The 72,089-nt window shown below is 44.5% G+C and overlaps 1 protein-coding gene across 2 annotated transcripts; it reads right to left on the reverse strand.

Moving 5' to 3' along the window:
- Positions 1-4,381: 4,381 nt before the first annotated feature.
- Positions 4,382-51,156, reverse strand: Dsp (desmoplakin). 2 transcript variants are annotated; one of them, XM_052729154.1, is made up of 24 exons: positions 50,916-51,156; positions 37,568-37,670; positions 34,869-35,017; positions 33,791-33,965; positions 29,330-29,458; positions 28,313-28,363; positions 26,860-27,021; positions 25,595-25,699; positions 25,285-25,380; positions 24,110-24,235; positions 23,485-23,637; positions 21,484-21,638; positions 20,638-20,764; positions 19,647-19,848; positions 18,788-19,014; positions 17,594-17,760; positions 17,120-17,258; positions 15,989-16,182; positions 14,968-15,130; positions 14,319-14,402; positions 13,141-13,248; positions 12,491-12,589; positions 9,332-11,626; positions 4,382-8,271 (listed from the first exon to the last, which is right to left on the reverse strand). In XM_052729154.1, the coding sequence occupies exons 1-24, from the start codon at positions 51,113-51,115 to the stop codon at positions 5,038-5,040; spliced, it is 8,643 nt and encodes a 2,880-aa protein (XP_052585114.1). In that variant the 5' UTR covers positions 51,116-51,156; the 3' UTR covers positions 4,382-5,037. The 2 variants fall into 2 exon arrangements, with proteins under 2 accessions (XP_052585114.1, XP_052585115.1); XM_052729155.1 differs by having other exon boundaries at positions 11,129-11,626; positions 50,916-51,130.
- Positions 51,157-72,089: the final 20,933 nt, after the last annotated feature.

Genomic DNA, 72,089 nt, shown 5'->3' on the forward strand with positions numbered 1-72,089 from the left:
TTGCTCATTGACAGTTGAACAGTTTTTAAAGTGTCCTGTACATTCATAATGGTGTTGGTAACATATAGTACTGCAGTATTCAGATAATATTCATACATACTGCTTTGAATATTTTTAATTTAAAAATGTATTTTTAATTTTTTATGTGTATGGGTGTTTTGCTTGTATATATGTCTGTGTACCACATATAAGCCTGGTGCCTTTGGAGGCCAGAGGAGGGTGTCAGATCTACTGGAACTGGAGTTACAGATGGTTCTGAGCCACAAAGTGGGTACTGGGAAGTGAACTTTGGTTCTCTGGAAGGGCAGCAAATACTCCTAATCTCTGAGCCTTCTCTCCAGTCCTTGTTTTGCAAATTTATTCACTAATAATGTGGCGAGAAATTTTATTTAATGAGATTTAGTATTTTCATAGTGACAAAGAAATCATTTTTATAGAATGAGGGCTCCTCCCTCTTGCTTCTTTTGTAGTCCATATAATGTAACTTGAACATGATCATCCAGTTATAGCTTTTTATCAGGGATAAAATCAATGATTTGATAAAGTATTAGTCTTTGAGATTTAAAAGAAAATAGGACTTCCCATCACCTACAATATGACGTTACGTGGTTGGTCTCAGGACATGTTTGTGTTAGGTTTTTAATTTTCTTAATATACCCATGGGTGTACTTCAATCCAACCTGTTATATCCTTTTATTTCAGCACCTTAATTTTAAAATCTGCTTGCAGTGGAAGTTAAGACTAGAGTAGCAGTTATGCCGTCATTTTCTAAAACGGAATTTGATATAAGTAAGCTCAATTCCATAAAAACAAAATGTAAACATTTTTATTTATAATTCAATTATCAGAAGCAAGTTTATGAGCCATCCTGGAGCTCACCATGTGATTGGGTCAAGTAACCAATTTAATAGCAGGTGTGTCAGCAGGGAGACCTTATGGATGGTTGGGGCATGTTTATCTAAGGAAAGGCCATTGTTAATAAGGATGCATGCTACATGTTCATAATAAAAATTACATGAAAAAATACTATCCCTCACAGAGGGATACATGCTCAGAGGCTCATCTTAGGTGATTCTAGATTTTGTCAGCTTCACAGGTAACACCAACCACCCTAGCATTCTGTCCACATCTCTATTTTGTTATTTATTTCACCATGGAATTGGGGGAGGGGTGAATTTAGGTTTTAAAATTCAGTATTATTATTTCATTATCATTATAATCCTTGTTAATATCCAAATTATTGTCGATTTGGCCAGTGGGAATCCTCTTCCTTCCTCCTCCATGTCTTTGACCCAGCTCTGTTAGTGTTATGGGGTTAGCTTTATACACCAGTGAATCTCTTGTTTTGTAAAAGTCAGCCTTTAGTCTTCCTGTCTTGTCTTGATCCCCAGAACTGAATCTCTCTTAAATTCGTAAGCCTGATTAGCAGATCTGTGTTCCCCTCCCTCTTCCTTTACCACCAGTGGAAGAACTATGAGGGAAATTTTGGTGGCCAATTGTTTCCAAAGGCAAATAGCATAGTTCCCACTTTTTTAAATAAAAAAAAGTAAATTCATTCACGAAACAATAAAAAATGAGTGTTGAGGAAAACATGGCACCAGTTAAGAGCAAAGTGGGCCAGCAGCTTCAAGCAGATGGGGAGTTAGGGCTGAGTTCTAGAGTTAGTATTCACGCTCCACCCACAGTGTCTTGGCCTTTTATTTTATTTTCATAGCCAAGTGGTAGATGTTAGATCACAGACCCAGCAGCTGTGCCCCCTTCTTTCCCTCCCTCCGCCCCCCCTTCTCTCCCAGAATTCAGGCTGCAGCTGACAAATCCCTGCTGTGGAGGCTGGAGCACACAGATGAGGTGGGCTAGGAGGCAAGCCCACCCATCCCACTCACACCCCCATAGCTGCGAGATAAACTTATGGTTCTACCCAGTACCTGGCTCCTTCGCATGTAGGCTATGTCAGATTAAATACTATGCTGTGGAACTTGATGCCAACTCTCCCAAACTAAAAGTCAGAGTCTCCTTTGTTTGGGGGGATTTCTCTGAAGGTTTATGCTCTCTCTCTCTCTCCACTCCAGTTCTCCCTGTCCATGCTGTCCATGAGGGAGACCTCTTCTACTCTTCCACTTTGAGCTTTTCTTTCTAAAGCTGTGTCTCCCGAAAGCCTGATCATGGACCACACTGCTTGTGAGGTTTTTCTCTCCAATAAAGCTCATTATGAAGAGAAATGGGTCTTGGTTTCCTTATTCATCAAACCCATAGCTTCTTTCCCTTTTCTCTTTGTGGTACCAATAGGGAAAACATAAGAACAATTTTGAAGATGACGTGATGACTCTTGTTGAATTTCTGTTTCTATGGATGCCCAGTGTGTGTGAAAGAAGTCACAACTCCACCCAGGTCAAGTATGTGCTGTTTCTAGGACTGTCCCATATTTTAAAAAATACTTTAAAATTTCTTATCAATGCATGCTGGTTAGTGTTTGTCAATTCGACAGAAACTTGAGTTACCTGACAAGAGGGAATCTCAATTGAGAAATTGTTTCTATCAGGTTGGCTTGTGGGCATGTCTGTGAGGCATTTCCTTGATTAATGACTGAGGTGGGCAGGGCCACTCCTGGGCAGCTAGTCCCAGATCATTAACAGCAAGCAGGTTGAGCAAGCCATGGAAAGCAAGCTAGTAAGTAGCATCCCTTCACGGTTTCTACTCAAGTTCGTTCCTTGGACCATAACCTATAAGATGAAAACTAAACCCTTTCCTCCCCAAGTTGGTTTTGGTCAGTACCAAAGCATGTGTGTGGAGGTCAGAGGACAGCTTTGTGGATCCAGTTCTCTTCCCGTCTTTTTGTGGCTTCCGGGATCAAACTTCAAGCTTGCACAGCAAGGATTTTTATGCACCGAGTCATCTTGCCAGCCTAAAAGTCCCATCTACCTCAGAGTTTAGTGACAACTTTTGCAGAAACCTAGAGGACACAGGGAAAATTTGCCGGCTGACCCTATTTCTCTGGTTAGTTTTAACCTGAGGAACTACTCTACAGTGATGCTGTTAATCTCTGTTTAAGCATCACCTCCATTTTGTTGCTTATTTCACTGTGAATTGGGTTTAATTAAACAAATGTAAAGTTTTCTTCTTCCTCTTAGACTAACAAGGGCTATTTTCATACTGTTTTTCTAACCAAAGACCTATGGCATGGCATACAGAACTCAGTGGATGCAATTAACTTCAAGTCCTCAAAATTAGGAGATGGGAGCAAAGAGATGGACTGTGTGTGTGTGTGTGTGTGTGTGTGTGTGTGTGTGTGTGTGTGTGTGTGTGTTTGTGAAGAGTACTATGAAGGAAAAATACCATGTTCAATGAAAATAAAGTAACTTTCAACTTTCAGTTGGTACCAAAAGTCCCCAATAGCATATCTGATCTTAATGATTTTCTTGTTCTGCTTGTTCAGCATTTTATTTGCTATTCTATATTCTGTCTATACAAAACTTGTTTGTGTATATCGTGTTGGTGGATGGAAGTTGTCCCACTGATTTATGTGTCCCATCCCCACCTAAACTGCAAATGCCTTACAGTCAGTGGACTTGTAAATTCTATTGAATTCTTGCACTACCTTGCCTAATACCAGACACCATACGTGTTTGAAATGTCTTCCACAGGCCTGTTGTGGAAGGGTTGGTAGCTCCCCAAATGCTAGAGCTACTTAGAGATGTTGGAAATTTTAGGGGGCAGAGCCTAGATAGAGGAAGTAGGTCACTGGAGGCATGTCCCTTCCGTTTGCCCTCCCCTTCCTGCCCACCCTGAAGTATCCTCTACCATATATCCTCCCTGCCATGAAGTTCTGCCTCACTATGCTCCCAGAAGCAATGGAGCCAAGGATTATGGATAGAAGCCATGAGGCGGAATAAATCATTCCTTACACATAAGCTCATATTTCATTATTTTTCAATGTAAAGTCAAGAACTCTTCAGGGACCATTCCCATAGATTCAAGAACAATTTCTTTTTCCTTTTGGAGGATATAACACAACATTACTTATTTTGAGGCTATCCAGAAAGGAATCTCAGCTATTGTATTTTTCCCCAGTATTATGATTTTTTTGCTGAACTTATCCCGAATAAACCAGAATGGGGCTTTGGTCTCTAGAATGATCTACTTCCATGAGCTTCTTTCCAAGGAGACAAATTGAAAGAACTAAATTCAGAAGACCATCTCTTCTAAAAAAAAAAAAACAAACAAAAAAACCCCCCAAAAAACACCAAACTAATATTTTGAGGGGTTTTCTTCTTAAGTTAGTAAACAAAAGGTTTAGACCTATTTTATGATACATAAAAACCAGCCACTAAATGTCTTTGTAAGTATAAGGCATTATTAAATCAACACACAAAAATTTCCAAAGTCTAAAAGTTTATTGCCAGAACAGCAAACTTCATGAAGACACCTTTTTAAAGTACAGAGAAGATGACAAGCCAAATAAACAGAAAACCTTGACTAGCAAAAAGCAAAGTCGTCTGCTATTGAGGACACAGGCAGAGTAATACCAAACCACACAAGTGCATTGAAGAGTATATGGGTAATACAATCTATGTTCTCAAACTAAAGGAAACTGGGGCAAAATGCTTGACTGGGGAGGGGGCAGTTTTCTCCTACTACAGAAAGTATAGCTACTTAGGAACTGAGAAACAGCAAACTGAGGACTAAAACCCCAGCAATCAGTCTAATTTCTAACTCCAAGCACAGAAATTGGGCCTTATAGGCCAAGAAAAGTTACAGAAAATTGATCCAAACACAGCAGAGAAGAAATAAATTCTAAACTCAATTTGTGCTATCCTTACATGTGATTACCACTTCACACTCACTACATGGAAGGGTACTACCTTAGTTGAGCCAAAAGCTGGAACCAAACGAGCCTTTACTACTGGAATTTTATCACAGCTACGTTTTAAGCACAGAACGGTCTACCGCTATACTGCAAGCACCAGGTTTACTTGGTTATTTGAGATAAAGTAGAAATTCATACAAATGATCCTAAAGTATGGCGACCATTTCTGGCCACTAGTGCCCAATGGAGCTACTGCTGAATGTGTAGGAGTAGGAGTAGGAGGAATTCCCCGTAGCATCGAAGCTTCCTCTCCGAGACCCGCTGCGGGAACCAGAGCGGGAGCCTGAGCGAGATCCGGACCTCGAACCAGAGCGGGAACCTGGGGCAGACATGTTGTAAGGACTAGGCAAGCCCTTGGAGGACACGGAGGCAGCTTCCAGGAGGCGCAACCCAGTGATATCTTCCACCATGGAGCGATTCATGGCATCCTTGTAGGAGATTTTTAATTTGGTTTTGGGGCAGGTGAGGATTTTGGCATAGCTGCTGATGTCCTGCAACCTCTGAGCTGCACGGCCATCGATGAAACCTTTTCGAATGGCTTCTTCTGTGCTGATCCTCCCATGCACTTCCGGGTCAACAAGGCCTCCAGTGAGGAACTGGAACTCCAGGAAGCGCTGGCCTGCCTCATAGGGGAGCCATTTTTCTTTCACGGCCTCTGCTGCAGACATCTTCTTCTTTCCCTTCACACCTTCAAAGCCAATGAAGGCCTTCTGGGCAGGCTTCAGCCTGGTGGCCATATCTTGGTCAATGAGACCCTGGGAGACCGCATCTTGAAGTGACAGCTTCTGACCCGTGGTAGGGTGGATGATGCCACCAGTGCAGGCCTGAGCCTCCAGAAGCCTCTGACCAGTGATGCTATCCACAATGCCCCTCTCTATACCTTCTGTAATAGAGATTTTCTCCAGGTTTTCTGTGTCAAAGATGGCTGCAATGGGGCTTGACTCCTCCAGGGGGTCAGACAGAGAGCTGCTTCTGATGGTTAGATTTCTAACGCTGGATATGGTGGAAATCTTACTTACTGATTCGTGTCGGGAGCTGCTAAAAACATCATCGTTGACACTACTGCTCAAGCCGCCGTTATTGGCGACCCCGTTTTTCAAGGAGATCATATCAGCAAACTGCGTGAGGCTCAGGCTGCCGGATCGGTACTGATCAAAAAACTTCCTGTCAACCAAGCCTTTGTCAATAGCATCTTGAATGTCATACTGACTGCCGGTCTTCCTGTCCACCAGGACCACCCTGGTAGAGCCATCGGATCCTGTGATGGTTATTTCTTCCCACTCACACTCCTGCTCACATAGCTCTTTGAAGGTTTCGTAATCAATAAGGCCTTTCTTGTAGGCCTCCTGAACAGACATCTCCTTATCGGTTTCTGGGTCAACTATGACCACGCGCCGCTTCCTGAGGGTATTCTTTTGTGACGTCTGCACCTGCTTCTTCTTTTCTTTCAGCGGCAGGAGACAGAGCCCCGTCTCCTCATCCTTGATACATCTTTCCTTCAGCTGCAGATAAGTAAGATTTTCTTCAGTGTTTGGATCAAAAAAGCCTTTGGTGTCATCACTTGGGTCTGAGAGGATCTCGCTAAGCTCCTCGTTAAAATATCCCCTCTTATACGCCATGTCAACCGGCAAACGATGGCTCTCCTTTGGATCGATGATACCACCAGTTGCAATCTGTGCTTCCAGCAGGCGAATGCCATGGCCCTTCTCAATGAGTTCCTTGTTCATTGCTTGGAACAAAGAGATGATGTTTCCGGTTTCAGGATCATTATACCCGGTGACGGCTCGCTCGGCGGACAGAAGCTTCTCTTTGAACTCAATGCCCACCAGACCTCTCTTGTAGGCTTCCTCCACAGGTAACCTCAAATTGCTGACCGGATCCACTATAAAACCAGTAGCTGCCTGGGCTTCCAGCAGCTCCAGAGCGGTCCCAGGTCGAACTAAGCCAATCTTCATAGCCTCATAAATGCCAAGCTTCTGCTTCGTGGTCTCATTGTATATACCTGCTATGCAGCTGGAACCCTGGAGGAAGTCCTTAATTCTCTCACCAACCTCGTCATAAGAAATCTGACCCGATTCCAGTTCATTTACAGTGGATGGTCTCAATATGCCAGAATCAACCAGTTCCGTGACGGTCACAGGTTGTCTGATTCCTTGGAAGGACATGCTTCTCTTCTGTACTGACAGCAGGAGCAGACCCGTGTGCGGTTCGATTCTGCACCGATCTCTCAGCTGCATGTAGCTGACCTTCTTCTTGGTGATTGGATCCACGAAGTTTTTCTGACTATCGCGGGGATCATTCAGGGAGCGATACAAATCTCTATCAATCAGCCCACGGGCCAAGGCGACATCTTTTGGCAAAAAGACACTGTTGACGGGGTCTACTACACCCCCTGAAGCAAGCTGGGCTTCCAGCAGGCGCATTCCGGTTTCTCTGTCAATCAAATTCTTCTTGATGGCTTCTGACACAGATACTGTCTTGCCTGAAAATGGGTCATCAAAGCCAGTGATGGCTTTCTCCGCTGTGTAGATCTGCTGGCGGTCATCGAAGTCAATGAGATCGCGAGCTATGGCATTGTCCACGGTGAGCTTCTCATTCCGATGGGGGTCGATGATACCACCCGTGGCTGCCTGGGCCTCTAGAAGCATGACCGTGGATTCTGGGGTGATGAATTTCTTTCTCTTGGCCTCCACCAAAGAGTATTTTTCCTTGGGAGAAGCGGAAGCACCAGCAATGGCCCCTGCGCCGCGGAGGAAAGGCTGGATCTCAGAAGCCACCTCCTCCACTGACTTCTTCCCCTTCAACAGCTTGTCCAGCGTTGTCTTGTCGATCAGCTGGCACTCATAGAGCTGCATGGCCGTCACCTTCTTCCTCAGCCCATCAAACACCAGCTTAGAGGAGTCAACAGTCCACTCATACTCCGTCTGGGTCTCCCGATGGGACCCATACGGGCGCTGCTTGAGTTTGTCGATCTCCCTCTGAAGCCGGCAGCGTTCCGTTTCCAGCTGGGACTGAGTCTCCCTGGTGGAATCCTCCAGCTTCCGCCTGCACCTCTCTTCGATCCTCTTGATCTCCGCCTGGAGTCTCTCAATCTCACTCCTAAGGCTGTTCTTCTCTCTCTCGCTCTTCTCTCTTTCCGACTCGATCTTCCTAATGGCCTCCTCCTTGCGGGAGTACTGAGTTTTCCACTGGTTCAGGTCGTTCTGGATCTGCTGTTTCTCACACTCCAAACGCTGTTTGACCCGGCTTTCGGCCTCCAGCGTTGCTTTGGCACGGTTCAATTCATCCTCCAGCCTCTGCAGCCTTGCCTTGTCCTGCTCCAGGACTTTAATTTTCACCAGCAGGCTCTCTCTCTCCTGAACCACTTGGGTACACTGACTCTTTGACTCCTGGATCCTATTAGATGCCTAGAATTTAAAAAGAAAGAAATGGGAAAAAATATTGTTTATCTAGATAGTAACATCTGGTCATTGCAATTTAACCTCTTTTCCTATAAATTTTAAACATAGTCTCATTTTTCCCTGTCTGTATTTTCCCTACATATACTGTTAATTTGTTACCTTACACAACCCTGGACAAAATTATGAAAATGCAGATTGCCACTTTGGTAAATGGCTTCATACTTACTGTTCTGTGTTTGTTTTCCATAGACAGAACTAGAAGTTGTAGACCTGCCTTACTTTTAACAGTCATTATAGTTTGGAAAAATAAAAGGGTAATTTTCTTCCAAGTTAGCATCCCTGCTGTACCTACACCTCACCGGGTATATTATACTGACACATTTAATAAAGCAATACAAACTTACAAATACCCACACACCTCCCCACCCCACACAAATATTGTCTATAGAAGTCAAATATATTAGAAGTTATTTTAAAATTAGGGCTTGTTAGAAGAAGAAAAGTCAAACAAAGAAATATTAGGATCATAATCAAAAGACAACAGGATAACGCATGCAGAAAAGTCATCTAAGCAAGGTGGAAACTTAAAATTGTGTAAGAATTAATATATCTCACTGAGAAAAAAAATGAATTGAAGATGTACATTCAGACCACAAAGTAAGAACCACCTTCTATTTTAGTATGTTAAAATTTTGATGTTGGGAATTGAACCCAGGACCTTGTGCAGCAAAGTGCATGATCTACCACTCAGTGAAAGCCCCAGCTAAGAGCTACTTTCTAGAAAGGAGAGTGGAACATTCATGGGAAATATCTTAGATGCTTTTCTCATGCTAAAGTGTTTAAAGTAGGGCCAAGCACAGGTTTCCAACAGACTAGCATTCAACGCAGTGACAGGACGGAAGGACAAATGGCATTAGAATTCTTTTCAAGCCACAGTATAGATCTGAGAGGTGGTTAGTACATGAGCAGTAAAAAGGGAAAGTTAGATGCTCTGGAGGCAGCGAGAGAAGACACGGTGTCAGTTATCTGAGAAACAGTGAAGCTTTGATCAAATATTTGTGAATACCTCTAAAGCCTGCTTTTGGAATTTCTCAATTTCCTGTCTCAAATTTTCCCTCTCTCTCTGTAAATCATTAATCAGCCCCTGCAGTTCCAGGGTTCGGTTGTTGCTGATCTGCAGCTGGCTCCTTAGCTCCGAGATGGTTGCGTTTTTATCGCTATCTGCTTCACTGCGGCCCCTTCGCAGGTCATCGTATTCCAGCCTCAAGTTACGCAGTTCTTCCTCCAACATCAAGTGCTCCTTGGTCAAGTTCTCAGTGAGAGACTGTAACCTCTCAATCTCTATTTTACTTTCATTGAGGCTTCTGCTTTTGTCTTCTATGGCCTTCTGGAAATGCTCATTCCTCAAATGAGCCTGCTTGACGTTTTCTTGTTCCTGGACCAACTGCCGCCTAAGGGCCTCCACATCCAAGGAGAGCCTCCTCAGCTCCTCCTGGGTCCTCTGCTTCTCCCTCAGGTGGCCATCCAGCACATCCCTCTGCTGCCTGAGATCATCCTCGCTCCTTTTCTTAACAATGGATGCCTGTTCCAGCTGCTGGGTCAGGTTGGTGATTTTAATGGCTTGCTCTTTCAAAGACCTCCTCATGCCTTCCAGCTCCTCCTCCAGCATCTTCCTCTTGGAGGAGTCGTCGGAGGCTGTCCTTTTCAGCCTATTCAGCTCCTCTTCCACTTTCTGCTTCTGCAGCTGCAGATCCTTCAGGGAGCTCTGGAACCTCGTGATGTCCTGATCCTTCACTGTCCTCTCCTGGGAGACCCTCTCATAGTCAATTCTCAGGCGTGTTAATTCCTGTTCCTGCACCTTCAGTTTGCTTATGGTCTCGGTTGCGCTGTTGTTGGCTTTCTGCAGGTCATACTGGACTCTCTGCAACTTGGAATTTTCATCCTCCAGGCATTTCCTCTCATTGGTTTCTTTCTCTACCAATTGTTTGAGCCTTTCGATCTCCTTGTTTTTATCTTGGATGGTCTTGGCAGCATCATCCAGGGACTGCTTGTATCTCATGCTCTCTTCCGTTCGCATCTGTGTGACCTGTCGCAGCTCGATCTCCAACTGCTGTTTCCTCTGAGACATCTCTGAGCCAGTGGCCTTTTGCTGCTGGACATTTTCTTCGACCCTCCTGAGATTCTCGGTGGTCTGGGCTAGCGTGTTCTTCAGCCTCTTTACCTCCTCAGACAAGCTCCTGTTTTCTCTGGTGAGATTGTCTATCTGAGCTCGGTAGCCACTGGTGTCCTCCTCCTTTTGCATGCTCAGCTGGTGGATGGTGGTCTTGGTGATGTTGATCTCAGTCTCAAACTGGTTTTTTAAGCTAATGATCTCCTCATCGTAACTGTTTCTTACCTTACTCAGTTCATTTTCGTATTCCCAGCGGCGCTTGGCCTCATCCTGAAACTCAGCTTTGAGTCTTTCGATCTCTTTGTTTTTGTCCTGAATTGTCTTGGCAGCCTCCTCCAGGGACTGCTTGTGCCTCGCATTGTCCTCTGAGCGCTGCTGGATGACCTGCTTCAGTTCGATCTCCAGATGCTGCTTCTTTTGCATGATTTCTGAGCCACAGGCTTTCTGCTGAAGGGCATTTTCCTCAGCCCGCCTTCGCTGCTCTGTGGCCTGCAAGATACTGTCATTGAGCCTGACTATCTCATCCTTGAGATCTCGGTTCTCCCGGGAGAGTCTGTCAAGCTGGTTCCGGAGATTCTTGGAATCGTCTTCCTTCTGCATGGAGATCTCCTTGATGGTGGTCTTCGTAATGTTAATCTCTGTTTCATACTTGTTCCTTAAATTACTCATCTCCTCATTATAGTGGTTTCTTACCTTTGCCAGCTCATTTTCATATTCTCTCTTGCGGGCGCCCTCCTCCTGCAGCAGAACCCTCAACCTTTCTATCTCGTACTCCTTCTCCTTGATGGCTTTCTCGGACTCCAGCTTCTGCCAGCCAAGGTTCTCCTTCTCACACTGCCTTGCCTTCTGCAACTGATCATAGTCGTTCTTCTGTTGGTCGAATCTGTCCTCCACGGTCTTCCTCCTGCGCTTTTCGTCTTCGATCTCGTACGTCAGCCGGGTGATCTTCTCATTGAGCTCCTTGATTTGGCCGTAGCACTTGTCCAGGTTTTGCTTGGCTGATTTTCCATCCAGCTCAGCCTGTCTCTTCAGCTCCTCCAGACTCACGAGCTTTGCTTTGAACTGGGAACACTCTGCCTGGTATTTCTGCAGGTTCTGATCCAGGAACTTATTCTTATTGCAGTTTTCAGAGTTGGCGTCTCGGGCCAGTCTTAGCTCCTCTTCCAAAACTTCAATCTTGGTATTTTTCAGCTGTGGACAGGAAATTAGAAATCATGTTGAGAAGAAAGCACTTTGTACCACAAGGAAGAAACAGTACCTTTCCTCTTCAGACCTGTGTGTATTTTCTTTACACACATACACACGTACACATGCACGCACACACACTCGCACACAATGGTATCATACAAAAATCACCAGAAAAAATGCAAAGACCTTCCATGGCTTTCATAATGCTCCCATCAGCTGCTCATACAATCTTAGGGAATAACAAAGGAGACTTTGAACCCCAGTCTTCTCAGTTTTTAAAATAAAGTCATTTCCCCCATGATCAAAAGCTTATGATTAACTGCACATAGTGGCACATCCTATAATCCTACACTTCAGAGGCTGAGGCAGGAGGATTGTGAATTTGAGGCCAGCATACTTTTGGTTTTTTGTCTCAAAAATAAAACCCAAAAGCTTATGATTTGATAAATCATGTGCCTTATATTCAAAGATATAGAGCAAATATCCATATGAACTCAATTCTCTCAAAAAGGGAGAAAAAAATTGAATAATTACTTGATGTTAGAGATTAAAATCCAGCTAGTCCAGGGTGAGCTTCTCTGAAACTTACATAAAGAAAGTAAATTCCTTGGCTAAGCACTGAATGAAAACATGGGTTTTCACAAAGTAATGTAATCAGGATTTGGCAAATACTTTCTAAGTTCATTTGGAGTAGCCACACAAGAGCACAGCACTGAGCCCAGACTCAAACTGTGTCATACCAACAGTTTGGAGGAAATGCAGGCTGACCAACCTGTGTTATAATGAAGCAGAGATAATAAGGTTCTATGCTGTTTCTTTCTTTCTTTAAAAACCAACAGACAACAAAACTCCAAGGAAACGAATTACCTTCAGATCTTCCAAACTCTTCAGCATCTCACTTAAGAACCTATAGTAGTCTCCAGACCTTGTCAGTAGTTCTATGTACCGCGCATGAATGTCGGCAGCCTTGAGGAAATGAGAAAAAAAAAAAAATCCATGTATACTACATTTCTGAAAAGCTCTGTGCAAGTTGACTAATTTTGTTTTCTTAAAATAATAGAACAGTGGCAGTATAAACATAAATTCCCTTCTGTCAGTTGTACTGGATCCAGAATCTAGAAATATAGCAACACAAAGGACCAGGGTCATCTGTGTTCCAGCCTCATCATTCCAGGCTTTCTCCCAGCCCACTGTCAACATTCTCTGACATCTTCGGGGAAAAGTGGTCATTTAGAAATACATAACTTCCACTTCTTAGGAGTCTACCTTATAGCAAATACAGCAAGTCAAGTCCAATATATAAATGACACACTTGGACTTCAAGGTTCATTTCCTAAACTGTGTCATATGTAGATGACTCACACAGAAGGGAGCCTAAAACTGCCAGTAAGCCCTGAATTTCAGTGGGTACTCTATACTCAGGATATATTCAAGCATGGTAGGGAGGCTGGGCAGGAAATGGAGAAGACAGGCAGAAGGGACTACAGACATTAAGAGATATGTAATGACTTATATACCTCTTGAAGAATCACCCCAGATGGGGACTGAACCATGGTCCTCTTGATAGGTATGTTCAGTAGAGTTTCCAGCCCGGAGGTGTATGATGCCAGCTGGAGTTCATAATCCTGTGGAATAGCAAAGTTTAAGAAAGGCATCTTTGCTTTGGTGGGTACACAAACCCAGAATCTTGCCTTCCAGGCAAATACTACCACCAAGCTATACCCCAGCCCTTAGAAAACCTGTCTTTGTTTTCATTTTTTGAGACCAAGTCTCCCTGTGTTCTGGAATGGCCTGGAACTCACTGTCTTGTTCAGGCTGGCTTGAATTCATGGCAATTCTCCTACCTCAGCCTTCTGAGTTCTAGGATTGCATATGGAATCCATCACATCTAGCTAAAAAACAGTGTTTTGTTTTGTTTTGTTTTGTTTTTGGAGCTGAGGACTGAACCCAGGGCCTTGCTAGGCAAGTGCTCTACTACTGAGCTAAATCCCCAACCCCATAGAAAACAGTCTTAATTGACTTAGAGTCACTAAGAGATTATAATTCCACAGATTTATATCACAAATTATTTCTAAAAATTACCTACAAAGGCCATTAGCAATAATCAGTTAATATTGTTACTAAGTGGAATGTTCATTTTTGTTTAGAGCACCAACCTAATGAATAAAGACTAGCCCATTTCACAGGGATATTTCCAAAGTGCAATGAATTCAAATAAACAGGACCGAAACTTTGCCATTTAGAAGTGTTGGGCCTTGAATGGTTGAGCTATCCCTCCAGCCTGAATTCAAGTAAATGAGTAACAAACTTTCACAGGTTCTTTAGGCCAGAATATATACGATAGCCTCCCTTAAGAAGTTTATAATCTTTAAAGCTAAACAACAAATAATGCAATTAATAATATTCTTGATGAAATAACATCAAACTTTCAGTTTTTAAAATATTTACTTCGAGGGTGTGCAAGTGGAGGTCAGAGGGGAACTTGCAAGGTCAGTTTTCTCCTAACATGTGAGTTCTCGGGATCAAACTCAGGCTGTCAGAGTTGTGGCAAGCGCCTTCATCTAAGTGAGCCATCGGCCAGCCAACACCAACCTTTCTTTTTTTAAATTCTTTGGTATTTTCATCCACGAATACAGTGAATTTCCATTCTATACCCTCCCTCACTGTGCCAACATTCTTAATGAAACCAATATACCTTAATTGAGTTTGCACAAAGTTCAGCAATTTTATGTACTTCTTCTGATTTATCTCGTTTGCCAGATATTTCACTGTGCAGATTCTATACAGAGAATAAAATATTTACAAATGTTAAAGCATACAAATACAAGTGTGATTTCACTTTTACGGTGGTGACTTTTTCCTTCAGCTCATCACTAGGTAGACTCACGTTCAGTAATGGCTTGAGAGGAGAAGAACTTTTCTCCATTCAGAAAGGAAAAGAAAGCCCTGTGATTTACTACTTACAAGGGGATACTTTCAACCAGCACTACTTTACATGCCTATCACTTCTTTTTTATTTTTTCTTTTCCTTTTTGAGATAGGGATGAAGGGTGGCCTTGAACTCAAGGTCCTCCTATCTCAACTCCCAAGCCTTGGGATTACAGGCATGCACTACATCAACTCGTAACAGTTCTTTACTATGACATGAAAACAACCTCCACTATTACTATTTTTCCATTGTATTTCTTCTTAAACATCCCAGTGGTTTCTCCTCTGTGCATGCTTTAAACATTCACAAGGTGGATTCATAATATGAAGTATTCATCATTTAAAACCAGAGGCAAACACAGCTTAAAGCCAGTTAATCTCAACAGAGAGCTTTGGAATGACAAGTGTGTTTATACCTTCTGCTCATTCAAAAACCGCATGACTGTGTTGGTGTCTCCAAACTTCATGGACTCTAAAGAGTCCTGCCGGCGTTTAGCATCGTATAGCCACTTGCAGAAGCTCTGGTAGTTATCACGGTAATTCCTCAGCTGTTTGATTTGTTTCTCCAGGTCCCATAATCTAGGGAAAACATACACAATTATCAAGACACTCTTATTAGTTCCTAAAATATTACGTCACCCAGCAATTCTTCTTGGTGTCTACCTAAGAGAACTGAAAACATTCAAACACAAAAACTTAAATGTGAATATTCATCATAGCATTTTTTTCATCATATCCCAAAACTAAAACCACAAATATCCGTCAACTGTGGTACAATGCCAAAGGAATAGCACCCAGCCATAAAAAGAGACCAAAAACTGGGCGTGGTAGCACTTGGGAGGTAGAGGCAGGAAGATCAAGAGTTTAAAGCCAATCTTGGCTGCAAAGGGCACTGGAAGCCAGCCAGTGGCACATGAGATCCTGTCTTACCACTTCCCCCATAAAAACCTAAAAATTAGACAAAATTCAACTGGTGGAAAGTTAATTTAATTTTTAAAGATCGATGAGGAAAAAAAAACCTCAGGTGAATCCTAGTACTTAGAAGGCTGAGGTAGGAGGATCTCAAGTTCCAAACTAGCCTAATCTACATAGCATGGCCCTATTTCAAAACACCCAGGGCTTGGAGAGTAGATCAGAGGTAGTGCACTTGTCCAGAATGGGGAAAGCCATGGGTTCAATCCCTACTACCACAAAAATAAACAAGACTAAATAAACATGCCACAATAGACATGAAGCATGGACGCTGCACGCGATGTGGAAGCCACTCATAAAAGTCTACACACTGCATAAGTACACTTGTATAAAATATCCAGCATAGTCAAAACAGGTGACAGAAAGTAGGCTGCCCCAGCAAAGGCACTGCTTTTTGACAACGATGGCTTCTGGTGGCATTTGAACTGCCGAACGGGAAGACCACGGGCAGGGAGGCTGACACACCTGAAGTCTATCTGTTTATCTATCTTTTGCCAGCGATCTGTCAGCTGCATCACTTTCTCATTGAATTTGCCCAGGTCCAGGTCATAGAGAGGGTACTGCTGTGAGGACTGAGAGTGGATCTGCTGGGCCTTCTGCAGCTCTGTCTTCATGGTGGCCAACAGGGACTTCTTCAAGTTCAAGTCATTTTTTATTTTCTACAAATTAAAGGGGAGGAAAGTACATACAAATTAATCTCTTCCGCCACTGTATGCCAACCCCAAGTCACTGTTTATTTTGTTTAGTGATTTATCTATTCCTAGTGCTGAGGCAAGTAGCATTCTACCACTTACCACTAAGCTGCATACTGGCTCATATCATTAACCTTGAAAGAGAAAGGCCCAGGGGTATAGCCTTGCATTGGAGCAGGAGCTGAGCAGTCACAAGGCTTTGAGCTTGATCCTCAGTATCTCAAAGATGGCAATCCCTCTGCCTCTGCCTCTCAAGTATTGGGATTACAGGCATGAAGCACCACACTTGGCTAAGAGGTCCCACAGTGAAGAAATTATTCTAACCCAGCACTCTACCACCAATTCCCACTACAAACCACTGGAGAACATACTGTTCCTGCTAACAGTGACTGACACCAGCCATGTGTGGCCAAGAAAGCAAGAAAGTCTCGAACCCCATGAAACCTAGTTGCACACATGAATAAAGCATGGGCTGTGGGTGGGGTAGTGCACACCTGTAATCCCAGTGCCAGAAGGGAGAGGCAAGAGGATCAGGAGTTCTAGGTCAGCCTCAGCTACATAGTGCTTTTGAGACCAGTGTGGCATACATGAGACCCTCTCTTTAAAAAGAACCAAAAGGCATGGACTTCAGCCTGTAGCCATATGTCATTACTGACTCATCAGTTCTATCAGAGAGGTCACACAAATGTATGAGGCTGGCACTAGAAGAAACTAGATACAGGGTATATGGGCTCTATCCTGTCAGTTTTCCTGTAAACCTGTAACCATTCTACAAATAAAACTCAGTTTCAACAAGTGAAATAAAGGAAAACACTCATGGAAACTTAGTGAGGCTTTGCAGCAGAGGACCACGTTCCCTATCACTTCCTGGTGGCCAGGCGACAGTGTCGACCCTTTGAGTTACCTTCAGTCCACAGCGGTAAGCTTCCACCTTATCGAGGTCCAGACAGACAGTTTCCTCCTCTGTCAGCCTCGCTTCATAGACCTTCAGCATGTCCTCCGTTTGCAGAATAGCCTGGAGAAGAGCTCTCACGGAGCACAGGCTGGAAAGAACAAGAGAGGTGGATGAGGTTTCCAGTGACATAATCAGATGGTGACTATTGGCTCTCGTCACTATTCAGGAAACAGGAGGATGTTATAGCGGTGGGAAAGGGAGGGTGTCTTTAAGGCACAAGCTCCAAAAAGCCAAGCACATATAACAAATGAAGTCAGGCAAGAATGAGGCTTGACAGTGTTGGGAATGTGGCTCAGTGAAAGAGTAATCACACTGGATTCCATCCCCCACCCCATTTACCCCAATCCCCACCCACACCAAAAGGGAAAACAAAGGAAAATTTGAAAACAAAAACTACTCTTGAGGGCTATTATCTGTGCTCACCTGTTTAAGTAGCCATCTGTGACACCGTTAATATTTTCCAGCTTCTGAAATAGTCCAAATATCTCGTTCTGTAAATAGCAGTATTTTTCGGAGCCTCGGAAGTTGGCAAGCATGTCTTTAAGCTGATTGAGAACATCGGCGATGGCTTGTGAGTCATTCTGTACACTCTGTCGAAAAAGAAGGGAAGCACATCTCACTAGCTGTGCAATTGTGTTAAACTTATTTTTATCATGCGCCTTTAAGGTCCGCAGCGTGCTGTTCTGCTATGCATAAGAAAATCACTGATCCATATATGCATAAATATGCATAGGTATGCGGGTGTGTACCGTATATACCTATGGTAATTTGCATATATACAAGTAACGTGGCAGGCACCCGGCAGTTAAGAGTACCTAAAGTCTAACCCCTTAGCAACATTTCAATAAATACATTATTACCCAAAGTCCTCTGCTGCAAGCTAGGTCTCAGACTTACCTTACTGCAAGTGTGTACCCTCAGACCTACATCTCCTCACTTCCTCCACAGCCCCATTCTGGGTCATCACTATACTTCTGTTTCTATATGTTTGACTCCTTTTAATTCCACATGTCAGTGAGATCACACACTGTTTGTCTTTGTGCACTTGGTCCATTTCACTCAGCATAACATCCCCTAGGTTCACACAATTCTCAATTTTTCTTTCTTTTGTAAAACTGAATAATATTCCATGTTGGGATGGAGAAATGGCTCAGGAGTTAGGAGCCTGTACTGTTCTTGCAGAAGACCTGAGTTGGGGGTACCAGCACCTACCTGAGGTAGCTCACAACTGCCTATAACTTCAGCTCTAGGATCTGACACACTATTCTGGCCTCTGTGGGTACCCGTACTCATGTGCCCATACCTCCCTAACCTTGCCATAATTTAAAATAAATATATATTCCATAGTATACATATACCACAAGTTTAGCAACCTATACATACACACACTATATATATATATATATATATATATATATATATATATATATATATATATATTCTACACTGTAGCTGTGTGGATTCTTAAGATTAGCTTTTAATCTTAAAAACGTCTTTAGCGTGGCAATGGAAAACAAACACACTTGCCTATAAACATGTAAGCCATGGGGTTTTCCCTCATTCATAGATGAACATAAGGGCCTGTGGAATCAGGAGATTACTGTTAACAGCTCCTACCTTGAGCTCGTTGATTTTCACTGTGATGTGGTGTGTGGAGCCTTGGTCTGTGAGCAGGAGGTTTTTAAGTGTCATCCTGCCCTCACAGTGCTCCATCTGCCTGCGGATCTTCTGCAGCTCCATCAGCAGCCATGTCTCCTGTTTGTCATTCTCTCTGTTGGTTTCAATTACTTTATTGTGGTTGACATCTTGGCAGGAGCCCACATGAGTGATTTCAGTTTTGGTGACTGTAAAAATAAGTTAGGACCATAAATATGACAGACTGCCCAGTTAGCAAGGTGCTAGGTAACTCAACTGTATAAAAATATGCCTATCCCCTGTGACTTAATTCTAGAACTCTGGCATACAGAGTATTTTATATATCTGCTATGTAGTAGATAAGGCTTATGGTCCCCCATGTATTCACATGCTGAAAGACTGGTCCCTAATGAAAGAGTACTGATGTAGTGGGGCTTTTAAGATGTGGACCTAGCAGAAGATGGTTAGATGATGAGGGTACCACCCTCAGCAAAGATGAATACCCATCTCCTGGGTGTCGTTAAGTTCTGGCACTGACCAGGCCCCAACAGAGTCATTTATTCTAAAGTCACTGGAGGCATTCAGTCCTTTCTGCACGTTACTGTTCCCCTTTCTCCTTCTCTGTTGAATTATGACAGAGCCATGGATCACTTGCCAGGCTCTATACTGTTTCCCAGCCATCAGAGTAATGAACTAAACACACTTCTTTTCTTTACAAATTATCCAATCTCAGGTGTTTTGCTATACCAACACAGAGCTTACTAAGTATCGTTCAAAGGGACAGCTTTCCACAAAACCACATATGTGACTGACACAAAGAGAAAAGGTGGTCCAAGCTGACCTGTCTGGTGCTGGGGGTGGCCAGGGAGCTGGATGACCAGAGTCTGGTAATGCTTCTGGGCATCAGTGAACTGAGACTGCATCCGCCGCTTGTCATCATCGCCGAACATCTCTGAGCCTTGGCTGTTTTTGATGAAATCTTGGTAATGGAGCTCAAGGTCTTCAATGGTCTTCATGTAATCCTCCTGTCTCATCGTTTTCAGCTAGAGGTGAATCAGACACAGTGAGTTGAGAAGACATGAATGTCCCCATATCCCCATGCAGGAAGAGTGCTAGGCAGAGGAGGCAGGTCAACCCTCATCATAGGCCAACTAAGATTTAAAAAAAGGTCTTGGGGCTTCATCCCTGTTACTAAGGGACACAGCAGTAGCTTGCCACTGGCTTTTTCCTTCACAGGATATTTTTCTTCCAACAAAATATTGTGCAGAAACTCAAATGTAAATGAAGCATAATGAAGCACAGCCACTCCACGAAGATAAAGGGGCGCGAGGGCCCTAAAACTTCCCAGCCTGTTCCCTTCTCGCTTATCATTCCATTAAAGGACTCCTCGACCCAAGGCTCTGCCAACCACCCCTTAAGGACCTCTGACTTAGAGGAATGCTTTCAGAGCTCTTCCAAGAATCAGCCTGACTTCCCCTCTGCCATGTGGCTATGTATGACCTCATTCCCATTATTGTTAAGGAACTGGGGGCCCACGTTATCTCTTCCATAGCTATTTCTGGCTTTTCGGGTCACTTCAGTGAGTGTTTCTGTTCATCTCAGAACCAGCCATGTGCCAATTCCTCCTTGTTTTGTGGTGCTAGCAGAGGCACCCAAGGCTTCACGCATGCTAAGCAATCTTTCTACCCGAGTCCCACCCCACTCTGTACAGTCCTGGACAGACCAGTCCTGTGGAAGGCTAAGAGGCCTCATGTGGTGAGACACAAAATCCTCATGTGACCAGTGACCAGGTCAAGCAGTAAGTGACCCTCTAGGCAGCCCTGAGGACATACCTTGGCGATAGTCATGGCCCTGATCTTCTCAATGTCAATCATGCAGTAGTGCCAGGACACCAGGCTCTTCATGTTGATGTAGAGCTGGTTCCACAGAGCCAGGATGGCTTCATAATACTGCTCAATCCTGGAAGGCAGAAAAGGAGAGCACTCCAGCCCAAACAGAAAACCCAGACAGGTGCACACAGCTGCCCAGAAATCAACCCAACACCTTATGAAGTGATGTGTAATTTTTAAACCACCAACACTTCAATAGATTCAGACTAACCTACTTCCCAGAAGTAAATTCTCAACTTTATCTACAGTCATACAGATCATTTACATCATTGTGGTTGAGACAGGCCTATCTAATTTTTTGTTGTATTGACTGTTAGCAGTGTTTTGACTGGCAAGTGGTTCAAATGCTGACCACCCCAGAACCCTGGACAGGAGAGGGACGGATGGCATTACCCATCACTCCCCATTCTGTGTGAGGCTCAAGATTTCCGAACTAAAACATTTGAAAGAATCTGCTGTGGACAGTCTATAAAATGTACGTTCCATCTGCTGGGAACAAACGCTGCCGTGAGGGGCATGACTACATTTGAAATAACTTATGTGCTGGAAAAGGGAAGAGCTTCAAAGCAGGAGCTTCAGAGGGTGTGGCAAGTGTCACTGATGCTTGCCTCTGGCGCTCCTGTCTGGTCAGATAGTCTCTCTTAGCCATAATAAAATCTTCCAGGCACAGCAAAGTGGCTTCCTGAAGTTCTTTTTCTGGGGGACGATTACAGTAAGCAAACACTTCAGGTGTGAGCCCTCCTGCCCCCACTGTTCAGTGTCCCAGCTGTGAGGAACTTGAGGACTTACTTGCAGGAAAGGTCCACGGCCAGTGGGTTTGGAGGAGGGATGATCAGGCCCACAGAAGGCACGAGCATGTCCACGCCTCCAGGACCCGTTACGTACCACTTGCTGCGTTCATTGTTGTCCTTCAGGATGCACTCATCACCTTTGTGCACGATTTTCTGTCAGGCAAAGAACGGGGGTGAAGATGAAGACGTGTGAACTGCTGACACACTTACGCTTGCTTCCCCCATCCAACGAAGACGGTCATGACACGCGCAAGCAGTACCTATGTGTAAATAGTACATCCAAGGGTACCTAAAACGTTAGCTACATCCTAAGTCAGTTACAGAAAGAAACTCTTCGAAGATTGCCCAGGAATGTGAACAAACCTCTTCCACAAGGCAAACCCTCATCATATCTTCTTCCTGTTTTGAGTTCACGCTTTATATAGTAGATTTTAATATGTGTGTGTGTGGGGGGGTCACTTGTCTCACTCATTTGCTCTTAAATTTTACAAATAAAAACATCCTGGCATTAGTCTGTCAGAAAACAAAAAACAAACAAAAAAAGCTTCTAAATGAACTTCTGCCAGGCCTGGTGGCTCAGGCCTGTAGTCCCACCTGTTCATGAGGCAGAGGCAGGAGGGTGACAAGTTCAAAGACTGCCTGTGATATGAGCAAGATTAAGGATAGCCTGGCCAATTTAGCAAGATCATGTCTCAAAATAGCAAGTACAAGAAGACCTGAACATATGTGACTGCCTCCTACATGTGAGGCCCTAGGTTCAGTGGCCTATACAATTAAAAAATAAATAAATTGTATTAATTAATTCCAGCTTTTTTTTTAGGGCAGACTCTCACTGTGTAGCCTGGGCTGGTCTGAAACTCATTGTATAGACCAGGATGACCTTGAACTCACAGCACTACCATACCTGGCCCTATGTAGCTTTTTTTAATTTTTAAATAAATTTATTTATTATATATACAGTGTTCTGCCTGCATGTATGCCTGCACGCCAGAAGAGGGCACCAGACCTCATTATAGATGCTGGGAATTGAACTCAGGACCTCTGGAAGAGTACCCAGTGCTCTTAACCTCTGAACCATCTTCCCAGCACCCCCACTATGTAGCTTCTTAAGATAAGGGCTAGAGTTGCAGCTCCGTGACAAAGTGCTTGCTTAGCCCTGACTCTACATATGAAGGCAACTATCTGAACTGGTGAAACATAGGAATTTTTTTTTCACCTCAAATTTAATCTGATTTTTTTTTTCCGTTTTTTTGGTTGTTGCTTGAAACAAGGTCTCACTCTGTACCCTGGTCTGGCTTTTGATCTGAGGGAATATGTTTCAGCCTTCCGAATACTGGGATTACAGGTATGTGTCTTCACTCCACAGGGAAGAACAGACCCCTGTTTTATAAAGCTCTTCTAATCAGGTGATCACATTTTGTTTCTTAGATCCTTCAACATTTTATTCTAAGAAAGCAGAACTGTGGGAGTCATAGAGATAAGAACAGAAACTAGCCCATTTCTCCATAAACCTGTGCTTCTCACAGAGCCTACAGGATTGGTGCGATCCAGAACTGCCAAAACTCTGCAGGACCTATGATAGTGCCATTTCCCATTTGCATTTATCTTGTCAGAAACTTAAAGATGGGGTGGTCACAAATAAGTAAGCTTTAGGCCACAAGAAGGACGCGGTCAACCTTGGAAAGATTTTAAACTGGCTTCCAGACAGCCAGTGTCTAGGTGAGGGGTGGAGCTCAGCGGTACGGTACATGCTCAGCACAGTGTGAAGCCTTGCCTTCCTTCCCCAGCACCCAGAGAAAGCAGAATTGTCCCGATTCCTGACAGTTCCCAGCGATTCAGCTCAGAGTTACTGCATTGGTTCGACAGGAGATGGCTTTATTTAGAAAAGACATGACTGTGATGCCTATGGAAACCACGACCGGTTCCGCTCTCCTGACAGACAAAAGCTTCTGTAAAGAAAGGGAAGGCTCTGCGATGCTTTGGAACGCGGAATACACACCTGGTCTTGTTTGTAGTCACACAGAGCCCTGAGGATAATGGGCTTGTTGCTCCTGTAGTCTGGGTTCCGAGGCTTCAGCTGCACAATCTTCTTAGACTTGTTGACCAAGTTCTGCACCTGGCGCTTGTATTCAAGGATCTTCTCCCGTTCTTTCTGCAATTGCAAATACAATCTGCCTTAAACACGGCTGCCCTGTGAGTTTCAGCAACCTCTTGGGGAAGCTGCCACAACATGGAAGTTAAGTATCACTATAGTTCCATTAGCAATAATAAGGCACAAATTCCTCATGAGGGAAGATCACCTTCCATAGCGAGCCTGTTGAGCTAACGGGGCAGGAAAGACCATCTCTGTGAAAGGGCCGAGGTGGATAAAATGAGAAGTGTGCTTTCCCAAGGGACTTGGCAAGTCACGGCATTCTCTCCACTCTTGTTTTCGGTAAATTACTGAGATACCGAAGCAAAGGCCCTTACCTACCACAGCTAGGCACACAGAGATGCCACTGAAAGATGAAGAAACTGAGGCGTAGGCTCTGGGAGTGTGCTGTATTCCATCACAGCCTGCCCTGTATCTGGGGCGCCTCAACGCCCCTGGGTGCATTGCTGAGGGTCTGGGTGTAGCACAGTACCTCCAGCTCTTTGATCTGCTCCAGCAGGTGCTGCAGGGGCATGTTCTTGTCACAGGGGTACTTCTTCCTGATGGAGTCCTGTAGGCCCTTCAGGTAGGCTTCAGTTGACTGTGCCTCTTCAAAAAACTGTTAGGAATGACAACACCTCCAGTCAATGAAAAGGCACTTAATGTCAGGGTTCGGATCTTGAACGTCACCCAAAGGCTTTGGTGTTAAAGGCTAGGTTCCCAGAGTGGCACTTAATGGGATGACATCTTTAGAAGAAAGTGCATCAAGGGTGGTCTCTGGATCATTGGGGTGTACCCTCAGAGAGAATCATGGGACCCTAGCCTCCTCTTCTTCCTCCCCTTCCTCTCTGGCAGTTCTGTTCTGTCCTGCATTCCCCACTATGAGGTGCTACCTCTCCACTGACTAGAATAATGGGGCCCGTGGGTCACAGACTGGACCATCTGAAACTGTTGACCAAATAAACGTTTTCTCTGTATTAGTTAATTATCCTGGGCGTTTTGCTAAAATTAGGGGAAAGCTAACCATCACAATCATTTAATAGCTCTGTTTCAGGACCCAACACGACCCCAAGCCTCTGCTAAGTGGCTAAAGGAAAAGATTAGAGCAGAAACATTCACAGACTTGGTAGCAGGGCTGAGTGACTGCTGACCACATTACAAATCTATGTTCCTCTAAACCGAGGACAATAGGTAGGGTCTATGCAATACCTTTGAGAGTGCTTCCTTGCTTCAAAAACATACTCAAAAGATAAGGTAGTGATTATTAACACCTCATCCATACAATGCACGCATGTGCCATATTATTTTAGACTAGGAAAAGCTCCCTGGAGATCACCATGGGTCTGATCTCCCTATTTGATACATGAGACACGGAAGCCTGGAATTATGACTTGTTCTAAAGTTCCGCAATTACATGGTAGAAGGGCTGGAGCCAGACTTCATCATCATCAACACTTCTTCTCATGGCTCCATGGCCACTCTGAAATATCAGCCAGGGCCAGCAAAATGGCTCAGTGGGTAAAGACGCCTGGCCAACTCAAGCAGGTTGTCCTCTGACCACCACCACCACTACCACCCAACACACACACACACACACACACACACACACACACACACACACACACACACACGAATGTAGATTTTTTTTAAAAAGGTATATCTAAAAACCTGAAAGTAGGCAGCATTTTCTTTGAGATGGACATCAATGCACTTGGTGATTTGCAGAATCCAACTCCACTGTGTCTGAAGTGTGTCCATATATGCCTGAAACAAGAAAGCATCAAGGTATCAGCTGTCCACTCAGGAAAGGGGGGGGGGGGACGACGATGTGCCAATCCCTAGCCTATAGAGTGCTGATCCCGAAGCAGAAGATAAAGTCGGCATAGCTTCATAATAGAGAAGCATCATTCACCCACAAAGATGTCTTTTATGCAAAACATGTTTTTCCTAGTGAAAATGTAAATCCCACGAAGCCTACCTCAATTTTGTCGGAAGCTGGATGCTGATTGAGGACAAGTTGGTCACTTTCTTGTTTAAGCTTATTTAGTTCCTTTTCCTTGACTTCCAGTTGACTCATGCGTATCTGTGAAGAAAAAGAAAATCCAAATCCTTTATAGAGAGTCACAGTTAGGGTTCTGCTACATCACACTATTTAGAGGTGGCTACGTACAAAATTGCATTTTGGAAATGATGGATGCTAAGGACTCATATTTCATTGCCCTCAGAAATACAGCATTTTCAATGCTGGGAACCAAGGTTAGAAAGGAGCTGAGGCAAGACTCGTGGTGTGACCTGACTAAGACCACTCAGGTGATTGACAGCATGGCCACTAATACCAATGGAACACCCCTAACTCCAGATGCTTGGGACCACAGTGTTTCAGATTTGGGATTTGCTATTGTAGAATATTTGCATATACAGAGAAATATTTTGGAGATAGGACCCAAGTCTAAAGATAAAATTCATTTATGTTTCCTACCCACATAGCCTGAAGGTAATTATATACAATATTTTGGGGGTCCCGGGATTTTGATTGCCACCTGTCACCTAAAGTCAGGTGTGGAATAATTCTACTTATGGTATCATGGTGGCCCTCAGAAAGTTTCAGAGAGAGCATTCTGGACTTCAGCTTTTCAGGTGCTCAACACGTTCTGATTTCTGACTCCAGGTTTTGATCCACTGTTCTACAGTGCCGTCCACTCTAGGGTTTCTGGATGGACTAATTCCCACACTACCTCTGAATCACTGTGTTTAGGGATATTAAGCAATGACCCTGAGGGTGGGGGTTGTTTAGCCAGCAGTGGTACATTCCTATAGTCCCCTCTACTTGGTAGGATAAGGCAAGATGATTATTTGAGTTCCAAAACGTAGTGGTCTTTCTGACTAACAGAGGGAAAGCCTATCTTTAAGAATAAAGTGGGGAGAAGCTGAGAGACACTCAGTGGTTAAGGGCACTGACTGCTCTTCCAGAGGACCTGGTTTCCATCCCCAGCACCCATACAGCAGCTAACAAGCTCCTGTAACTCCAGTTCCTGGGGATCTGATGCCCTCTTCTGGCACTTGTGGGCACTGCATGCACACAGTACACTGATACACACGCAAACTCATAACTAAATAAATCTTACATCACTGAACAGCGTTCCCAAGGTTAAATTACAAGTGGCTGATCAGTTTATTTAAAAGACCTCTCATCTGCGCCCCCGCCCCCCAGCAGCAGGCTAAAGGCAAGGTGGGGGCGCTCACAGAGAAAGCCTCCTGCTTCTGAGCGATGTTTGTGTTCTTGTCGCTCCAGTCATAAAGCAGCTCCTCTTCCTCGCAGTCATTGATCCACATGATCTCGCGAGAGGTGGCCTGGATGATGTTCTGCAGCTGGCGCAGGTGATCCATCCTCTCGAAGGACGCTTTCTGCAGACCAGTCCGAGAGCAGCGTTAGTTAGGGTCACAACGAGCAGGTGGACAGCATTCGCTGCAGACCGTGCAGACAAGCCTGTGTCGTTCTTTACCCAGGCCACCCGAGCCCAGGTGAAACCTCTTAACCATTCACCTCACCTCACAGGAGAGAGGCCCTGTCCAAATTTGTGATGCTTGTGAGGCCATGGCAATCTCAGATTCAAACATCCGAATTCCAAAGGGTCATTCTCATCTTTTTTCCCCTGGTTCTGGGGAAACTCAGGGTCTCCCTCAGGCTAGAGAAGCACTCTGCTTTGGAGCTACGTCTCCAGCCTCTCAAGGATATTTGAGGCCAGCCAAATGGCTCAGCAGATAAAGCGTTTTCTGGACATGCGTGATGACCTGAGTTCAATGCCCAGAACCCACGCAAAGTACTGACTCTACAAAGTTGTTCTCTGACCTCCATACGCATGATAGCATACGCATATATACCTATACACACACACACACCACACACACACATACACACATACACAAACACAAACACACGTGCACACACACATACACACATACACACGCACATACACACACACACACACACACACACACACACACACACACACACACACGCACCCACCAATTATAATACACAAAAAATTAAAAGATAATGATGTTTGGGTTTAATAATTTTAAATAATTAAGGGGGAACTAGACTCTTAGATAAGTCAAGTTTTTTCTCTTAGGTAAGTCAGGCTTTACCCACATGAGTTTAAGGTGCCATCAGTTTATGCCCATCCCAACAGGAAAAGCAGTGTGTTACCAGTAGCCACACTGTTTTAAAAGCATTGTGCCCAGCAAGGCCATATGGAAGAGGGGAATCTAAGATGACACAAACAGATAGAAGAGTGGAGATCTCTGCTTCGGAATCCAGCAACTGACACTGTCTGTCATGAGATGATGACGGGCTTGTAAAATATGTGAGGAAAACATACTTTGTCTCTGTGCGTATTTGTTCAAAAAGGCTGCAATCCTTCATCACTTTACATGCATCTAACAAGAGTCACTTTTGTGAAATTTAACCTGAAAACAGAACAGTGCTCGGCACTGCCTTCAGAAACCAAACCAAAGCCAAACCTTTGGAACGTCAATTCCCAAAGAAAATCAGCAGCAGCAGCAAGATTATCATCTATGAACACAGTGTGTGTCCAGGCTCTTTGGTGAACACTAGGCCAGGGTATGGTCCACCGGAGAAGCTTACCACCTGAGGAACTGAACTGAACTGACAGCAAAGGATAAATAGGCTTACCAGCAGGTTTTCATATTCCTCCTCCAACTGGTAGATTGCAGACTTCTCGCGCTGGGAAATGAGAAAATGCAGGGAATGATTTAGTCCCCTCATGGAGGTCAATAGAAAGTGCAGCCCTCCTTTGCCTCCTTGTAAGATGCTGGCCTAGGCTCCCTCAGTAAAAAGACGCAATTGCTCTAGGAAGTCGTTTACCCACAGTGACCTTTCCCCAGATGGCTTGAAGACCCCTCTCTGGACACTCATACCTTCTCCACAAAGTCAATGCTCTATCACTTAAAGACTTGCTGTAGAAAATAGGATTTTGGATCCTCCGGATCTTAGAGACATGAAGGAGAGAGAAAGCTGGGCTGACACTCAAGTGGACAAGAGTAAGGTTTAAATTGTTAAAAAGGCAGGGCAAAGTGAAAATGAAAACTTTGGTTTAAGTATTACAGTTAGTGATTTAGCGATTTCATGCATGGGGCGGGGATAGGGGTGGGGGTTCGCGGACAGGTGGACATGGGGACAGGACTGAGCACTGAGATCAGACTTGTGCTATCCCTCTCCATTCAACCCAAGTCTGACTTTTTTCCAGCACAGGACAGGTATCAACATGAGACACAATTTCCTTCAGGACAAATGTGACTTTATTCTCACCCAGAAGAGACCTCACCAACTGGCCAGCAATATAAGCTACATGATAACTTCATTTTCTTCCGGTAGGTGATGCTCTGCCTTCTGCAGTAATAGTCTACCTACCACCTCCCCGATACTTATTCATAAACCATAAACTCGTGACGTCCTGCACGAACTTAGCATTTGGTCCAACTCCTTCTCCAAGTCCCATAAATCTGTTTCCACTTCTTTTTTACTCAATGGAGCTTTTTTTTTTTGTTTTGTTTGTTTTAATTTCTAGTCTCTTGGAAAGAAAATAATAGTCTTGTGTTTCAAGCAAATCTGCCTAAGTGATACACCTTTTTATGGACTCCGTTAAGTGACACACCCTTCTAGAGACCCCGTGATGGCTGTGAGCAGTACCAGGTCTGCCTTGATTTTGTCCAGCTGCCAGCGGTAGTCCCCGATGGCGTTGTGGATGCTCCTGTGGTTGTTGATGTGCTGTTCCACTGCGCCCGAGTCCACACCCCAGGCCATCAGGTCCATCTCTGCCTGCAGAAAGAGAGAGGGCACACCTGTTAGTGTTCCTCCTCTGCAACAGACTCATTTTCTCTATAGCATCAGGGATCAAGATAATCATACACAGCTCTGCCTCAGATAAAACTCAAAACGGACAACCACCCAGAAGGCTAAGGCAGGAGGACTGCTTGAGCACAAGTGTTCAAAACTAGCCTAAGTACACAGCAAGGCCCCATCTCAAAAGAGAGAGAGAGAGAGAGAGAGAGAGAGAGAGAGAGGGAGGGAGGGAGGGAGGGAGGGAGGGAGGGAGGGAGGAAGGAAGGAAGGAAGGAAGGAAGGAAGGAAGAAAGAAAGAAAGAAAGAAAGAAAGAAAGAAAGAAAGAAAGAAAGAAAGGAAGAAAGAAAGGAAGAAAGAAAGGAAGAAAGAAAGAAAGAGGAAGAGAAAGGAAGAAAGAAGGAAAGAGAAAAAACTATATAAAGTATGTCTGAAGCCAAATATTTTTTGTTTCAAGATTACCAAATAGCTAATGAGAATCACCAAATCCATTAGTTTGGCTCCAGCTCAAGATGAACTGAGGAGGAAATTCAGTAATGGGTTCCTTGCAATCTAGATCATTCTTCTAAAGAAAGAGAATCTACATATGAGAGTGCAGGTGTGGGGTGGTGGGGCTGGCAAATGGCCCAGCAGGTAAAAGGGATTGCTACTGGATTCTGAAGGAGAGAACTGATGCTCAAAAACTGTCCTCTGACCCCTGTACCTTGGCATCTATGTCCTGCACTCACACACAATAATAATGATTACATTTTTTTAAAAAAGGATAAAAAGGGTCGGGTGGTGGTGGCGCACGCCTTTAATCCCAGCACTCGGGAGGCAGAGCCAGGTGGATCTCTGTGAGTTCGAGGCCAGCCTGGACTACCAAGTGAGTTCCAGGAAAGGCGCAAAGCTACACAGAGAAACCCTGTCTCGAAAAAACAAAACAAAACAAAAAAAGGATAAAAAGGAGAATGTAAATTTGCATGACTACATACTAGTTAGTATGCATATGATGCATTATAAGTACTAATGGACATTTCTTCATTCAATCATTTTTAAATGCATGTCAGAAATCATTAATGACATAATCACACACTGCCTCTCAAACTAAATCACTAACCTAAATTAGTTGTCATTGTTTATTTCTTTAAATCATCTTTTGTTTCTTATTGCTATATGGGGGATTGAACCTATGGCCTCACAAAGGCTAGGCAAGTGCCTTACCACTAGGCTGCACATCCAGTCCTTAGTTATGTTGATGAATGTTACAGTTAACTGTTGGCTCAGAAATACAGCACTTTAAAATTACCTTTCAAACTGTAAAGACTCTCTGAGGTCCATTTCAAAGGGAAGTTACTATGCAAACTCAAAATTCTTCATTCTGATTAATGTTGGTAAAATACTAGGATTACGGGTTTACATTTGCATTTTTAAATGTGAAGTCAGACTAGATTTATCACTTAAGTCTGAAATGTAAGAATGTTTCACCGTAAGAATCAAATACATTGTTTCATTATCTGGCAAGTTTCAATCTGGTCCAGTCCAGCGTCTCTTCCTCCTTTTGCATGAGCACCTGTAAATTTCTAAATCACCTGTGTCATCTCTCCGACCTGCCAAGGGCAAACATCCCAAGCTGGAATGGCAGCAAGAACAGAAAGAACACAATTGTCCTAAACCACGCCCATGTTCTGGTGCCCTTGGCAAGGCTTCAGAGAGGAGCCCTGTCAGAGTCAGAGCACTGAAGGTTAGCAAGGACCTTGCCCTTGTCTCCTGCAACTGCCTGTGCTTTAAACTGGAAACCACAGGTGTTACGTTGGGAAGGTAGAGATGACCCAGGACCAGCTCACACAGCTCATTACCTGCCAGGTGTATAGTATCTGGCTCGCCCATCAGCAGAAGCACAGACCAGGGAAACAAAGCAGAAACCTGGCAGGGAGATGTGTGTCTGCCTCCTGATCACACTGCTGGGGAAAGGGCTCCCTTATCAGCAGAGGCCTCCACTGGGTCTCCTGGGAGTGAGTGAAGAATGCAGACTATGTGTGGGGGGAGGTGGGATGATAAGGAAAAGGCCACACAGGATCCGTGCAAACCTCTAGCAGGAATCAAACAGCTTTTAGTTTGCTGAGAGCCCTAAGATTCATCGGACGCTATCAAAAGCATCGCTCATCGATGGAATCATATGTTTGCATGAGACTGCCATTTCCTGAAGTTTAAAGATATAGAGGTTTTTTCCTACCAAATATTCTTTGTTTTAATTTTTTTTTTTCCTGTGGCTGTTTTTTGTCCATTTGTTGGTGTTGGAGACAGTTTCCCTACCTAGCCCCGGCTGAGATTATAGGCAAGCACCACCACACCCAGCTCTACAAAGCATTCTTACAGTGCTACACCCACAGTAATACAGAAAATGACTAACTCTGAGCTGTCACTTAATGTAACTGTTATACTGTCTCAGAAGACATCAGGGGATATGACATCTCATAATTACTCTGGTTCAAAGTTTGTCTTGCCTCCCATCAAGGATCCTTGAAGGTACAGTTCAAGCCCCATTAACCCAACTCTTCCTCAGGACAGAAGTGCCACTCTCTCCCCACTCCCAAGCACATGGCTCTCACAAGGCCATTATTTGCCATTTGAGGTGCATCTTGCTGTCTTCAGTAATATTCATCTTCATAACTATGGATCATAATTTTTTGAGCCCTCAGTTTCTACCATTGTGCCAATATATATAAACCCTCAAGAGATGTGTGTTCAGAGACAGAGGCCAGGGCCTGGGCAGCTCAAAGTCATCCTGAGCTCCATAGCTAGTTCAAGGCTCTATGAGACCCTGTCTCAAACAATAAAGAGGGTTTCAAAGGCTTTCGGGGAATCTGAAGACATGCAAACAAGTTTATAGCTAAGTTGCTGAGATAATTGCTGACGTCTCCCCACTATTTGCTCCACCTTCCACAAGAATTTATGGTCTTCATAATAAATAGGGGTGTGGGGGGAGGCATGGTAGAACACACTATAATCCCAGTATCTTGGAGGATGAGACAGGAGGTCACAAGTTCAAGCCACGCCTAAGCTACAAAGCAAGACCCTGTCTCAAAACAAAAGCAAATAGGGGCTGGAGAGATGGCTCATTGGTTAAGAGCCCTGACTGTTCTTTTAGAGGACCTGGGTTTGATTCCCAGCACCCACGTGGTGACTCACAACACTCTGTAACTCCAGTTCCAGGGGATTCAGTGCCCTCTTCTGGCCTCTGTGGGCACTGCATGTACATGGTACACAGATATATATGCAGACAAAACACCATACACACACACACACACACACACACACACACACACACACACACAAAATAAAAACAAAACAAACAAATAAAAAGTAAATGGAATAAATAACTGAGTAAGTGAGTGAATAAAAATGAAAAAAAAATAACTGAATGAGTGAGTGAATGATTAGTAGTAAAAAAAAAAAAAATCACCACACAAGAATACACCCAAAACTTTTTAAAGGCTGAGCTGGGTGTAAGTGGCACTTGCCTGTGGTCCTAAATATTCTGAAGGTTGACCTGGGAGAATGGCTTGAGTCTGCATGTTCAAGACTAGCCTAGGCAGCATGATTCAACACAGACTCAAAGAAAGGGTAAGGGGGAATGTTAAAACAGCTAAAAAATTTTAGAACCACTTAGAAATTGGTCCAACAATTGGTCAAGTTCTTATAGCATTGCATAACAATCTCTCCACAATGTATTATTCTAACACATCCACCTCTCAAAGAAGGACGGCTCGTTAGAAGGTTTTCATTATAAATTTCCCATCTACATGATTATGGCATGTTTCTCTGGCCACCTGTTCATTATCGGGCTTAATTACTACATAAAACAACAAAACAGTAATTAGCATTGAAAAATACTTTGTAGAAATTCCAGTCGCAGGGAAAAGATCAGCACATACTTCTGGTGCCATTATTTGACTTCTCACCCACACAAGTGAGACTTGCAAGCCAGACAACTGAACCTCAAAAACCACCGAGGAACCCAAACCCAAACATCCAGTGTCACGTGTCCAGCTCTTCCCACGTGATCAGATTCTATAACTTATTTTTTGTTTTAATTTTCTCACTCTCGTGTTACTCTTTCAAATGAGCCATTGAAGAATTCTTTCTCTCGTTTCAGTCTGTGTGTGATACAGATGAGGTCGGTTGCACCTCAGACAGAATGACCCCGTGACTTAGCAGGTTGCTGCCGCTGCAGGTCTGGGGCTGACTGTACCACCCTCTTCATCTGAACTACCTGGGTTCAGGGGTCTGAGAACCAGCACACGTCGGTTTCCCTGAGCACCACTTACCCTCTGCTGCCTCATCCAGCCCAGACACTCTCCTGTGAGGCGTTTGGTGAACTCATCCCACCCAGAACCACTCTGGCAGGTGTATCCTCCACCTCCCTTGGAGCTGGCCCTTCGGACTCGAGGGACGCTGATGGCCTTGTAAAGGGCTCGCATCTGTTCCTGGAGCTGAAGCAGTCTAAAAGGAAAGGAAAACAATGATGTCGTCACAAGAAAATAGCCTATGAAAACCCTTTTCTGGGTTTCCTTTGGGTCAATCTACAGGCCGAGGATGTTGCATTGGAAGGTTTTTTTTTCTTTACCTTATGACCTCCAACTTGATTACATGGAAGTATAAATGCTAGGAAGCCACTCACAACCTGAACATCATGAAAAGTGTCACCACCTGTGCCTAACCTGGCAGCGCCTCGAGTTCTTTTGAGTTTCATGCTTGGAATTTATCTTTCTAGTACCCTGGGCCTCAACAACATGAGAGCAAATTTAGACTACACATCTCTGCTGTGGAGCGGTCACTTCCAACTCCAAGAGTCTCACTTGATTAAATAAAGCTCTATATTAGCCTCTGGAAAGGTCAGATGCGGCACCAGACCTCTGTGGCTGTCTAAATGGAGGGAAGGCTCATGACCCATTCGGCCGTTCCAACTAGCATAGCATTATTACAGCATTGGGGCCAGAACCCAAGGCAAGTACTCCACCACATCCTGTGTCCTTCTTCAAAATACAACAACTATTTAATCAATTAATTACTTTTGAGATAAGGTCTCACTAAATTGTCCAGGCAGGCCTTGAACTTTTGATACTCCTGCCTTGGCCTCCTGAGTACCTAGGATCACGGGGCTCTGCTACCATTCCAGGAAGAGCTAGAGTTTTTGAGTGGTTATTTTCCTGTGGGTCTGTTTCATTCTTGTAGCATCTCTGGGGTCCACCAAAGATGAAGGTTGCAGTTTTATATTTGAAATGGAAAACGCTGCAAAGCCCCAAGTAAGGCAGGTGTTCTCGAGGCATGTGTGTGCTTCTTCTGGAAAAAGCCTGAGGTCACCTGCTGGAGGTCCCCCAACCATGCTTTGCAGGCAGGCAATACCTTTTCTGATAAGCATCACAGGGCTGGCCCATCTGCCGCATCTCCCGGATCAGGCTGTCTGTGATTTCCATCTGATCATTGGCCTGTGCAAAACACTCATCCAGCTCTCTACTCCGAGCCAGCTGTATTCCATCTCCATATTTCAGTTCCTGGCAGAAAGAATTGCCATGATAATGTGTAAGATGGTAAGGAAAAGCCTCACGTGCGTCAGTGAAAGCAAACCTCATAATGTAACAGACAGTATAAGCCCACTAGTCAAACTGCTTGTTTCTAACTGAGCTGAGCATGCATGGTACACACCCCAAATCCCGCACCTTTGGAGGCGGAGGCAGGAGGATTAGTAGTTTGTGGCTGGCCTGTACTATACAAAGTGACTCTGTCTTTAAAAAACAAAACAAAACAAAACAAAACAAAACAGGGCCAGTGAAATGGCTCAGTGGGTAAAGGTGCCTGCCACCAAACCTGCCAATCTGAGTTTGATGCCCGGCATCCTCATGGTGGAAGGAGAAAACCAACTCCCGGAAGTTGTCCTTTGACCGCCACACTCATTCCCTGGCACTCACTCACTCACTTACTCACTCACATACACAAGCAGGTGCACACACACAAATAAATGTAAATAAAAAAACAATTCAAAGTATTATATATGTATGTGTGTATATACATATGCATGTATGTATGTACGCATGTGTGCGTATTTATATGTGGAGTCAGTTCTTTCCTTCCACATTTACGTGGGTTCCAGGAATCTAGCTAAAGTCGCCAGGCTTGCACAGCAAGAGCCTTTACCCACTGAGCCAGCTTGCCAGCCCTTCAGGTGGATTTTAAAGGTAAATTTACAGAATGTTCATCTTCCCCTTCCTTCAATTTCCATCTTTCATTTTACACCCAATTCCTATTTACCGTGAATTTGACTGAGCTAAGATGGCTGGACCATTTACAAGGTGGGGGCTTTAAACACTGCTAAGCCTTTCCTGTATTGCAGAGGAACAGAACTTATTCAGCTCTTTAAGAAAAAAATGACACACTACAGTTGTGTCAGATGTCACCAATGGAGGGGGCTGGGTGACAGGTGCACGAGACCCATTCTGTAGCTTCTTATGGGTCTCTACTTCACACTGAAGTCGTTTTTGAACATAAAGCCTTCTCAGCTGCTTCGGTACCAATGAGCAATTCAGTCTCCATTTTCCACTTGCTGCTCTCTTCAGGTGCAGCCAAATGAACTTACCTCTACACACAGTGATGTCAGCAAATGTGATACTGCTTCCCACGCACTCATTTTAGTATCTGAATGCATGTCCATAGACATAAACTGGCAACACGATGCCATTACACTGTGGGTAAATGTACCCAGTCACTACAAACTACACGCAGGTCTTCATGCATGTCCTAAATTGAGTACTGATAACCCACTACCTGCCTTGGATGAAGGAGTCAGCCAGGTATGGGAGGAGTTAGAGGAGTATGTGTTAAACCGAACTAGTGCACTGACCCCCAAATCCTTTTACCATGAACTGAATATATGTATTTTCCTCCTCTCCTTCCCTCCCGCTCTCCATATCTACACCCTCAATCCTTTCTGGTTCATTGGTAGAGTTTCACTATGCAGCTAAGGCTGGCCTTAAACTTAGAATCCTCCTGCCTCTGCTTCCCAAGTGCTGGCTGTTATCACCAGCATGTGTCAGCACACATGAATGGACATATTCTTTCAGCTGGGCACTATGAGAATCTACACAGTAACTAAATTAAGAAATTAGAACATTAAGATAGTCTTCAAAAGGAAAAAAACCCATAAATTTTCTGGATAGAAATGTTTGCAGTGTGGCAGGTTCTGGATGTAGTCCAAGCATGAGTGTCAACTCAGGAGAGACTAATCTCAGTTCTTTTGCTGGAAACACGTATCACTCACGAAGAAGATAGGAAGTGACACTACCACCCATCATTCTCTGGCCAGCTTTTAGAAGATCCAGAACCGCTGGAGTGCTACAGTGTTTAAAAAAAACTTAGAGCTGGAGAGATGGCCCAATGGTTAAGAAAACAGACTCCTCTTCCAGAGGACCCAGCTTTGATTCCCAGCACCCACACGGCTGCTCACAGCCACCTGTAACTCCAGTTCCAGAGGATCTGACACCCCCTTCAGGCTCCGGCAGGCACCTGGCATGTGGAGCCCAGACATACCATACTTGCAGACAAAACACCCAGACACAGAAAATAAAAGTCAAAAAAAAAAATCTTTTAAAAAGTGAGAACTAATCACTTTTTGTTAAAACTAAGAGGTGACTAATCAATTCATGTGATTAGTGGATGAACAGGTTATCTTCAGAGTGGGTCTGTTATAAAAGCCAATTTGGCTAGGAGTATTGTGTGCTCTTTGTCTGTTGCCATGTGATGCCTTCTGCCCCCTGGGGACTCTGCCAGGAAGAAGGTCATCGCCAGATGCTGCCCTCAGCTTGGGCCAGAACCACAAGCCAAAACAAACTTCTTGTCTTTTGTAGTTTGCCCAGTCTGTGGTGTTGTTACTAGCAACAGAAAATAGATTAAGATAATATCCCTGTCTCGTCCGGTCTGAGGGGACCATCCCTAGACACTAATAATGTGAGAAGCCCAACAGCAGGCATGCACAGGCTGCAGGAAGGGCGTGAGCTCCTCAGACACCGGCATGGGCCAGGACCAGACTCTGAGGAGAGGAGAGAGCTTACTGGCTGCGCAATCAGCTCGGCCCGCATCAGACAGTCCGCACAGTTCTGCAGCAGCTCCTGGATGGTGTTCTGGTTCTGGTGCCTGGACATGGTGCCAGTTTGACTGTGGAGACAAAGAAACCAGACAGGGGATGACTTTCATCAATTTAAAAATAATACCAAACTTTCATAAAAGTTGCAAAAAAAATAAGTAGCACAAAAGTGGTCCTGTGAAACTCCTCACTCCACAGTTGTTCACACATTGATGTTCCCCCCATAAGTGTGTGTGTGTGTCTGTGTGTGTGTGTGTGTGTGTGTGTGTGTGTGTGTGTGTGTGGATTTGTCACCTTTTCCTGACTCATTTGACAATGACAGTGCCCTTTCATACCAAAATATTTCAATATATATTTCCCAATAATGAAGACAAATAGTTATATAACCACAGTGCAATTGTCCAAGTCAGGGAAACTAAAATGGATATCACACTTTTTTTTTAATCTATAGAACTTGGTGGGGTTTCTTGTTTTTGTCTTTTGTTTTTTGAGACAAGGTCTCACTGTGCATTTCTGGCTGGCCTGGAACTCACTATATAGACCAGGTTGGCCTCGAATTCATAGAGTTCTTTGTCTCTGCCTCACAAGTGCTGGGACTAGAGCCGTGTGCCACCAAAATTCCATAGATTAACCCAAAATTGTCCTTCAAACCAATTTCTCCTCAGGTCAAAGATCTAAGCCAGAACAACTTTCTGACGTGTGACCACATGTGACCAGCAATGGCAGCCAGTGATCTCATCTGGTCGGTCATTGCTCATACTCCCTCCTGTCAGCCAAGTCCCCGGCACATGTCAGCAGGTCAAGCACAGGAACAGGGACGTCACTAGCAAACCCAGGAAAACAAAGGGGACGAGAGCAAGGCTAATTCTACAAAGGTATTTTCCATGTTCACACTAAGAGGCAGGAAGAGCAAAGAATCACAGTATGAGGGAGAAGATGGAAATTTTAAGCATATTCAGTAGCTTTAGACAGCCCTTGAATGAGGCTCAGTCTACATTCTTAATTTCCTGATATAAATCAAGCTTCAGCCCTGCCTGCCGCAGCTTCGTTTAAAAGAGATTTAAAGCACATTGAATTGTGTTTAGTACGTGTGAACGGCTGGATGAATATGCCTCAAGCTGCTGAACTTCGGGGGTAGAGAGCTAGCTTAGTGGTTAAGAACATTCACCACTCTTACAGAGGACCTGGATTCAATTCCCAACACCCACACTGGGGAGCTCATACGTGAAGTCCCTGTAACTCCAACTCCAGGGGCTCAGACACCCTCTTCTGGCCCCCAGAAACACCTGCATATGCACACACATACACATACTTTAAACAAATTTCAATTTAAAAAATGGGCGAACTTCCCTATAGGGCTTCAGAGGCACCTGGTCCATTAGTTAGCTCCAACTTGTCCCAGCTTCTATCAGTTTGATGCCTTTCTATCAGAATGAAGTCTGCGTGTGTCCCTCGTTATCTTGTTTTAAAGGTTTATTTGGTTTTTAATTATGTATCTTAGTGTGTGCCAATCTGTGCACTGGAGAGCAGGTGCCTGCGGAGGCAGGAGGACATTTGATCCCCTGGAGCTAGTGGTGTTACAGGTGGTTGTGAGCTGCCCGACATTGGTACTAGGAACCGAACTTAGGTCTTCTGCAAGACCAGTTAATGCTCTTCACAGCTGAGCCATCTCTCCAGCCCACCCTGTAGGTTTTAAAGAAAGAATTCCACTGTGAAATGGGGTGTTGAGCTGGGGGCTCTGTCCAATGGCACAGCAGTTGCCTGGCATGTGCCCTGGGTTACAAGCTTAGTAATGGAAAAACCATTTGAGAAAACAATAGCTATAACATACCGAGCTGGGGAGGCCCATATGAATGTGGGAACCTCTCCCACAGTGTCTGACTACATATTACCACACCACAGGAAAGCATGTCCTTTCTTTTTTTCTGCCACCTATTTGGGGTTCCTCCCTGCCAGCAAGGCTCCCCAACAAGCCAGTACTAGCTGGATGTGGGTGAGGATCCCAGCTTTCCCTGGGAACCACTCCCAAATGACGACACTGGCTCCTTGAGGCAGGCCCAGGCAGCATGCTGCCTGAGCGTCCACCTGTCAAAACCTGGACAGCTTCCCCCACTCCTGCCCCGCGAGGACAACCAGTCTCGCTTCCTCTCAGCATTACACAGGAAATCTGGCAGGATTCCCACACCGCTGGGACAGAGACAAGACTACATCTGTTGTCCTAACTTGTACAGAATTCCAGTTGCCTTAGAACACTTTCCCAATGTACCTGCCAGAAAGCAGGAGGAAACGTAAGAAACAGAAAAACAGAGAAACGCAGGAACCTCATTGAGAATTCTAGGGCAAATAAGAAATCACAAAGGTCTTAGGGGAGGCTGGGGGAAGAAGATGACTTGAGTTCAGGAGTTCAAAACCAAGCTGGGCAACAGAGAGATTCCACATAAAATAAAGGAGGAAGGAAGAAACAGAGGGAGGGAGGGAGGGAAGGAGGGAGGGAGGGAGGGAGGGAGGGAGGGAGGGAAAGAAGGACTAGGAAAGTTCTATATAATTGTTTTCTTTTTTTTCTTCTTCTTTCTTTTTCTCCTTCTACTCTTTTGGTTATCTGAGACAGGATCTCACCCCCATAGCCTAGACAGGCCTGAAACTCCCTATGTAGTCCAGACTGGCTTCACTCTCATAGCAATCCTCCTGCCTCAGCTAACTGAGTACTAGGATTTACAGACAATGTTTTTTTTTTTCTTCATTGAAAGGCAGAGTACCTTTCTTCTGAAACATTTGGAAAATTCTGTTCAGCAAGGTGGCTCAGAAGGTGCTGTCCACAAAGAATGCCAGTTCTAAGCACATAAATGAAAGAGGTATCTCGCCGCACAATAAAAGTCAGACTTTCTTAACCAATTTAACAAGGCATGCCACAGTAAAAGCTACCATAAACTGAGCCATAAGACGGACAATTAAGGCCAACTGGTATGGCATACATAAGAACTTTGTACCATCTTGGCAACTTTCTTGTAAATCAAAATCTACTTCAGAATAAAAATGTGTTAACTAGAGGGGTTGGCTGGTAGTGGATGAGCTCAACATGAGCAAAGCCATGGGTTCAATCCCCAGCACCACACACACACACACACACACACACACACACACACACACACACACACGCGCGCACACACACACACACACACACCACACACACACCACACACACACACACACACACACACACACACACACACACACACACACACACACACACTAAATATATACAGATACAGGCAGTTCAAATTCAGATATGAATAAACATATCCAGAGGGCCATACACATTTTAAGTCAATTTACAAGATGAAATTCTTTGGACAACAAAACACAAATTCCGGAGCTTCTGAAAGCCCACTATTCAGTATGCTGCACAACACTCACACAGGAACTGCCTCCAGGGAGAGGGAGCTGGGGAATGACACACTGGGTCAAAGCATTGGGGTTGCTCCGCTTCGTTGTGCCCTTGTAGTGTGGAATACAGTTCTATTATTGGAGATCTGTTGGATCCTACCTAAGACAAGACGACTTATCCTCTTCCTGTACCCACACGTGTCTGAACAGTCTTTTTAAAAAGTGGACTCTGTGTGCTGTTAACAATTTTAAAACTCTTCACCCTTTACTAAAGGCCTTGCATGCGTTCACCAAATGCCCTGGATACACTAACCCTGTGTTTTGTCCTGCATCTTAGTAGGTGAAGAGGGATACACAGGAATCAAGGTTCTTTCCAACTGAAACAAACAAAAGAAAGACTAAATGTTTGACTAATGAAGGCAAGAAGTCCTGCATTGTTACTTGTCTAATTTACTGTATGCACATGGCTGAGTGCTAAGACTCTCTGCGGGATGTCTGAAACCTTGACTAACATCTATGTGTTGTTGAAGCAGTAGCTCACTCTATAGCACAGGCTAGCCCAGAAGTCAGAATGTAACCAGGCTGACTTCAAGCTCATGGCAATCCTGCCTTGACCTCCTGAGTGCTGGAATTATAGTCACCAAGCTGGGTGTGAATCCCGTTTTACTATTGTCTTACAAATCTATTCCACGGTACTGAAAAACTATTTTTTTCCCTACTCATACATATATACAGTGATGTCTAATCTATAAATTAGGAACAATTAAGAGAATAATAATATAACAGAACTGTTATATTTAAATATAACAATACATTGTAGTAAAGGGCATTTCAAACTTCAGAATGTTTATTCCTAGATTTATCCAGCTTCCTTGTTCGTTTTGGTTTTTGTACACTGGTTTTGAGACAGGATCTTAATGTGTAACCAAGGCTGGCCGCCTACTCTCAGGGCAGTCCTCCTTCTTCAGTCTTTTGAGTGTTGAGATTACAGGAGCGAGCCACTCCCCTCACCCCACTTATTTATTTATTTTTGAGACAAGATCTCATGTTCCCATGTTGGCCTCAGACCAGCTCCATGGCTGAGGGTAACCTTGAATTTCCGATCCTGCCGCCGCTATCTCCCCAGTGCTGAGATTACAGGCGTGAGCCACCACTCCGGTCTAACGTCCATTTGGTATTTTTGGACAGTGGTTGACCACAGGCAACTCAAAGAGCAGAAAGAGAAACCATGGGTAGCAGAGAGGGGTCTATTATCACATCCTAAAGAAAGCCTCCTTATCCAGTCTCCATTTGTTAAAAAAAAAAAATCCCACTTCTAACTGAGGTGCAGTCAAAACGAGCTTTGGAAACGGAGTGAGGTAAGAAAGAACTGGGTGCATATTGGCTCCGTCCATCTCAAAAGACAGATTCTGGCCAGCCGGGGTTAGCGACTGGGGAAGGCGGCATTCACCCTGACATTTCAGCCCCAGCGGATGCTTCCTATGTAGACCTGGCTGTGCTTAGTCAAGGAGAAGGGCAAGCAGAGAGGATTTTGACCTACTGGGTTAGATATTCACCTTCCCGGCACACAGTGAGTACAGATCCCTCGCCATGAGAGTTGGGGAGCAGCTTTAGGGAACACACTACTTTTTCTTTGTTTCTTTGTTTCCTTCCTTCCTTCCTTCCTTCCTTCCTTCCTTCCTTCCTTCCTTCCTTCCTTCCTTCCTTCCTTCCTTCCTTCTTTCTTTTTTTGGTATTAGGAATCAAACCCTGGTCTTCAAGCAAGTTTAGGCAAGTGTTTGACTACTGGCATGCATCACCAGTCTGGGTTTAAGCTTACTCTGTAATCCAGTGTGGACTTTTACAATCCTCTTACTCCACCTCTGGGTGCTAGGATCAACAGGCTTCTTCCACACTCAGTTTATGTGGTGCCAGGGATGTACCCAGGGCTCTGTGCATGTTAGGCAACCACTGTGCCAACCGAGCTTCATTCCCAGCCCAAAGAGGCAAGCTTACAAACCACATTCAGAACTGAACTAGCAAGCATTCATTCAGCATCTATGTTCCACTTAAAAAAGTGTTTTGTTTTATAGACGTCGAAGGTAAAAGATACCAGAAGAGGGAAGAAAAAGAAAGCTCATGTGGGTTAAATGATACGACTATCGACTTCTAAGCTAAAATTGATAGATGTTCTTGGGTAATTAAAGAGTCATCCTTAGAAGAGGAACTCTTCCGACATTGTTTTATCTTCAAACTCAGAAAGACCAATGACTCATCCTGCACAGAACCTGCCTGCGCAAACACTTTTAAAAATTCATTCTAAAACCTGTTTAAACAAGAATGGCTCTAAGCTTTTGTAAAAGGATGCCTTCATCGGTGGCTAAAAGGAAAATGTGTTCTGGAGTTAAATCCAAAAACAGACCACACAATTGTGTGTGTGAACAGCATCCAGCTACGTTTGATCTTGTTTCTTAAAAAGGAAAAAGATTCCAAAATTAGCGATCTTGAAGCATTTGTTGAACATCTGCTTCCAGGACATAATAGAAAAAAAATTTGATGACAGACATGAAACCTTACAAGGTAAAAGTGCTTTGCTTACAAAATAACTTGATAGTAACTTTTATGGTTCTTTAGGCATCCATGCCACCATACTATATTTCTTCCTGTGTGTACACAATCTTTCCATATGCTACATCTTTCCTTCCTCTCTCTTTTCTTCTTTCTCTCCCTTCTTTCTTTGTGTCATTAGGATCTTGCATGCATGCCTGAAATAAAGTTATATGGCTCTCTGTATTCAGATTCACCCAATAATGCCCAAAAAAAAGCTCAGTAAATGTCTATTAGAAATTGCAACTACACAATACATTAATCTTCAGGCCTAATCAATTCTCTTTAAAATTTTTAAAGTGTCTTTCGTGTATCCTACATTGTTAGTGTCTTTCAAGAATTTTAAGTAAAACACACACACACACACACACACACACACACACACACACACACACACAAAAGTGTAATTTTAGCCCATTAACACTTAACTCACTTAGCATGCTAGCCATCAGGCTGAGTTGCTGGATGGCCACTCCCCAGAAGTGACAGGCCCCATGACGCCTCCTCCCCAGGGCTTACCCACACTCCTCTGCCCACACATCTGCACGACTTCTTTACACACAGGTGTGGCTACCCCACACCTTCATCGCCTTCCCCTCCTACACACACCTAACAACACAAGGCTTTGCATAGGCCTGCTTGTCCAGCTCAGGAGAGCAGAAGAAAAACAAAGGCAAATATGAGACAATTTGACAGCATTTAACTGATCGCCCAGATTTAGAAGTTCAGCCGGGGAGTGTATCTATCCCAGTCGCTGCTCCCATGCACAAATGAGGGATAAAGGATTCTTTCCATATAGGTTTAGATGACCAGGTCTCCTCTGACCTTAATTTTGTCCCAGTATGGGAACTGTGGCCAGGTGGTGGTGCTGGCAGTGGCACACACATTTAATCCCAGCCTTCCAAGGCAGAAGCAGTCCTGGTCTACAGAGCTAGTTCCGGGGCAGCCAGGGCTACACAAAGAAACCCTGTCTAAATAAAAATGAAAATAAAATAAAATAATAAATAAAAACAAAACAAACAAAACCCAGGGCGGGGCTGTATTCCAATAAAATGTCCCACTTCATTTACTATGTGTCAAGTGGCTGCTCCAGATGAAGGGACAGACTGGCCACACCTGCCACAACCTTCACAGAGACCCCAAAGTTGGCACTGGTGGAGCTCACTCCCAGCTCCACCACTCCCAAATGTACAATCTGTGACTTTATCACGAAGCGAAGCAGGCGTGCCTCTCAGGCTGCTGCCTGACTGCTGCATCTCCGACAGGTGGGAACCCCCCCTCCAGGGGTGGGTGAGCCTTAGGTGTGTAGTTAGGTCTCCAGAGCGCTGTGGAAGTGAACTCCAGCGGTTCTGCCTGTGGTGGCTGCTCCTGCCTTTAAGATGTTGTTCTGAAACTTCCTTTTTGTGTCTCTGTCTTTGCCCCAAGCTATTCTTCTAAGGACAGTGCGCAGAAAAAGTAGACACGAACTTACAGGAGAAACGATTGTGATTCATACATTGAAATTCCACGGTGTACTCTATGAATGCATGCAATTTTTATGCTGTAGTGTAGCCATTAAAATAAATTTATATTTAAAAGAGGAAAGAAGAAAACGAAGGAACAGATCGGGTATCAAGTATGTGGCATTCAGGAGTCCTGTAAGACTCAAAAAACAACTATTTCAGGCAATTAAGTGAAAATGATGTATTTTAGCAGCATAAAAGAATTTTTGAAGGAGTAAGAAAATTCAGAGAAAGATTATTAAGTTTTTTTTTTAATTGTTCAGTGGAAATGACACCAAAATATTCGGTTTTTACAAATCCAATGCCCAAATAGAAATTTCTGTTTTGAAATACTTTCCTATGCAAAAACATTTATTTTACTAAACCTCAAAAAAAAAAAAAACCATTATATATTGTCCTGTCATCCCTGAAGATGTCTGCTCCTTTTCATCCCCCAGATGGCAGATAAGGCCAGAGCTGTGATGTCTGTGTGTCAAAAATCTTATTTCCAAGCAAAACATTTGACTGTTTGCTGTTACTGTTCACTAAGGGATCCTTGTTTGATGAAATGTAGAGTTCTCATCCATGGCTGTAAAGTAAATGAACCCCTCTAACCCAAGGTGTCTGTGGTGAGGTGTAAACTGTAGGTCTGAATAGCATTTTCTCTGATGTTACTTCCAATGATGGCTCGTTGTCTTGGTGCCTTGGTCTTGAGATCTTTGGGACTGTGGCTTCACCCCCAGAACCACATCTGACCATTTTCAGTTTTAAAGAGTCAGGGCCACTGAGACCCAGTAGGATGGAGAAGGAGAGCCGAGCAGGGAGCAGAACTCCCAGCCACTCATCCAGACCGAAACACTTCTAAAATCTTCTAGTAATTCCTCATCTGGAAAGACTGGTTATGCGAGTCAAGGTGGACTCACAAAGTCACACCCAGCTTCTCTTTGCTCCACCTTAAGAAGTCAGATGAGACATCAAACCATCAGCGGATCTTCTCTTCCCAAGACATTTCAATCTCCTGAACTACAATGAAACCATGCCCATGTTTAGAGAAAAAATAAACTACTGTCGAAAGCTGTTTTGTCCCATTAAATAACAATCAGAGAGCATTATATACAGAATCAACAATTAGTCTGTGTAATACAGAATCACATTGGGTGGGGTTTTTCTAAGCCCATGAAACACCTCATAAGAGTATTAACAAAAATAAAGCAATGCATTAGGCATAAGTATCTTACCAAATGCACAATGAAGATACAACAGAATTAAAATGAAGTCAGACGTTGTGTTGGCTAGAAAAAGTTTGCAGGTAGAAAAGATGAATTCTAATGACAGAGGTTTGATCTTTTCTCAGACTGTGATAATCTGGATAATAAATTAAACCACTTGTTAGCTGTAAGACCTTGGGCAAAGTGTTTTAACTACTTTAACCTCAGTTTTTCATCTGTAAATTGGGATGTTGGTTGTGAGGTTTGCGATTACACGAGGCTTGCATAATATCTGACTTATCGCAGGTGTTTAAGCAGGTGATGGGAACTATTATTAACCATAGATCTAATGTTTTACATAAATTTACCTAGGTTTAATAACACTGCTAATGTTATCTGTTGTATATTGAATTTACCTGAATCTTATTTTACCATCATTTAAAAAAAATTTAGAATATGCATCCTCTGAGTTACCTAGGCTCTGGGCTTTGTGTGTCCTCAGACTCTCTTAACATCTCACATCAGGTGACATTGTGACCCTACCTGGGCAGTGTCTACTTTCCCATACGGCACCCCCCCCCCCCCCCCCCCCCCCCCCGCCCACACACACACCCCCAGACTTTCCTTTCGTCTTCTGCAGTGAGGCAATGGCCATCTCACCCAGACTTCTGGTAGGTTGTGCACATGGCACTACCCTCCACAGAGCTGTCCCAGAGGCAGCCCTCCTGAGGCTCAGGGACCACCATATCTCCCTGTGCCCAAGAATGCAGGCAAGTCTGGCGGCAATGAAAACCTGGCATGGATCCCATATCCAGCCAAATCCCTCCGCCAGGTTTTCCCAAAAACTTTCCTCCTTTCTTCCCCTTGCTGTTTTCCACTTTTCAGTGAATGTCCAGGAGCCCACTCTACATACGTCTTGAACTTTGCTCATGCTTTACCCATCTATACCTGCTGAATTACTATACTAAGTAAACACCACTTTTTTTAATAAAGTCTCACCAATGTCCCATGACAGATGTTATCTCTACTTGTGAAAGCTTTTTACACACCTCCAACTTGTGTGTGTGTGTGTGTGTGTGTGTGTGTGTGTGTGTGTGTGTGTGTGTGTGTTGCAAGGGATGGAAGTCAAGGCCTTGAGAATCCTAGGCAAGCACTATAGCGCCGGGCTATACCTTCAACTCTACCCTTTCATATCCTTGCAGTTGCATGGTCTCAGGGTACACACTCCTCTCATGTTTTCTGTTTGTTCGCCTTAACTCTCCAGAAACTTCACACATGCATCCAGCAAATGCTCAGAAAATACTTGCTAAGTCAATGGGGGAAAAAAAATGGAATTTTACATACATTAACATGTAACAACAGCCTGTTCAGTCTAAAAGTTGATGTGGAAAGACCAGGGTGAGGCTAGGTAATTCTTAATGGTCCATTTCACTCTGAAGTTTAGAGGCTTGCTTCTTGTTAGTTTTGATTTATTTTATTGCTACTATTATTACTATGTTTTGCTGTGCTGAGGATGGAGTATGGTAAGCAAGAACTCTTCTCCTAAGCCACATTCTCAGTCCCCATTTTGGTTTTGAAATAATGAGATCTGGATAAGAATAAGCCTTAGCATTACAACCACATATTTCTGAAGCTTAATGCCTGCTGCCTTTAATCCGTCCCACAAAAATCTACACTTGGATTGGTTGAAGAGCTGAGTGTGAGATTTGGTTCCTTCAGTGACAAATATATTTTGGTGATCAGTATTGTATTTTAGCTACAAGAATAAGATTCCAGATATTCTGTTTTAATTGAAAGGAACATTAGTATGATGTCTTATGCAAGAAAAAAAAAACAAAATTTATTTTCAAAATTCATGCCTTTTATATTAGCAAGTGTGTAAAACTTACTAACCATTCGTTAAGTGGAACAGAAGGAGAAGTTGAAGTAGATATAGATTCCATCTAACCTAAAATAAACACAGGACCAGGGAATTGCTGGGGGAAGGGGCAGGAACTGCGCTGTGATGTAAATGTGATCTAAGAGTTAGTAATGAAAAAGAGACAGAGGAGAGACACTGTAAGGTGATTTCGATGGCAAAAATAAGATCCAGGTTCTCTACAGACAGTGACTGGTTGACATAGGAAGAGCTACGTACACTTATTTTAAAAATCACCACTCTAATTCAACCCGTAGAGACAAGTAAGTTTCAATTCAACTAGTAGTTTCTAAACTGAGTTTTGTACAGAGAGGAAGGAAAAAATACATAAATTTTATTTTTAAAAACTTATTAAATTCTTAATCGTTCATTTAGCAGAAGTCCCCAGCTCTGTCAGGCTGACAGGGCCTCCTGTTTCTGCAGAGTCTAAGCCATGAACAAACAGCTCCCTCCACACAGAACTAAAATGCTACCAGAAAAACAGGTCTGCGTGCATGGTCCGACTCCCCACTCAGTCTCCATTAATTGAAAATGCAGAAGTCAGCATTTATGGGCCATTTTCTATTCAGCTGCACTAGGACAGGTCCAGCAGGCTTGGGGGAGGGGCTCTATCACCTGGGGCTCAAGAGAAGAGTGACAGCCTCTGACTCAAGGTCCACCCCCTGACACATCAATCCTTAAGGGGAAAAAAATCCTTTCTCGAAGTGAGGTCATTTTCCACTTTGGTCTCTTTTCCCTTCCAGAAGATACAACGTTTGACAGGTCTATAAACAGGCTTTCCTTTGTGTGTGTTGGGGGCGGGGGGGCGGGGGGACGACACAAAAATGCTGTCCAACGAAAAAACAGCCTTCCTCCACCAAATTAAATGTTTTAGAGAAGAATCCTAATAAAACATGTATCACAGTTCACATATCGATGAATAAATTAAAAATATTACTTCTCTATAAAACTTTAAGAAGTCAACCAAGGAAGTAAAATATCCAATTACTAGGCACTGAAGGTTGTCATTTTAAGAGGGATGGGGTGTAACAGATCAGGAGTAGAACACTTGCCTACCGTGTGCAAGGCCTTGGGTTTGATTCCCAAGACAGCAAAAATAACAAAAGATAAGAAACTTAGGCTAGTAGAAGCAGACTAAATAATAAGACTACTAATAATAAAAACTTGGTTCATAAAGTGTTGAAAAGAACTACTAAAGAATTCCTACATATTCTGTCCCAGACTAAAATTGCGTAATCCACACATTGAAAAAAAGGGGGCGGGGGGCTCCTTAATTCCGGGAAGGCTAAAACAGAAAGGAAATTTGAGATTTAGATGGCTGGCCAAATTTTAAAATAAACTTTAAAAACCAAGTTTTCAAATCTGCTGTTCCCAGACACAATCGTTCATGGAAATCCCCGGGCACATTTTGTTCAGAAAACAAAGATCTCTAAAAACGAGGAAAAGTACCCTGACGCTCGAGAAACAAATTTAAACAGAAATCAGGTTGCTACTGGAAAGATGGCCGGGTCTCTAAAACTGCTTGCAAAACAAAACTCTGCCGGAGCCATCAGGTTTCTCCTCCTCCGCCTGCGGGCACAGCGCAGCGGAAGTATTCAGGTAGTGGGAGAGCCGCCTCTTTCCCAGAGGCGCGACCAGGGCAGGGCTGGGAAGGGGCGGGTCGCAAAAGTCTCACGGCTCACGTGGGCTTACCGAGAGCAGCTCTGGGGACTGTGTGAAAGGATGCTCATTACCTTCTCCCACCCACCCGTGACTCCCTCGCTGTATTTACCCGACGGTCCCGCGAGGAGGACCCAGCCCTTTGCGCCGTGGGTTCCTCTGCGGCTCCTGGGCTAGGGCGCCACAGTGCTTTCTGCAGGGTCACCCTCTCATCCAGAACTTGAGCCCACTCTATACAGATCAAAGAGATGACTAATACCTATTACAAAGTCACCCAGGAGACTTATCCGATTTTTTTTTAAAGAGGCGCGGAGCCGCGGGTGCGATCGGGGTTACCGAGTGGCCAGAGTGGGGAAGTGGGAGCGAAACAGGCCCGTCCAGGCCAAGCTTGCACCCGGTGCCCAGAGCCCATTCTTGCAGGGGAGCCCCATTTGCGTCTTAAGGGAGTCTCAGGTCGGGCGGAGGACGCAACCTCCATGCAAATACCCTCGAGCAGCCGAGTAAACTAAGCTCCGCCGCCGCCGCCGTCGCCCTAGGGTGGCCATGAGTTGTGATCCCTGAGTCCCCTCCGAGGCCACGGGACAGCAAAGGGGACCCCACCCCTTCACAGTTTTACTTTTCATTAGTTTGCAAGCTGGGTTTTGAGGCCGCTGCCCCGCATTGCCTGACCTCCCACCTGGCGGCTGGAACAAAGGCGATCGCAGCCGAGTCCACCATGCAGGGGACAGACGGACCACGGACACAACGGAGGGACCTGTGTCCCTGCCGTCTACGGCTCGCCTTCATAGTGGAGGCGGAAAGGTGGTGCCCCTAGGGCCACCCTCTAGGGCAGAAGCCAGGTGAGGACCGTGGGACCCGGCCCAGGCTCACCGTAAGGCGGTTGCCGGGGTTCCGGCACACCCACGCTCCCTGGTCTCAGTGGAGAGCGCTGGGCGTCTGGACACCCGGTCCTGCGCTTCCGTGACCTCGTGCATAGCACTTTCCTCGGCCTAGACCTGGGTTTCCTGGTCGGCCCCGGAGCCGGGCCCCTCCCAGGCCCAAGGTCCTGGACTGAGCTAGGCGGCGGCCGGCGGGTACCCACCAGTAGCCGTCGGAGTTCTGGTCGTTGACCGTGCAGCGCCGGGAGTAGTACATCCTGCTGGTGCCACCGCCCCCGCCGCCGCCGCCGCCGCCACCGCCGCCGCCGCAGGTCATCTCATAGCGCAGGTCAGGGCCGGACTCCGCGCGGGTCATGCGGCCCAGCGTGTTGATCCGCGGGTGGGAGCCGCCGTTGCAGCTCATGTCGCCGGTCACTCAGAGAGCGGCTCAGCACCGCGGCATACGCGAGGCTCAGCCTCGGAGCACGCGAGGGGCTCCCGGGAGAGGAGCGCGCGGGGGGGGGGGGGGGGTCGCGGGAGGCTGGCGGAGACGGGGACGGCGACTGGCTGGGCGCGGGAGCCGGACCGGAGCTGTGGCTCGCAGGGCGGCGCGGGCTCAGAGGAGCTGGGTCGCGGCTGGGTGTTGGTGTTGGTCGAGGCGGCGCGAGTCTCCTCCTCCCCGCTGGCACCAGGCGCCCTGGCCACACCTGGACGGCTTCTTCCCAGGGCCGGGTGCGGCCGCCTCGCCTCCCCCGCCCCCTGCGTGTCACCGACGCCTGGGGCCGCCCTCCCCAACCTGCGGCTCCGCCCTGCGCCACCTAAGCCGAGCAGCTTGAGCAGCGGAGAGGGGCGGGGACCTGGCGACCAGACCTCCTCTGGGCGCCGCGACCCCTTGGGACTTGCTCCGGCACTAGGTGCCCAGCTTGGCCACAGTGGCCCACCTTTTGGGGATCCCCCTACGTGCCAGGGGCGGAAATAAAGCGGACTGGAAGGGCCGCTGGATTGGACGACTCTAGTGAAACATTGACTTTTTGCTTATCGCAGGGAAGCCACGCCAGCTTCTATTTAAATTGCCCCAGGAGTTCGATTTCTGTTGTGTAAAGACTATTTTTACAGAGAATCCCGAAAAGGGCTTCTCCAGAAATGATTTGTCATGAGGATAAAAACACTCCCGTTGTTTTCCATCGGAAGACAGAACAATATTAAGTTTCTTATTTTCCCTTTTGACTCTCGTTTTCAACAATAAGCTATAAAGATTGAAAACTCAGGACCTAAGTTTTCAACCTGGTTAGTCCTGTATCCTGGCACTCCCGAAGCAGGACTGAGTTCAAGGCTAGTCTGGGCTACATACAAGGACTTTGCCTCAGAGACAAGACTCGGCTTTCCATTTCGCTGATAGAATCATGAGCGCGTTTGTGATAGGCTCCTAAGCCCCAACCTGGGTCCCTTTCTGCGCCCAAGAACCCAGACAGATACCGTCCCCGATGAGTAACACCCAGTCAGAGCATTCCACTGATTTGTTCCAAGTCCACTCCCAGTTAGTAGACGTGTGTTAACTACACCATGGTCTCCATGAAGTAGGTTTAGATACAGACTCCGTACACTAGACATTTAAAGCTATTCGAATAACTTGAGACAGTATTAAATGTTCTTTAGTAAGCAATACTTACAGAACTTTGCAATAAATATTTCTCATCTTCCTAAATAATGCCAGTTAGCTTTCCTGGTTGTACAATGTATTCTCAAATGTTTATGAAGTGGTTAAAGCAACCCAAAAAGTAAATATCAGCCAGACTGTGGTAGCACATTCCTTTGATTCCAACAGTTGGAAAACAGAAGCAGGTGGATCTCTGTGAGTTCGACGCCAGCCTGGTCTACAAAGTAAGTTCCAAGACAGTCAGAGCTGTTACACAGAGAAACTCTGTCTTGTGGGGGGGGAGGGGGGAAGAAAAGAAACAATCAAACCACACCGGCATGGGAGAAGGGGGCGTCATAAAATGTGTGTCATATGTACTTCTCCGTTGACACTTCAACCTTTTGGACACAGTTTTGACATTCTGCTTCACGATTGGCCTGAGCAGACCAGCTTAAACCCAAGGAGACAAACACACAGTGAGGTCACAGTTTATCGTGTTAGCACTCCCACTGATTTCTACTACCATCTTGATTTCCTGTTTCTAATAAACTCACCTGGCCAAAAGAGTGTAGACAAAACTGCTTTTTCAGAAATAGCGTCAGTGTCTGGATGTCAACCTCCACACAAACAACCCATAATATCCAAAGACATTTGAGGTGTCAGTAACCAATGCACAAAATTTGGTTTGGGATGTTTTCCCTCTTACCCGTCTTGTTTGTCCAGCAAATAACTATCACATACCATACGGGAGGGCCGATATCAGACCGCACAAAAGACGGCAATAGAGAGCACGTAGCCACTGTTCTCATAAAAGCTATAGGAGCACTTCAGTTTAAACAATTCAGAGAGCCCCTTTCTCCAGCACTGCAAAGGGCCTGTGAATTCACCTTACACACGAGCCACTTATCTACAAAACACCTGGAAGCGAGAAAAGCTCTTCTCAGCCAAAGAAGGTCTGAGCGCTCGCATTGGCTTGTCAGGAGCCAGGCTGCCCACACCACCCAGACTCACAGTTGGTCAATCTAGTTACAAAGCAGGAGAAGAAGTGAAACCCGCAGCCCACCAGATGTGGACTGTGACCATCTGCTTCCTGACCTACCTCACAGCATCCTGCTCTTCTTCGGGTCCTCCCAAGAATATCAGTGGCTCCAAAACTAACCAAGCACGCCTGCCTGTGGAGACAGCGATTTCGTTTATCTTTCTCTAAGGCGAGTCAGGAAGATAAAGGGATGGAATAAGTAGGTTGGCACAGTAGGAAGATGGACTCAGACATACACACAGCATTAGCTGTCTAGGCTGGCTCATGTCATAATAAAGGTTGAACATCAGAAGGCCATCGCTCTGAGCTTTGTGCTATAATTTACTCAGGCAAGAATGCAGCTCAGAAAATGGAAAACGCAATATCTGCCTTGCCGACCTTCTGTAGTAAGGACCAGAGATGAAGTACCACATGGAATCATTCTTAAAAAAAAAAAAAAAATGGAAATTGCAGGCTGTGGCCAGGATGTAAAATAGATGAACAAAAAGAAAAAAAATGGAAATTGTATATAAAGCTTAAGGCACCACCCACTGAACCAAAAACTTTTTCCTGGGTGTGAAGCTTTAGTGTTTCCATCTTTATCTCTAGATCGGAACATACATTGTTAACATACATTCCTATGGTGAGCCATATTGAACATCTAGTTTAGGCCAGCCCATAGGTTCGATGCTAGACACACGAAGAAGATGCAGCCCTTGTCCTGTAGAATATCACAATCTGCATGAGGAAAGCAGTCACAACAGGGCATTTCATATGCTGTTACATTCATGGAACTGTGAGCACACAGTAAAGGGTTGTAAAGCCTGTTTCCTACAACTGGACTTTCAAAATGCAGGCTTGGAAGTCTGGAAGTCTTCACGAGCCCGGCTGACTGAGGTCAGCTATTTTTTCCCTGCCACTTGTAGATAGCTCCCCTCGTGCTGACAGAGACAGTTTCCTGACAGGCAACCTTGTCTCTGGCTGACCCTAGAAATGACCTTGCAGTTAGGAAAGAGCCCTCAGTCGTATCCTGAGCAGATTTGAAACACTGAACAGAACACCTTGATTTCAATGAGATTAAGAGATACCATTTGCTGGCTCAGAATCCCATGGGATCCCTCATTATCTCGTTGTAGTAAGTGATACATCTTTGTTCCAAAACCATTGACAGCCCCTGAGTTCAAAATAGACAGTTTGCCTGCTAGATGAGGAGTATTTTAATAAACCAGAACACACAGAAGCTTGGACTAACGTATGTGCAATAAAGGAAAAGATCTATTAAAATGGCAGATAACTTTTTAGCTCCAGAATGTGTAGTGGCTAGAAATGTGATTCTGAGGAAAAGTATTTGTCTGACACATTTGAGCCTGGGCTTGACCCACAGCACTGCAAGTGTGTGTGTGTGTGTGTGTGTGTGTGTGTGTGTGTGTGTGTGTGTGTGTGTGTGTAAAACACATAAGTATATACGACCTTTCTTTTCAGAGATTTCATTGAGAAGAGCATTTTGACAAAACAAATAACATCTACTTCAGAAATAGGGAAACGTTAAAGCATGTTTTTCAGGCCAAAACTATCTTTATTTTTCTTGATTTAAGTTTCTGATAAACAGGAGAATTTTTCTGTTTGCAGTGAGTTTTGTCTGTTTGTCTATTTTGGTTTTTGTTTTGTTTTTGTTTATTGCCAAGGAAGGTGTTATAGTTTGTAAAAATTAAAGATCTGAAAGGAACATTTCAAATGCATTCTCCACTGCAGTGATGAAATTCCCACACACTCCTTTTCCCCCTTGTCTTGGTTTTCACTCTGGTAATAGCTAATAAATTGTACTGATTTTCATGTAGTTTGTTTATGTGGTTTGGTATTCCAAACAGGGTATTATTCGATAGTCTAGGCTAGTCTAGAATTCATCATCCTCCTGCTTCTGCCTCTTGAGTTCTGGGATTACAGGCATGTATCACCATGCTTAGCTGAAACTTTGTGGGTATTTTGGTTTGTTTTGTTTTGTTTTTCAAGACAGGGTTTCACTGTGTAGTCCTGGCTGTCCTGTAACTCACTCTATAGAACAGGCTGCCCTTCAACTCAGAGAGAGCTGCCTGCCTCTGCCTCCCAAGTGCTGAAGTTAAAGGTGTGCACCACCACCACCCCATCACAGTGTGTTTTTAAAAATTTTTTTTATTTTGTTTTATTTTATGTGTATAGGCATTTTGCCTTCATGTATTATCTGCCACATGCATACTTGGTTGTAGTCGGACTGTCTTTGGACTGCCAGCTCCTAAATAATGACACGGAGACTTCTTATTAAGTATAGAAGCTTGGCCTTAGCTTAAGCTTGCTCCCAACTAGCTCTTATAACTTTAATCAACCCGCTTATAATAATCTATGTTCTGCCGCATGGCTCATTACCTCTCCTCCATACTGTATAACCGATTCCATGTTTTGTTGGCAAATCTCCACCTCACTGATTCTTCCTGAGTTCCTATCTCTGTCCAGAATCCCACCTGTCCTCTCCTGCCTAGCTATTGGCCATTCATCTCTTTACTAAACCAATCAAAAGGTGTCTTGGCAGAGACACATCTTCACAGTATACAAAAAGATTATCCTACAATACTTGGTGCCCATGGAAACTAGAAGAAGGCATCAGATCCCCTGATGCTGGTGTTATGGATGATTGTGAACTGTCATGTAGGTACTGGGAATTGGACCCAGATCCTTTGGAAGAGCAGCTATCACTCTTAACCAGTGAACATCTCCCCAGCCTCACCCCACCCAGTGTGCTTTTGTAGAGCAGGGCAAGAGAACCTAGTCCTCTTGAGCTAGGATAGCAAGGGAGGGTCTCTGATTCAATGCCTTGCTCTCTGCCTTGCCTGCTGACCGCTCCTCAGATGGAGGCATCAGACCTCTCTGGCCTTCTCTCCTCCAGGCAAGGACCCACTGCACAGACTCATCACACACACCACCCCAAGTCCCCCTTTTTAATATTCTAAGTAGTTACCTAAGTTCATCGTGATGGTGAGGAATAATCAATCTGAAATGCATGCCAGAGTGGGAACATTTTCTCAAACTTCCTTATTCAAACTATATTCAGTTAAGATGTAGCTCAGTTTTCAGTGGACACCACGTGCATATATCAAGTGCTGAATGGAAACCAGGAATGAGACACTCCCCGGCCTTGACTGAAGGAATTCAAAACTCATACCCGAGGAGAACTTCAGAAATGAAAGCTGATTAAGGATTGTTTATGTTAGATGCTTGACTTTGTAGTCTCCTCTTGGGTACTGGGGTTCGAACCCAGGGCCTTGCACATGCAACTCTGTCACTGTGTTGCATCCACAGGCCCTGTGGTTCCGAAACTTGTAGACTCTCCGCACAAGAAGCCCTGTGAAGACAGTCAACAGAAGAAACATCAGAGTGGGCCCAGTCGGGCTATAGCCTGGGTAGAATTGGTCTTACCCATCATGCCTGGACCTCCTCTAAGTCTCTGACCCAAAAGCTTTTCCACATTGTAAGTGTCATGTAATCCAAGCCCGCATTTTAATAGGAGAAAACAGTGAGACCCAGGACATTTGACCCTCCTTGAGTTACTTGATATTTCAAATATCAGAATTCTGTCTGTTTCTAATCTTGTGTCACTATGCCAAAATTCCTGTCCAGTCAGGCATGAAAGAACACATTTCTGAGCAAGATTTCATATCTACCTAAAACCAAGGAAGTGTTCTGTTAATTGTTATTTTCCTAAACTAAGTGAATGGGGGTGTCTGGATACTTGATAATAATAAAGTGTGCCTGCTTCCTGGGGTCACAAAAGCATAGGTATTGTTATATTTGGTCTTACTCCTGTTTTTATTGATGATCTCAAGTCACAAAGCATGGACAGCCAGAGTTCTGTGAAATCCTTCTCCTCCCACTGCCAGTAAATACAGATTAAAAAACAAGCCTCTACACTGAACATATACATTATTTCTTTATACAGTGTAAAAACTACAGTTTCATTATACTGGAAATTATACACAACTAGAGATTATTTAAAACATGCAAGGGACTTGAGCATTCATGCCTTTTGCTATCTGAGGAGAATGCTAGCATTAATTCCTGATCATTATAGAGACTCTATTTGTGTGTGTGTGTGTGTGTGTGTGTGTGTGTGTGTGTGTGTGTGTGTGTGTGTGATGCTTGTGGATGTCAGAACATAACTACATGTTACACAGAGAAACTCTGTCTTGAAAAAACAACAAACAAATGAAAAAGAAGAAGATAACCTCAGGTATCAGTCCTTGCTCTCTACATTGTCTACAGAAGGGTCATTCTTGCCATCTGCCACTAGACTGTGTACTCCAGGGCAGCTGGCCAGTGAGTTTCCAGGGGCCTCCTCTTGTCTCTGCTTCCCATCTCACTGTAGCAATTACAGACACACACAACTTCACCCAGCTTTTGCATGGGGTTCAAGTACTTTTTTCTAACTGAGCCATCTTCCTGGCGCCTTGGCCTTTGGTTTGGTTTTGAACACAGTTTTCAATGTATGGAAAAAGTGAAATCGGAAGTTCATATACTAAACAACATAGATTCAGATTTGAAGCCATAATCTAGTTTCTGAAGTGACTCTTTCAAAGTCCTAGAGATTCACAAGTACCCCAATAGACAAGTTCCCAGTTCCCACACCATTATCTGAAACATGCACAGTGATAATCTGTTGCCACACCCCCACCACCATACAAACACTCACAAAGGCAGTGGAAATGGAGAGAAGGCTAATAAACTCATCTATAACTATGCCAACAACCCAAAGCAATCATACTAAATATCTTTGGTTTACTTCCAGGTTTCCTCCCCCACAATAGACATTTCTCCTGACTGATGTCCAATTATATACACAATTTTGTGTTTAGCTTCTTACTTGAAACTTGTCTATCATAAGCAACTTTTCACTTCTTTTAAAACATATTGTTAGTATTGCTTTTAAAGGGTGTGCATGTGTTTTAGTGGTTGCTGTTTTTTGTCTCATTTCGTTGTTGTTTAAGGCTCTTTGGAAATGGTCAAGCACACATCCCAGCGCATTCCATGGAAGTGATGATTCACCTTTGTTCTAGAATTTTTCATATCCACGGTAAGTAGGATTCACTCTTGACAGAAACTGAGGAGAGGGAGGGCAGTGAGCAATGACTTAGTGTAGAACAGTTACAACCATGTCAGACGGTGTTTAAGGAAACAATCCTACCCTGAGGAATTTCCTTGTAGAGTTCCCAATAGTCCTGAGCACTCAGCATAGGGCTGCAGATGTCAGAGATGCAATTACCTTCACTGCATGAACTACCCCTACTTCAGAGACAAGTGAGCTACTTCCGGCTTCTTGAACTGCCGCACCACAACTTAAGTGAACTGATCCCTTCCTTCAGCAAGAAAAAGTTGTGCGCGTCATGCGGGGAGACCCTGCATTCTACTTTGTGTGTTGTCTACATGCTTGCAGGGGTTCACTCTGAAATATCTAAGCTAGACTGTCAGGAGACAGACACACTTCAACTATAGGGAAGGAACGGAACGCTAAGCACGTTCCATGCAGGCTCCACAAACCAGTGAATCAGTTTTGTCTTACAAAGGTGGGTGTTGAGAGGGATGCGTCATTCTGGCTAAACCAGCCTGACCGCTCCTGAGTTTTAACTACTTAGCAGTTTGGCTTCAAGTGGACTGGAACAAAGCGTCCTTTCCCATCATGGCACCCAGAAGAAATGTCATTTGTCATTACCCCAAACCTTTGACTATGCTTTACTAAATAGGGAAAAAATAATTTCATGGCTTTAAAAAGGAGACTCCTGTCTTCTTAAAAAATAAAAGAAAAAAAAGCCAGTGTTTACTTTCCTGGAGAATGTGATATACAAAAGGAGGTATTTGAAAGTTTCCTTTATAATTATGATGAATGTGGCTTTAAAGAAGGACTTAAATTAATATAAAACATTTTTTCATTTATTATTACAAATAAATATTAAGAAATGAGTATGTTTATGTGAATACAGACATGAAAGAAAACATAATGAAAAGTTTTTAAATCAATGTGTATGTACTTGTATGATGTGTGTGCATGTTCATATGTGTGAATACAGATGCTCATATGCCAGACACATACATATATGTAGAGGTCAGAGGATAAGACCTCATTTCTTAACCTTGTTAGAGGCAGGTGTCCTGCTCACAGATGCTGGCCTGAGAACTTCCAGGGAGTCCGGTGTTATGCTCAGGTCTGGGGATTCCAATTGAGGTCTTCACACTTGCTCTACAAGCGCTCTTGGTGATATTAAGTACAACCATCATCATCATTCACCTCCTGAACTTTGACACCATTTCAGACTGAAACTCCATTAAATACTAGCTCCTCATTCCTCCCACCATACTACCCCTGACACCACTGTTCTGACTCTATGAATCTGACCGCCCTGGAGATGGGATATAAGTACAATTACACAGTCATTCTCCATTTCTGGCATATTTCACTGATCATAATCCTTCAAGGTTTATCCAAGCTGCAGCATGTTTCAGAATTTCCTTCCTTCTTAAGGCTGAACAATATTCCATTGTATGGACACACCACATTCTGTTTGTCCACTCACCTGTTGACGACGTCTCAATTGCTTCTACCTATTGGCTATTGTAAACAACACTGGTAGATGATTTTATGCAATAAATTTATCATAATCCTTTCCTATTACAACTTCCCCATCCCTCAGAGTTGTAACTCTTCCCTCTTTGCTTAGTTGCTATTATTATCATCAACGCATCCCCAAACTCTTCTCTTGTTGAGTAATTATCTTCTCAGTACAAACTCTCACATTAGTTATTTTATTGATTTCATTCCCTAAAGGAGTCAGCTGAAATCTTCGGGTTTGTTTTCAAGTGAGCCCCTTAGCTTCTGTGAGGTCCCCCTTTTCCTGACCTCTGCCAAGTGTGAGCTGTATCCTCTCTTCTGGGGCCAGTGGCTTTCCTTTACTTCACTTACGCCCTCATTTTGGAGACACACGTCTTCTAGAAACTTGACAGACTATGAGTACATGCAAGGTCCATTTTTCAAGGACTTGTTTGTCTGAAAGTGTCCTCATTCCAGCATTCACTTTAATGGATCATTTGGCCAGATACGTAATTCCAGCTTGGGAACGATTTTCTCTCATGTGGTCGAGAGAATTACTCTTATGTTTATTGCTTTCAGAGTGCCATTGAGAGGCACAAACCTACCCTGTTTCTCTGTGCGTTTTATAAAACTTTCAGACATCAGGATGCCCCTTTTTTGTTTTGTGTTTTTTTTTCCTTGTGGTCCTGGAGATGGAACCCAGGCACTCATGATGCTAGGTAAGAGTTCTACACTGAGACACACTCCCAGACCCCATCATTTTTAGGTCTTAAACTACAAGCTCTTCTGGATAAATACCCAGTGCAGGAGAAACATTATTACTGTCCTCAGAGAGTCTCTGGCCAAGATAAAGCCTCAAAAGGTCCTGATGCCTCCTCTGCCCCGCCCCCACCGCCACCACTCCTCTATCCTTGTCTCAGGCTAGAACCATTTTTTTTTCCTTGCTAGAGAAGGATACATCTCCTAGTATGCTGTAAGGCAGACATGCACTCACTTCCCTGGGTCCCTGAGTCCCTGAGTCCTCAAGGCCTCCGTTCTCACATATTGCAAGTCCCCCTCCAGGTTGTCATCAAAGATCTCCACAGAACTTTCTACAGTGTTCATAACCATAGAGTCCCCACTGTTGTTCTTTGGGTGGCCTTCCAACTTCTGGGTCTGTCACCTAAGTGCACTCCTCTGCCCCAGATCACACACCACCTTTCAGGAAGAAGCCACAATTATAAGGAAGGTGAGTTCTTGCACAGCTTAGTTTTGTGTTAATTTGACATAAGAGCTAAGATCACCTGAGAAGTGGGACCCTTCATTGAGAGAAGCCTGTAGGCAAGTCTGAGGGGCATTTCCTTGATTCCTGATTGATGTGGGAGTGCCCTGCTCACTGTGGGCTGTGGTAATGCGTAGTATAAGAAAGCAAACTGAGCAAACCTTGGAGAACAAGCCAGGAAGTAGCATTCTCCTCTGGTCTCTGCTTGAGTGCTAGCCTCAGTCCTGCCCTGATTTCCCTCAGTGATCCTGACATTGGAAGTGTAAAGCAAAGAAACTCTTTCTTCCCCGAGTTGCTTTGAGTCAGAATATTTTATCTGACATCAATAGAAAAGCAAACTCTGGATGACTCCAGACATAATTTATTGCTAATTGTTCCACCTTTTGTCTGAGTTAATCCTTGAGACCAAACCAGGTATTATGAGATGTAGCTGAGGTACGGACGTGATTGGCTTGCCAACAGGATAGAACCAAGGCTGAGATTCAGATTCAGTTCTCTAAATCCAAAAGTGCTGTGCTCTGAACCGAATTGCTGGATTGTTTTGGTCAGTGAGCATACAATTTGTGGGCACCCCCAGGATTCTCACCAAACCCTACTCGGCAAATGCTCCAAACTCTCAGAACGATTATCTCTGAGCTTAGAATAGCAAGTGGATGGTCTTCTGTATGTTTTTTTTTTTTTTTGTTTCTCAAATTGTTTTATTTATTACTGAAAAAAATGTAATGAAAGCACTTGAGTGATAATAACTTTATAATAAGGAAAAATACAATAGAAATAACGGACTTCCCAGCCATATAAATCAGATTCCGTGTATCGGTTCTTGTTTGGTTCATTTGGGACAGGCTGAAAACTCCCGGGAGCAGGAGAGTTGTCCTTAACACTGATCACCTTGCCAGGCCCTGGATGATAAACTCTAATGATATAACTCTCCATTCTTCTGTCTGCTTAGCCTACTTTTCTATCTGAAAACCTAACAGTTCGGCAGCATCCTTCAAGCCCTGGAACAGGTCGGTCCACACCCCTCCCACATATGCAGAATTGAATGAAACAGGCTTCTTTGCTCATGGCATATACTCACCGCTGGTCCAGGCTACAGGATGAATGTGAAATGCTCCCCTACCCCGGCTCACATGTTTGAACACTTAGTCCCCAGTTAGTGATGCTATTTTGGGAGGTGGAACCTGGGCTAGCCTGGATGGAGGAATGGGTCCCTGGAGGTTGGTGATAACCAACTCTGGTTCCTATGTGCTCCCTGCTTCCTGACTTCCTACATGATGTGACCAACCACCTTATACTCCCACCACCAGGGACAGGAATGGGTCGTGTGGCCATGCCTTCCCCACCCTGAGCCATGAGCTGAAATGAATCCTCAGCCTTTGAACTGCTTCTGACGTCTATGTGTTGTATGATATTTTGTTTGTTACATTTAAATTAACCCCTATTTCTTATCTATGCTTTGCCACGTGGTTCGTGGCTTGTTAACTCATTTTTCTATATGTCTTGCTTCCTCGGCAGCTGGCTAGCATCTGCCCTGACTCTGCCTTTCCTCTACCCAGAATTCTCCTAGTCTGTCTCTCGTGCTCAATCTCTTCCTGCCCAGCCATTGGCCAATGAGCTTTATTAACAGTGAGCATAATCCACAGCATCTGTGTGTACTTTTCCACCCCAGACCACACATCACCTTTTTTTTTTTAATTTACTTGTTTATTTAAAGGGGTTTTTATTTTATTTTATATATGGCCCACTGTTCCCCCTCTGTCTCCTTCTCCTGCTACCCCTCCACCACCCTCATCCCACCCCCACCCACTCCTCACCGGGGTTAAGGCCTCCCTTGGGTATTCAACATAGGTTGACACACCAAGTTGGGGCAGGCCCAAGCCCCTCCCCCCTGCATCAAGGCTGAGTAAGGCATGGCACCATAGGGAATGGGCTCTGGAAAAGCCAGTTCACGTACTCGGGATGAGTCCTGGTCCGATTGCCAGGGGACTCACAAACAACACACATCACCTTTTAGGAGTAAGTCACAACAATCATGAAAGTTGACTTTTGTGCTGGTCAGCATTTCTGTCAACTTGACACAAGCTAGAGTCATCTGAGAAGAAGGAACCTTGGATAAGGAAATGCCTTCATCAGCTCATGTCACGTGCTCCACACTCCTCAGTCCATCCTCCAACTTAAACATGTCTCATCTCCAACTCAGAACTCACCCAGAGATTTTCATAACATCACACTTCAGGAGTCCGTGTGCGTGGTTCCACGGCTTAAATGGCCACTCTGAGAATTCATGGAGGAGAGTTGGTTGTCCTCTCCTTAATCTGCCTTTTGTCCTTCTTCACACTGACAGTTGCCACCCTGGTCAGACTTGACCACCTTCTGAGTAGAACAGGTTAACCCTCCCCAGCCACTCTCCATACTGTACCTCACCACCAGGCTAGCCTTCAAGAAGTTCTCTCTCATGTCATCATCCTCAAAATTCTTTGTCAGCCCTCTCTACCAGCAGATGAGAGACACCCTGCCAGCTTGGCCTGTGAAGCTCAAGGCAGGAAATCCCACAACTAAATCCTAACCTACCCTGCACAGACCTGGTCCTACACTGCACAGACATGGTCCTCCCCTGCCTCTTTTCTTCGGTCCTTGCTTCTCCCCTGTTGCAATGCTTCTGACTTGTTCCACATAAGACTTTGAGTCTTCACATCCAAAGACTCTCCCAGGTTCCTCAAGTCCATGATTCATTCAAAACAAAACACTCACCATACCATCCTTCCATCTATTCACTCAACAACTTTTTTGAAGTCCCTATTATGAACCAGACACTGTGCTAGATTCCTGGACAGCAAAAATAAACAAGTCATATTTCCCATCCTGGAGGATTCACGGCCTAATAAAACAGGAAGTTGTTACCACTTAGTTTGTATATATGTTACAGTTTAGATAAGCTGTGGTCCCCCTGCTGCACTCTTAAGAGTTCATATATGAAGGCTTGGTCTCTAGGTAGTGGATCCCATCATTGAGGTGATTGGATCATGACAGCGTAGACCTACTCAGTAGATCAATCCATTGATGACTTCATAATTAAATGGACTATGGAGAGGTGGCGGAAAGAGGGGCCTGATTTGAGGAATGGGGAAGGTGGGCTCATGTAGTGGGTGGCTGTTTGAGCCATGCCCTGAAGCATTGCCCCTAATGAGGCAGCTGTAGCCATTGCACCTGCCTATGACCTTGAGGTACTGGCCTCTGTGGGCCTGGCCATCGGGGACCCTTAAGACCTGGGATGCACCTACTCTGGCCCCCCTTGGCTATCTCGTTGTTCTGGATGCTGAGATTTTGGACCAAGTTTTTCAGCGTGGGACACAGTTCAGCTTTCCTGGACCCTACGATAAATCTCCCGTGGTTGTGAGTTTACCCCCACATAAATTCCTTTGATCATTAAATAGACTCAATGGATTTATCCCATAGGCTCATGCCTTTGAAGGTGTGTACCATGTTGATCTTTCCCTCATGCTGCCCTCTCTCTGCTTCCTGGGCGGTGAGAGTAATCTTCTGCACACACTCCCATCACCGTGATGTTTCAATTTGCTTCAACCCCAGAGTAGTACAGCCAGCACCATGGAGTGAAACCTCTGAAACCGGGACAAAACAAAACAAAACTCTCCTCTTTGTTTTCTCGGGTATCACCTCAGCCACAGGAAAGAAACCAACACCGTGCACTATATTCCAGGGGCAACACACATCATGTAAAATGTTTTGCCATTATCTCCAGAATAACAACTTGAGTGGCATTACATAATCTTGATTTTATTGAGATAAAGTAAGTTCACGGACCAGGTTATCACTCCATGGTCATTGAGCACTGATTAGCAAGGCCGGCATTCTCAGGTTCTCTTTCTCTCTCCCTTCTTCTCCTATTTCCCCCTCTCTTATCTTTTTTCTCCCTTCCCCTTTCTTCTATGCCCACAGCCTCTTGGTGGACCTCACAGTGTTATGTTTTCTTAACTTGTCATTTAGTTCTCTGTGTGCTCACTTCCTGTTTCCCCAAGTAGATTTGTAAACACCGTGAGACAATCAAGAACTATCACAGCATGTACACAGTAGGAATCACAGATTGGTTCTAGACACTCTAATAGCCTTGTAAAGTCAACAGCTCATTTTCACAGAGGTAAGAGGAGCTCAAACATGAGTTAAACAGATCACTAACACTCTCAATAAACCCCTGAACTTTTAAATTATACAGAACCATTTTATTATTGAAAATTGTGTATCTTGCACCCAAGCAAAATTATACTTCTGACAGCAAACAATGAAGGAAACAGTAATTATGTGCTAGTATTGAGAACAGGGAGGCAAGCAGGTACTGGAGAGCCAAGGAAACGGAAGCTGCGTCCTGGCAACTGCATTTTCTGGTGGTCAGAATGCCCGTTTGTGGTTAAAATCTCGGAAGCTGCAGTTGGGATCTTTCTGCTTACCAGAAAGGTGCCACAGGACCTTCTCAGGTGCCACATATGGGCACTTGCAAAAGTGTGTGCATCTTCCGGTGACCCCAACTTCATTCTAATAGCATTCACTTTGTGGTTTGGCCTTCCCTCTTGTGCGTTTTTAAAAGGATCGTCTGGCGAAGATGTTCTGAAACGGAGATCCAGTTCATCAAGCTTTGGGAGGGGGAAAATGATCACCTCCAGCCAAATAACTATTCATGAAAATTCCTTCAAAATCCACAATGTGTGCCAATGACATGGCTCAATGGGCACATTGTCACCAAGCCTGATGACCTGAGTTTGATCCCTGGGACCCACAGAGCAGGATGTAGCAGGAGAGAACAGTCTCCCTCAAGTTGTCTTTTGACCCCCACATATACAACCATGGCATTCCAATGTGGGGCAAGAATTTCCACCTAAAACCTGAGAAAGCTTTAAAAAAAGGTTATAAAATAGAGTCAAGAGCAGCTTCCTAGTTTGTCTCTCATGCAGGCCATGGCACAGAGACGCTGCGGCATTTGAGTTTGAGCACAGCACGGTGGATTCACGCCGCTGAGCACAAGCCACATGGTGGATTTAGCTTTTGCTAGAATACACATACACACACACACACACACACACACACACACACACACACAAAAGGTTTCATGGGCTACACGCTGCTTAATGGAAGCATAGACCCACTGCTTCCCAGAGTTGGTGAGCATGGCTTCCAGAGCTGGCGGTAAACATACCTCCACCATGTTGGGAAATTTCCTGCTTCACAAAAAAAAAGTCTGCCAGAGGCTGTAAGCCTGTAGGCTGAAGATGGATGTCCCAACTTTTACTATGTTAAAGTTAAAACCTTCCTTTTTTATTAGACAAAACAGGGGAAGTGCTATGGGATGTCTTTCTGTATGTTGTGAATATGTGTTGCTCTCATTGGTTGATAAATAAAGCTGTTTGGCCAGTGGTGAGGCAGAATAAGGTTAGGCTGTACATTCAAACTGAAGACAGAGAGGAAGAAGGGTGGAGTGATGAGAGACACCAGACTACCACCCAAGGAGCAACAAGATGCCAGCAGATTGGTAACACCATGGCCACATGGCAACATATAGATTAATAGAAATGGGTTAACTTAAGATGAAAGAGCTAGCCAACAAGAAGCCTGAGCCATAGGCTATACAGTTTGTAATTAATATAAGCCTCTGAGTGATTTCAATCTCAAGTATGGCCCCTTCAAAGCCACTGGCTGTGAGAGCTTGGGTGGGAGAGATTCGTCCAGTCGTGGGGCTAGACGGGACTGAAAAACTTCCCCCTACAACTGGCACCCAATGTGGGACATGAGCCCACACCCTGAGATGAAGAGTCTCATGCTCTACTGACTGAGCTAGCCACACACACACACACACACACACACACACACACACACACACACACACACACACATGGGCAGGGGACACACAAGGCACAGGTGGTTTACTACCCAGCTCCCACTGTGGACCAGGCCACTTCAGTCTCTGTTCCGATTATGTGCTTTGCTTTACTATACTAAATATATTTCTGCTGAGATGACCTCTGTCTCTTGGTTGAATTCTTTCTTTTAGAAAGACAGAACTTGGTGGGGGAGACTTTACTCACTGACATTATAATATCTTTAAAATTTTCCATGAGTTTAAATACATCTTTATACAAATTCATATTTTAAGATCTGAGGGTATAGCTAAATAGTAGACTATATGTGCTTACTATGTACCCTGAATTCAATCTCAAGTATGGCCCCTTCAAAATGCTATATTTTATTAACCATAATTGAACATCTCCATGCTTTTAAAAATGATAATTGTGGGTATAAAACTTTATGCAGTCTAGGGACAGTGCCCATAAGCCTCATTACAAAACAACTCTTCCCTGAGGCAATCACATCATGTGGGTGAAGAGCCACACATCTAGCAGTTTGCTCACCCACAGCCCCAAGCAGATAGGGTAATGGTACCTTGCAGAGCAGACTCACCTCACTTATGCATCCAGGATTCTTTTCTGGGAAGGGCTTCCGATATAAGACAACACTTTGATGCTTGGATATTTTCAATAAGAACACAAAGGAGAGGGCTGGGGAGAAGGTTCAGAGGGTAGGAACATGCACCGAGTAAGTGTGAAAATCTGAGCTGGGAGCCTCCCCACCAGCATCCACTTTTAACAAGCCAGGCATAGTCAGGTGCAGCTGTAACTACAGTACTGGGGGGTTAGAGGCAAAGACGTGAAAATCAGCAGGGCTTGCTGACCAGGTAGCCTAGCTGAAAAACAGCAAGCTCTAAGTTCCGTGGGAGACTCTGTGTCAAAGCAATAAGGCATGAAGTGATAGAGCAAGACACCAGATATCCCCCTCGGCCTTCTTGCTCACAGGCATGCACATGCAACCCACAAGAACACATACACAACATAAACATATACACACACACATCTATGCATGCACACTAAACAAATAATACATAAATAAGAAAGAAAGACTATGAAACAGAAAGGCTGTCTTCCTTATACATCAACTATGTATATATCAAGACTCAGTGGATAGGGACTGGAGAGATGGCCTAGTGGTTAAGAGCACTGGTTGCTTTTCTAGAGGAACTGGGTTTGATTCCTAGCACCCACATAGCAGTTCACAACCAGATGTTACTCCAGTCCCAGGGGATCCTACGCCCTCTTCTGACCTCCATGAGCAATAAGCACACATGTAGTACACAGACATACATACAGGCAAAAATACCACACCCATACATGTCAATTTTTAAAACTGAAATACTAAAGAATGCTTCTGAAAGAGTCTAGAAGGAGTCACTGCAAGAGCACACAACTGACTTGTATAACCAGATGCTTACCATTTTCTTCATATGTTTGATTTTTTTGTTTTCTGTTTTTCTTTCATTTTTAAAATTATATTTATTCATTTGTGGTGCGTCCGTGAGTGTGTGTGTGTGTGTGTCTGTGTGTGATGAGAATCAAACCCAGGTCCATGTGTGCAGGGTTAGATTTAATATAGAAAGTAATTCTCTGGATTCCCTCTAAACATCTCAGAGTTTGTCCATTTGTCCCAGAAGAACATGCATAGTACTATTATTATCTCATCCATTAAAAGTTTTTGATTTATTTATTTTATTTTATGTGTTTGAATACCTTACCTGCATGCATGTAAGTATGTGCACCATGTCCATTCAGCGCCTGCAGAGACCAAAAGAGGATGTCAGATCCCCTGGAACTGGAGTTACAGACAGATGTGGGTGCTGAGACTAGAACCCAGGTCCTCTGCAAAAGCAAGTGCTCTTGACTGCTGAGCCATCTCTCCACCCAGTCCCCAATTTGAGGAGTTAGGGGGCTGAGGGTGTAGCTTGCTAGAAGAGCACTTCCAGCTCCCCAGGACCACACACAGAAGGTATTAAATGCAACTTATACTCTGAGGGTCACATCTGTAAAATATTCCAGTGTGGGATTCCAGGTTCCCCCGAGGTCTGAATAGACCTCCTCATTGGGAACTCAGTCTCTAACACAATGGCTAGCATATGGTGGGTCTTGGGATGATTTGCTGAACATACGGGATGCCTACCACTTCACAAACACATGTAGAGACACAGATACTCGCCCCATGCAAGAAAAACTCAGGCTGACAGAGGGCTGGGGATGCAGCTCAGTGGTAAAGCATGTGCTCAGCATGTTCAGGGCCCTGGGTTTGATCCCCAGCCACCAAAAAGGAGGAAGGGGAGGACAGAGGGATGAAGAGAGGAGGAAGAGAAAAACCCTAAGATAAAACTTCATGCAAATAATGAAAATCCATGCATTCAATCCTTCTGTTGTTTTTGAGTACTTTTGTCTTTTAAGACAGGGTCTCGCTTCCTAGCCTACACACCAACTTGCCCTCCCGGTTCCTAACATTCTCTTTTACTGTCCACTGTCTCTTTCCAACCTACATTCCTGTGCTTTTTGCATTAATAGAAGAAGTAAGGGGAGGAGAGGCAAGAGAACCCCAAGTTCCAAGTCAACCTGGGCTACATAATGAGATTTTGTCTAGAAGAGGAGAAGGAGGAAATAGTAGTAATACAAGGGAACTCCTGATGGCTGTGATACTTTTGAGTAATAAACGGTAGGTCACTCTGGGCAGTCTGGGGATGGAGGTGGGGGTGGAGGTGGGAGCATGATCCACTCTGGAGAACAAGGCTTACTAAGGAAGGTATGCACAAGAAGCTCAAAGTAAAGATGTCTCCTGAAAATAGGAAGGAAAAAAAAGAGAGACCAAGGTGGAGAAAAGGAAGACACATGTGTGTGCACATTCCACAAGTGTCTAGCATATGCAAATATACTTGGCTTAAATTTGATGCAGAAGTGTCATTGAAATGTATCAGTCATCAAAGACCTGTTCAGATTCTTGGTCAAATGGTTAAATAACAAGGCTGGCTCCATCTGCTGTGGCTTGGATCTAGATCACAGATCCAGAGGCTCAGCTTTGTGCTGTTGGGAGATGGTGAATGCTTTAAAGGGTAGGGCCAAGTGAGAGGTCTTCTGATCGTTGGATCATTGGAGGTATGCCTTTGAAGAAGATTTCACTCCCACCCCACCCCACCCCCACTTCATCCCATCCCACCCCACCCCACTCCACCTCTATCCCACCCCCAACTATGAGGTGGGTGTCTTGCATCTACTACAAATTTCCCACTTTGACAGTATACCTAACACAGGCCTCAAAACAACAAGACCCCCTGACCAGGGACTAACGCTTCCAAAATTCCCACCTCAACTAGACCTTTCCTCTTTATAAGCTGAGTGTCTTGGGTACTCGTTACAGTAACAGAAAGCTAACAAACGAACCATCTGTACTCTTTGAACTCTATAATGCTCTACTAAACTTGTCCAGTTCCCGTTGGGGCGTTGAAGAAGAGGGCGAGGAAAGAACCATTTATTATCATTGCTGAGGTGAAATATGAGCAAGCGTGTTCTCTGTCTGTGGAAATGTATTTAAAGTGGCTGACTGTTACAATAGAAACCCACAAAGGCAGAGAACATTAGCATATGGTGTTAGAATTTGAACTGGGGTACTTTGGGTAGACGGTGACCGAGAGGGACAAAGAGGGGCTTCTGGAGTGATGGCAATTTTATTTCTTGACTTAGGGACATGGCACATCCATGAGAGTGAAAAATCGACCAATGATGTGCTTATCGTTTGTGTCTATTAATCAATGTATGTTAAACTTCAATGAGAATTTACTTTAAATGCCTACATAGAAATCTCCACACGAGCACAATTTCAAAACACATGCATATGTTCCTTAAGAAGTGCAGCTGATGGATAGCATACATGAAGAGCCTACTGAGTCAAGCATTTGGAATTTCCCACAGGGATGAGACACTCGTCTGATATAATTAAAAGAAATATTGGCGACACTTACTTCAGATCCCAAACGGATCGGCCAGATAAAAGTCCAGACTCTCAGCGGGTCACCGGGTCATCTAGGCTGTACTTTCCTAATTGTTTTCTTCACTGAGGTCATTAAAGGCCTTATGAAGCTGCTGGTAAACAATGAGTCCAGATTAGTGGTCATTAACCAAGGTCATGGGTCACCTGGTAGGGACTGTTCAGTCAGCAGTCACTGACGGACTTAGGCAGCACTTGCTACCGTTTGGGGTGTGAGTCTTACAAATGCCAGTGCGTTATGGGCTTGGTCTCCCACCTGCAACACTATGGGAAGTTGAAGGAAGGAAGTTAGGTCCCTGGGGTGTGTCCTCGAAGGGAACCCCCATCCCTTCCTCCTTCTCTTTGCTTCCTGGCTGCCCTAAGATGACCATCTCTCTTCCACCACCATGACTTGTGCTGCCAAATGTCCCCAATAAGACTAGAGACCATGAGTGAAACTCCTGAATTCAGCCTTTCCTCCAGATAGGCCACTGAGCCCAGGGATTCTGTTACAACAGAACGCTGACTGACAGGTCTTGATCAGTCATTGGGAGTGATGGAATCTACTATACCTGTGTTACAGCCATATTCTCACCTAGGAGGAAATGACCCTTCTGTCCATCTCTGGTGGATGGAGGCAGCGGAGGGGCCCCACAATCTTCTCTGGTCAGACTTCAGGCTTGACTTCTTTCCCATTTCACCGAGGGATTCCCCTCCTCCACTGACACACATCAGGACTATGGGAGCTGCAGGTTCCCGGGAACATGCCGTCAGTATCTACCCTTTCATCCAGCTTTCTTTAAGAAATGGGAAACAGGATCAGTGGTTCTACTTATGAAAAGAAAATCCTCAAAAGGCCTTTTATCCTCTTCTTTCTTTATTTCTTTCTTTTTTTTTTTTTTTTTTTTTTTTTTGGTTTTTCGAGACAGGGTTTCTCTGTGTAGCTTTGGTGCCTGTCCTGGATCTCACTCTGTAGACCAGGCTG

Source organism: Peromyscus californicus, unplaced genomic scaffold, assembly GCF_007827085.1.
Source record: "Peromyscus californicus insignis strain IS unplaced genomic scaffold, ASM782708v3 Scaffold_8__1_contigs__length_139910024, whole genome shotgun sequence".
Taxonomy (NCBI): Eukaryota; Metazoa; Chordata; class Mammalia; order Rodentia; family Cricetidae; genus Peromyscus; species Peromyscus californicus.

Excerpts from the sequence above, each read along its gene's own strand:
- Dsp (XM_052729154.1), bottom strand. The coding sequence starts at position 51,115 with ATGAGCTGCAACGGCGGCTCCCACCCGCGGATCAACACGCTGGGCCGC. Across the intron at positions 13,249-14,318 it reads TTTGTGCAAACTCAATTAAG|GATTATGAACTCCAGCTGGC; the intron begins GTATATTGGTTT and ends GCTATTCCACAG. Across the intron at positions 8,272-9,331 it reads TCCAAAAGCAGGCTTTAGAG|GCATCTAATAGGATCCAGGA; the intron begins GTATTCACAAAT and ends TTTAAATTCTAG.